The sequence below is a fragment of the Cucumis sativus genome, chromosome 2, assembly GCF_000004075.3.
Source record: "Cucumis sativus cultivar 9930 chromosome 2, Cucumber_9930_V3, whole genome shotgun sequence".
NCBI lineage: Eukaryota > Viridiplantae > Streptophyta > Magnoliopsida > Cucurbitales > Cucurbitaceae > Cucumis > Cucumis sativus.
Window position 1 is genome coordinate 5,205,974 of NC_026656.2, and position 72,089 is coordinate 5,278,062.

Here is a 72,089-nt window from a genome sequence, read left to right on the forward strand (position 1 = left end):
AGGATAACAATACTCGTTAGCTAACTTGTTCACACTTACACGAATATATCAATAGCTTATTCTATCGATACCAATCTATCACACATAATAACAATACTATTATTCTTGACGTTTTTTCATGTTACTTGACAACTTTAATTAAAACTGTCAAGTATTTCAAAACTGTAGGCGTCAATTATTGTCAGTTTTGTAATAATGTATATTAATCACTAAAACCAATTTCTAAGCTTAGAAATATTCATCTAAAAAATAATGAAAATGAGTTTATCAAATTTCACATACATCATCTAACTCAAGATAAACGAAAGTGTTACTTTCCTACATCAAACAAAGTCATTGTTTAATGTTGTTCTTCATCACATTTACATTGAGTCTATATACCAAAAAAAACTCCTCCATCGTTGGCTTGCAAATATAAGAAAGTGAAATAAAATGAAGGGCTCTAAACTTATAACAAAGTATCTAAGTGACGACTAACCATAACGGCAAGACTGCAGTTAGCTATCATTCTATCACTAAATACTAAAATTAAATTAGAATGTTAGCAAACTTTCATACAATTGAAATTCAACCCAATATAAAGAACTAAAAGTAAAAGTGTCAATCACTATAGTTAAGTTATTGAATTATTATAAATAAATAAATAAATATATATATATATATATATATATATAACTAAATTTAAGAGATCAAAACTTTTCTAAAAAATATATCTCTTACACAGGATGATCAGAAAACGGTACTGATACACCACAAATTGAAATAGGGAGCACGGAATTGGTATAGAAACTAATGTGCTGGCCCAAAAAGACGTTGGCAAGTGAACCTTAATAGCAGTCCACTAAACTCAGAACAAAGGGAGTCCAAAAGTGGGAAAAATTTTAAAGCATACCCTTAAGCCAACCTCGAAGCAATCACAGCATAATGCAACTGTCTGCTAAAAAAGACCATGGAAAAGCAATAAAATTAACTGAGTTATACAAATTATATGCAACTAATCGAAGTGGCAGAGTTCGAATAATAAAAAACCCACAGATCAAAATTTATCAAACACACGGTGGACATCGACAGAAAACAAAAACTTAATAACTTCTCTCTCGAAAGTTGTATTTACAGATGCATATGTTTTTGTTTATATTCAAATAAATTATATATCGATTATATTTTCTGTGTTATGCATATATCATTAGAGAATAATATGAAGTATGATAACATTTATATTTGAAAATTATGTGATAATTTATGGAATAATTATGTTATTTTGATATCTATATATTATGAATAATCTGTTAGTCAAGGTCAAATTAATAAATTCTATATAGATATCAAAAGTTAACGTGTGAAAACAAATAAGTTTTATGAGTTGAAGGTAAATCCTTTTATCTTCTTGTTAAGAAAAAAAAAAAAAAAGAATAATCACATATTCAAGAATATATAAGGTTTCCTAAAATTCATATTTACTTATTTTGAATTTATATTTCATAATTAAAGTTCTTCAAGATTTAATTATATTTTTAATTGCTCCATTCATATGTTATTGTTTTTGTCATGATTGGGTTGTTCTATTGTATTAACTATAGAAGAAAATAATTTGTGCATATTTAAATTCTGTCATACTTTGGTACATTAATTACGTATTCATTCTCTTTTGTTATGTTTAAATTATAAATAATTTAAAACATATATTTGTTTGTGATTATTTAATTATGATGTTTATATTACAAATAATTTTATTCAGAAAATGGTCAAATTATTAAGTGTTCTGTATAGATATCAAATTAGAGTTAATTTAATTATCAATTTTTGCGATTAGTTTATTAAAGATCAGTAAGTTTTATAGATTTTCTATTGATAGTGTTTTGTAAATGAAAGACATAAGTTATTTGTTAATATGATATCTATTTTATGAATAATTTGTTAATCAAACTGCTAAATTAAATGCACAAATAAATTCACAAGTTTAAAGTCACCTTCAATTTTTTTTTATCCAACAACAATAACATTTATATATGAAACAAAAATAAAAATTTTAACAATTGCTCGAGAAATTTGTCAATTGCCTTTTACACACAAAAAAAAATCCAATTTAGGTCTAACATTAATTTATCTTAGTTGAAACAACTCAACTCTTTATTTATACTAAGTTGAGGTCATTACTTTAAAGATAATAACAATTTTGTAAATTTTTTGAAAAAAGAAAAACTAGATTTTCATTAAAAATACCATGAAAACATGTTGCACACTAGTTCTACAATTTTAAAGATAATAAAAATAAATAGATAAAAATGTTTAAGCTCAAGACCCTTAAATGAACACTAAAAAGTGGAAGAAATTATGTCCCCATATGACATGTCACGAATCCTTTCTATCGCTCGCCAGTTTTTCTCTATCTTTAATTTTGTCTGAAATGTTAAACATAGAAAAGGGTGAGTATAAACATATCCTCAATAAGGGACCCACTACTAGTCCTGGCCATATAGGTGTCCCTCGGGATCACCACCTATTTATGTCTATGTGGCTTATGCATGTGTGGTTAACTTTTATGAGTGATTCGACAAGGTCATTTACAATCGACTCTCTTAGAGTGTTTCCTTTGGGTTCACCATTCCTTCGGGCTCACCGAGAGTTCAGATGTGTCCCTATGGGACCACTAGATAGCGTGTGTTCGAGAGCACGATAGTTTTGGGGTATTTTCTTACGGAACCCTAATGAGAAGTTAACAGACACCTACCTAGAACACCATAGCCTAAACATGTATATCATAACATAAATATCATAAGCTCAGTCAAACATATCTCAATCATGGCATATTCAATCATAGCATGTCTCAATTGTAATGTATCTTGGTCATAACATATCTCTGTTATACATAATGGTCATCTATGTAGTCATTTTATAACAGTCATCTCTAATTGTCATTTATGCATCTTAGCTACATGCTTCTTCTTAACATAGCAAGTGACTTCGTGGTGGGGTATGGCATATTCTCTATGTTATATTTAGTAGATACTAAATATACTTGATTTTCAATTCTAGATACTTGATACTCAATATTAGATACTAGCTACTTGTTGCTGAATGCTTTATAAGTACTTAATACTCTATGTTTAATTTATGTTGTATATATTTTCCACACGATACTTGATACTTAAACATGCACAACAAAAAAAAGGAAATAATAAAAATGCTGGAAAAAAACAAAAGAATAAATTTAAAGAAAATATACAAAAGAAAAAAAAATAAAAGTTAAAAACCAAAAGAAGAATGAAAAAAAAAACTTGAAAAAAGAAAAAGAACAAAAAAAAATTGCAAAACCCACAAAAGAGAAGAAGAAAGAATTAATTTAAAGTTAAAAGTGGTAATTTTACACGATGATGACATAAGCAAAATGTCATTTTTTCATTGGTGTTAAAAAAGGTAACCTTTCTCATTTGGACCTTTTATTTTAGGCCATCTATGCAATATCTACGAGGACCGAGATGATACATGAGGATTAACTGAATATGTATTTAAATTACAAAATTGCCATAAGTCTTTTTTTTTATGCCGTGAAATTTAAAACACTTAAATAATTAGTCATTTTCAATTCGTATATCAAGAGAGAATATCACGTGTATAAGTGTCTAACAATAGTGTATATTTATATCTAGTATACCAAAAAGTATATTAGTATAGTGTATCAAGTATATATCAGTCGTGTATCAAATGTATCACATATGTTTTAAATTTTGTTTTTTTTTTTCTTTTTTTGTTGTTTTTGAAAGTAATTAGTTTAGAATATTGGTATACTTTTTTAACTTATTTTGCTAATTAATCTAAAAAAACTCTTTAATATACTTAAGAATGCATGTCATTAAGTTACATTCTAATTCCAACCTAATATTGAACATCATTTTTACAATCTACATTTTCATTTTATTGGGATAGTAAATATTAAACCAACCGTTAAATCAAACATTTATTTAGAAAAAAATTAAATATATGATTATGTCATGATGACACAACATCAGTATATGTATAATATTTAACGGAAGAAACTCGACATCACATAAAAGGAAAGAACAGTATTGTTTCTATCGTACGTAACAAAAAAATGCATTTAACACGGTTAAGAACACATTATTTAATTCCATTCCAAACTTAGACTTAAGCGCTATGTACGATGTAGATTTTCTTCAGATCGTACTTATTTAATAGACCGTTAAAACCAACATTTATTCGATAAGAGAAGAAAACTAACTTAACTAATAGAATTTTCAAGATAATTACATCAAAATATTTCAAATATTCTTGCCAACATATTCTTAACTCAACTAAGATAAAACTTATAATTTTATTATACCGATCTTAAAACTAAATATTCTACTATTTAACTCTGCCTATTATCAAAAGAAATAGAAAAAAAAATAAACTTAGGATAGAGATGGTAGAAAAATCTTAATTTCAAAATATCAAATTTAGGAAAGTGATATTAGCAAACACTTGTACTTTCTCAAATTTCTTCATTGGCTTTTAATTTAATTATCTTTTTTTTTTTCTTTTGAATAATGAAATAATAAAATTATGTAAAAAAAAATTTAACGGTTGCCTTTCTCCCGCCCATTCAAAAAATTATTATAAATACCATTTTTCACTTCATTTGCAGTTACAAACTCTTTCTCTCTGTTTGGCATCCATGGCGTACGAAGACAAATTTGACGTATTACCCGATGCTCTCTTATCGATAATAGTCTCTTCTCTTCCTTTCAAGGAAGCCGTTAGAACTTCAATTCTGTCAAAGCGTTGGATGAAGATTTGGCAAGCAACGAAGAACATCGAGTTACATGAGTGTTTCTTCGTCCAACGAGACGACTACTCCGATCAACAAACAATAGATGCACAGAGAAGAGCATTCATTGATTTCGTAACAAACTTCATCAGAATCTACCAAGAGTCGTCCGTAAGTAAGTTCTGTCTTTCGGTCTCGAATCCGAGTATTGTCGTTGCACTGGTCGATGAGTGCATTCGATTTGCGATTTCACGCAACGTGAAGACACTAGAATTGGATTTCTCAGACGGAGAAAACGAGTTGGAAACAACGTTTAGTCTTCCTCCGATTGTGTATGAACATGAGAATCTAGAATCGTTGAAGCTATTTGGGTGCGGATTTAAGGGAGTAGAGTTGGAGAAAGTGACGAATCTGAGGGAATTTTGTGTAGGATGGATGGAAGTGAGGATTGGGGAAATTAGGGAATTGGTGAAGAAATGTGGGAAATTAGAGAGTTTTAGTATGAAGAATTGTTGGAATGTGACACATTTTGAGATTGGGGGAAATGATGATGATGAATTGAGATTGAAGAGTTTGGAGATTGAGAATTGTAGGTTTGTTCATGATTGGATTTCAATTGAGGCTCCAAAATTGAGTTATTTTAGGTATTTTGGAACTGTTGGAATATTTCGTATGGAAGTGAACAAGGGGTGTTTTGAAGAGGCCGATCTTGGTTTTGAGATTGATGACGATGATGATCATTCTGAAATGGCTAATCTTCTTTATGTTCTTCTTGATGGTCTCTATCCTGCCAGGGTTTTCACTGTTTGTAGTTCTTTGCTTCAGGTATAATCTCTAAAAACAATGATAGACTTTGTTTGGAGTAATGGTTTGATTTTGAAAACTAAGACTATTTATTTTAATTAAACTTCATTTTCTTTACATCATTTTGAATATATTATCAAGTAAGAATCCCATTTTTCCCTAAATTTTGAAAGAAAAAACAAGTTCTTAGGTTTTGAAATTTGATTTAGTTTTTCTGAAAACTTGGTAATTATAGAAATATTGAAATGTCTTTGATATTAAGTAGAAGTGTTTTTAATAATTAAGTTTTAAATATTGGCTTTTGTTTTCAAAACCATCGAAGGTAATTGGAACCAACTTTTGCTTGTAAATGAGTGATTTAATTTGACTTCTTCTCAAAAAAAGAAAAGTTACTAATGGTTTTAGAAAAATCAAAAGATCAATACTTTTTATTATTATTATTATATATCATATCATCGTTTAAAAAAAAAAAAATAGAGAACACTAGAATTAAACTAGCATGAAGAAGTGGGTTTTATGACAGAATTAAAAAATAAATTGTGTAATAATTACTATTATTATTATTTACTTAAATTATAAAAACAGATGTCCTTTAACTTAAACTTGCATGAACTCCCAATCAAATAAATATGTTATAATTTCTAGTTTTAGACTTTAAATAGTGAGTTTAATCAACATGCCTAAATATATATATGTGTACATTTTAAGCATATTTTTCTTTTTCAACTTGCATTTTAATTAACCAATTTTGTTGTAAAACTTTAGGGTTATCAAAAAAAAAAAAAAAAGTTACATAATAGATTTCATTTTAAATATTTCTTAACTTCTAAGTCCACCGGATTAAATTAAATAAATGGTAACAAAAAATAATTCAAGGACCATAATTTTTTTCTATTAATTTCCTATTATCATTACATTTTATAGAAAATTATTGTAATATTTACAAAAAATCAGCCATATAGAATAAATAATAGACACTGATAAATATAAATATGAAATTGTACTGTATTTTGATTTATTTTATATATATTTAAATAAGTTTTCAATTTTACATTATTATTATTATTATTTAATTTTGAATGAAGGTAATTCCAAAGGGAGATGAGCCAATTCGCATGCAAGCACCATTGAATGTACAACATTTAAGAATGAGGACTAATATTCATCCAAATGAATTTTGTGGCATAATTTTTCTATTGAATAGTTGTCCCCATTTGAAGAATCTTACTCTCATGCTTGGCGAAGGAAAAATTTTCCAAGTTAGTTCTCTTTTTTTTTCCCTTTTTCTTTTTTGACAAAGTTCTTAGTTATTAATGATTCTTTGTTTTTAATTTTGTATCCAATATGAGGAAAAGTTAGAGTTATGTTATTAAGGTAATAAGTTGGAGAATTTAATTCTTTGCTTTTAAATATCACAAAAAGTTAGGGCTATGTTATTAAGGAAACTAGTTGAATTGTTTGCTGTAGTTTCTTTATTTGTTTTTTACTTTTTCAAACACACTTTTGAAATAATGAATCCAAATTTTAAAATAACAATGACTTAGAAAATGTGTTTAATCCATATTTTTTATAAACAACTTTATTTATTTCTTTATTGCAATTGCAAGTAGATATTTTGTTATATTTATAAATATTTTTAATATTTTGTAAAATATAAAAACTAAAAAAAGTGTTAGGCAGTAGAATGACTCATTTTTAATGTTTTAGATATTCTAATCAATATTTTTTTAACCCTAAGCCCTAAAAAATATTAAAAATAATGGTCTTTTCCCTTTTGAATTTGAAAATTCATGAAAAGGAAATTATTTATAGACCTATGTATGAATATTCAAAGAGAAAATATTATGAACAACCAAACCCCTTTATAATAATTTAACTTTCACGCAAGCCACATAACACAAATTTGTTGCATGAAATTGAACGAACAAATCATACATAAAATCAATTCTTACAATAATTTCTATTCTTCAATCCTAAAATTTAGAAAATGTAATTATTTAGTTCAATAAGTTTTTTGTTGGGGTTTTTCTAAATTAAATTTATAAAATAACATAAATATTTTCCTTTAGTTTTTAAAATAATTATGTGATAAGTTAGAATATTATAGTACTCTCAAGGGATACTGAATATTCTATATATTTCAAATTTTACAAGTTTATAATTTATTCTTCTTTCTTTCCTAAAGAAATAAGGAGCAAATTACATTTTTAGCCCTTGAATTATGAATTTTTAAGATTGCAAGGTCCTCGAAATTTACATTTGCTGATAAACCTATTAAATTTATATTTGTATTTAATGATAGTTATAATTTTGTTTCTAGGGTTAACAAAGAGAGAGATAGGCTTTGCATATTAAATTTACATTTATGTTAGTTACTATTAGTATATAGTCTTTACGTTACCTGCAGTATATAATTTATACTTATAATTTGCTTATATAGGACTATGAACCACCATTTCCAATGGACATAGGCAGCTTTTGGGCCACAAATATGATACTCATAACCTGCTTATCAACATCTCTTGAGACAGTGGAGGTGAAGGGCTTCACAGGGAAGCAACATGAAATCCCATTTTTGGCTTATCTTATTCACTATGGTAAGCTTATAAAAACCCTATCTATTGATATTGATTCTCATGATATTGCAAACACCCAAATCTATTTTGAAAAAGCTCAGATTCTCAAGACCATCAAGCCAGCCTCTAAGAAAATTCACATTCATATAAGCTGAAATAATTATAATAATTAATTAATATATGTTTGGAGTTTTGTTATTTTATTTATCTAATGAAAAATGTTGTGTTTGAGAGAATTTATTGTATTAGGTATAAAGTTTTATGATGTGTGTGTTTTGTGATAGTATTTATTGAGGAGAGACTTTTGTAATATGTTTCTATTTATATTGTCCTTTTTTTCTTTTTTTTTTGAAAAACCCTTAAGATGTGGAATATATTAAAGTTATTATATTTTGGTTTATAATATATTTATATATATGTTAAGTCTTTTTTTCATCTCTTTTTTTTTCCTTTTATACCCTTAATTAACGTTCAAGGGTTATATCAAACCTTAAAACGATGAACAATTTTGTTGATTTAAGTCTGGACCTTTGTAACTTCATCAACTTATAATAATTATATAAGTTGTATGGATGGTGTTGATTTTATATATATTATATTTTTTTCTTTTCTTGTCTCCTGTTAATTTTTAAATGCTTTCAATATCTACAAAAAAATATATATATATATTAGATATAAAATTGAAGTAATTTATGAACATTTTAAAAACTTAAGTGATCCAAGATAAATAAATAAATAACCACCCAATCAATTTTGGTAACAAACGAACATTTTAGTAACTTAGGAAAAAAATTATTCAATCAATTTTGGTAACAAATGATTTTTTATATATAAAGGGATCCAAGAATATTGGTGTGTATGTTTTAGAAACCCTAAAACCCTACTACTTACAAATGATTTTACCCTATTATAACCATGCTCCAAGCCACTAATTAAACCAGCCTCAAATTATAATGCTATTTACGTTGACAAAAATAATATGATACATATTTAAGGGCCACTTGAAAAAACAAAAAGTAAAATAAATTATAATAATTTAGTAATCTATAGCACACACATTTACTAGTGTTTCATCGACCGATTTGAGTAGTTTGATACACTTAGATGCTTCATTAATAAATTTGATACTCTACTTGATGCACGGTTGATAATTATGTTTCACTAGTACACTCAGTGAATTTGATACATGTGATATGTTTGATACATTTGATGTACTGCACATACACTCAAATTCTTCATTAATACACATAATTGATTAAATACACATTTGATATACTTGAAGTCCTGCTAATATATTTGATACACTATTGATATATACTTGTAAACTTGATTGATATAATTGATAATAATTCACTATACTAATATGTTAATACACATTACTAATATATTATCGACATATAATTGATAATGATACACTGAGTTACATCATTCATATATTTAATAATACACATTTCTATACAATTCATACACTTGATACAAAATTTATTATATAGTACTTAATCATAACTACAATATATGAACTGCAAAAAATTTTAAAAAATGAAAATCATGTATTAAGTATATCGACTAACTAATACACATAGTAAAAGTACATCACAACATTGATATATCATATCCAACGTAAAAAAATAAAACAAAAACATTTAAAATCAAATTCAACTCAAAAATTCACGTCGAAGAAAGCAAAAAATAGCCACAGATGAAGTTTAATTCCTCAAATCAACTACTATTATATATTATATCGCAATTAATATATCATCGATATTCTAAAATCAATATTAATACAATAAAATAGAGGAGGATAATTTGTGGGTGCCTAATAATAACTGTGCATCCACTTCAAACGTAAAAAAGAAAACACCAAAACCAAAAATAAAACTTAAAAAATCGTTCGAATGTTGGAAAGAAAAAATCAAACTCCTAGAACCACACTAACGAATTCGAAATCAATAATAATGGACAAAATCCAAATCCCAAATCTATTTTCTTACAAGTTTCAAACAACTTGACAAATGGTTCACAAATGAAAACATTCTTACCAATTTTCATAAACCAATTTATGGATGAGGAAGAATGAGGAAGATCGAATTGCAAAGAACACAAGAGAAAGGATCACTATGGCTTAAAAAAAGTGAGAGAAGAAATACCTTGAAAGAGTAGCTTGGAAATATTTTAAAAAATGAGAAGCCATATTTACAAAACTCTAGAACCGAGTGTACTATTTGCTTTATACTATTTTTTTAGAAAAAGAACTACCCAATAAAATTTTCTTTCTCACAGAGTGGGAGAAGAGATACTGCATTGGAAGGTAGTTTGGAAATAATACCAAATTAAAGATTAAAAAAAAAATTAAAAAGTGAGAATTTTGTGATATTGTAAAATGTTAAAACCATGTGTCATATTTTCTCGAGAGGGCCGGTGCCCCTCTAACTTCTTAATAGATTTCGCATTGATGGACGTTTTTAACGTTTTCTCAACATTATAAGATACACGAACAAGGTTTGAATTTCTCCAAAAAAAACTTGGTTGCATACTCAAAGACTAGTCATCACTACCATTTCTTGTAATTTTTGAGTTAGATAAAATTTAGGAGAATCTTAAATCGCAAACAATGTGACAGCTTAAACAACAACAACTTTTGGTGAGTGGCCAATCTTGTATTTAACAAAGCAAGATAAAGGTCTAATTAATCTTCAATTCAACTGATGGAAACTGAAAACAACCCACATCCGACGACACCATATCTATCTACTGACACAACTAAGGTTTTAATATCATCTTTCAACTTTTTCATAAGAAAACAATTTCTCCACCAACATCAACTGATTCAGATTACGTCTTTCTTGAGATAACATTTTTTAAGGATGCGGCAATATTTATTCATTTCTTATATTGTTTTGGTCTCTCCATCTTCTTTTTTCTTTCTTCCTCACTCATTTGTTTCCCTTCTCGTTTTTCCAATCTTTCATCTCCTCTCACTTTTCCTCAATTTTAATGATGGATCTTTGGTTTATTTTTAGTCCAAATTATTAAAGGAAGAACAAGAGAGATCTGAACAGTGTTTCAAATCTTGTCGGCAGATTGGAAAGCAAAATATCCTACGTTTGCAATCTCCATCCATTTCACTAAAAGAGGAAAAAGACAACTGGATATGTTACATTACATTACATTACAACACTTCAATTTCAGGAATACTTTTCTCCTTTTTTTTTCTTTTTCTTTTTTAACACACTCCCAGTCCTACACAGATCTAACTTTATGTATGATACATGCCAAGAAATTTCAAGTGAAAAGTAAAATCCAGAGAATAAAAATGGGTTGAATCAAAGAATCAATTTCCAATTTTTTTTTTCTTAAAAAAAGGAAGAATGATAAAGTTCTGTGTTGGTCATTCATTTTCTGCAATAAAGTTTGGGTCCTGACCTTGACAGAGATATTCATCACAAAGAGATGCTGATCGCCAATCCTTTCTTAAACGCAAAATATCTTCAGTAAAAGTAGAACCAGATGTTCCAATGAACACTCTTGACATTGCACATATGGCCTTGTCCAGCATGGCTTCCACCTTCAACATCATTTCAACACAAAAATAATAAATATATAAATAAAAAACAACAACAACCCAGTAAGTAATTTTATTTATGTGAACTAATCTATCCTCAAGTAAGAAGCTCCTGATTGGACAAATTCAAATGCTAGACATGCACAAACTCCCACATAGTTTCTTCTAATGCAAATACTCTTTCAAAAATCAAAAGGAAAATGTTTTTCTTTAGGAACAAAAAGAAACCGAACATTTTTTCAATAGAATCAACAACTTTAAAAAAGGTTGAAAGTATAATGTCCAAATAATGAAAAAAGAGGAGTCATGATGTCCACATCAACACCTTTAACACTTTTATCCAGAGAAGATTCTATAATGCCTTGTGAAGTTGTTTGATAGGAGCCACACTAGGTGGAGGATGCATAAAATTTAATACATAAATCGCATTAGATCATTCAGATTCAAATTCTTACTAAAGATAAGTCACCTGAGAGTCATCCTCAATTTCATGCCGGTAAAGTAGAGCATCCCATTTCTCAGCTGAATTTCGAGGAGGTCGTTTAACTAGTGGTATAGGCTTTCCATTCACCATAACAAGGGACTGTAGCAACCCAGTTTCACTGTCTGCAGCGTCGGTGGAAAGATAAATGACAGGAGAATGGGACCGTTCAACTACACTTGCAATGCAGTTTGCAGCTTGAGGAATAGGGTAAAAGCAACTTGGACGTTTGGCATTACTAGAAATAAGCAAGAAATAAAAACTGTGAGTTTCTCCAAGGGCTTCCATAAAGCATGAATGTTGAAGGCATAGTAGAAATAGACATCAAATAATAATAATGAAGGCAAAACATTAAAAAGAGTTGCAGCATTATGAACATCAATACAAAAGTTGAAAATAGATCGGCAATAATATAAAAGATATAGGCAAATAATGTTGAATAATGTTAAGATGTGTGATCATATTATCTCATAGCAAGGAGATAGAATATAAAACATAACATTGAGGCCCTGTTTTATTACAATGGTTGGTTTGCGTCTTTTGTAGGTACAAGAGTTGAATTCTTAGCTAAATTTCAAAATGAAAACAAGATTTCAAAAACTACTATTTTTTAGTATTCAAAATTTGATATGGTTTTTGAAAACATTAGTAAAAAACCATAACAAAGCAAGGAATGAAGAGGTGGAAAACTTGAATAGGTGTTTATAGGCTTACTTTTTAAAAACCAAAGCTAAAAACAAAATGGTTGACAAATTGAGCTTAGGGGATGGATGAAATACCAAAACTTGAGAAACCCGTGTCGTCGAAAATGAATAGCTATAAAATCGCTCCCCAAGAAAGTCTGAATGAAACGTTGGGCAGTGACCTTAATAAGATGGCTTGGTTCAATAAGGGTCTTGCATTTGTGAGCAATAGGACCTCCCGGTTGCACAAACCAGCCATTCTCTACATCAGCATAAAAGACATCCCCAATGGCAATAACATCGGCATCGGAAGAGAACTTGGACTCAATATCTTGAACCGTTCTTTTACTAGGATTCTTGATATCCTCATCCCAAGGAGACTCAAGTTTGGCTGTGGAAACCCCTATATTGTTTAACTGCTTTACATGCTCATCATCCAAATAACAGTGATCAGGTTTTGAAAAATAACAGAAAAACTTATCAATCTTCATCTGGTTCTTCTGAATTTCGGAAAATTCTTCAAAAGAGATGACAACCTTCCTACCCAAGCAATTATTGACATGATCAACATCCAATACCCTACTATACTGATAATCAACTTTAGAACTAGGAATAACCACAATTCGATTAAGAATGGCCGCAAAGAACATGTGCTTCTCCAAGCAAATCAAATGGTTCGACATCTGTCCTGATGCGCAAATAGCAAACAAAAACTTATTCGATTTCGGATTCCATTCGATAGTTCGTCTATTGAGAACTTCCTGGTCCACCTTTCTACACCTATCGAAATCAGAACCAACAAGATCGAGACCGTCATCGTATACTTCATTAGATGAGTTCCCAGTTTGATGTGAAGATAAAAGAACATTTTGGATCTCTTTATTCAGCGAAATCTGCCTAAGCAACGATAATTTTAGGTCCTCAGAAGTGGAATTAGAGTGAGAAGTAAAAGAGTGATTCCACATTGTCAAAAGACCTAAGCGTTGCTGCTTCAACAAAAACAATGCGTGCAATTCAGATTCCGTCATTCGATAACGTAGCAAATCGAAAGCTGTGAAGGAGGAAGAGAAAAGATTGGTAAGATGGGTGGAGAAATAGAGGAGTAGAAGGAAGAGAGGGGGGAAAATGGCAAAGAGATACCTCTTTTTGAAGGAGAAAGAACGACGGGGGGAGGTAGAGCGAAGATGGTGGTTAACGCCGACGTGGAAGGCGTCGGAATGAGGTGAAGGGGAGTGATTGGTTTCATTATGGTGGATTAGATTCTGTCGATCGTCGGAAGACGAATCGAAGTTCTCCATTAACAACCGAAAACAGAGCAAAACTGGAATTGAAAAGGGGTTAACGGTTTATACCAAAGAAAGCTTTTGTCATCTAAGAAGACCAATTCACTGGGCCGTCCAGCTGATTCAGCCACAAATCCAATGGCGAACCACCGTAGATGCGGGCGCGTGCACAGAGCCTCTCAGCGTCGGCTCAGATCCGGCACACCAGCTGCCGCTCGTTCCAGATCCGTGGGCCTCTCTATCTTCTAACCAGCCAAGCCATACACTGAGCTTGTTCAATATGAGGGTTGCTATGGTTACTATGGAAATTGAGTTAAATTGTCTCAAACCCTCCACTAAAATAGGATCCGTCGGCTTTGGAACTACACCCCAATTATGCTTTAAACAAAGAGTTAATCTGAGTATGTTAGATTCAGATCATCTGATACCTTTGCTAAGTATGTAATTAAAAGGGGTTTATGGGACAAGCAGCTGAGGTTTACTTTTATTTTAATATAAAGTAAGTGTAATTATATTTCATATATAATTTGAAGGCTTTAATTAAAGTTCGCTCAAATCTAAATGGTGATTGAGCATTTTTTATATTTTCAAATTTTTCCATTTTCGAATTTGTTATTTAGGGCTGATTAGGGGCCGCCGTCAATTTTGCGTGGGGATTGGGGGATTGCACACAAATATTTGTTTTTTTAAAGTTTAATATTATTTTTCAATCCACACAAATATTTTTAATTATTCATAATTTTAATCGGGACGGTAACGTGGACGAAGTCGGGGTCGGGGAATGAGAGTCTCTAGCCCGTGTTGCCAACGGAGAACATTTTTTCTCACTCCCTTCCTCATTCTTCGTGTATTCGAAATTTTTCGTTCTGTTCGAGCGGATTCCCACCGAGTACAAACCCAATTAAATGAACATTGATATTGGTTATATTTTTTAAAAACCTCTAAACAAATAATAAAATAATTAATTAAGTATATTTAAATTACAAAACAATTAATTATAATGAAGTATACTTAATTAAGTTGCAAATAATTAATTAAGTCTAACTAAGTTGTCAACAATTAATTTAATTATATTTTATAATTATGTTAAATAATTTAGATAAGTCACCAACTATTCTTTTTACCTCTAAAATGATAGGTATGTAGTGTAAAGATAATCTAGTATGAACAAGAGTTCATAATTAGTTCAAGATTAAAATAAGTTACCTAGATCATTCTAACGTAGAAACGCTCAATTTTAGATAGTAAACAACTTATAATGTAAAAGTTACTATTTCATGATCTAGACTTAGACAATCTCATTGCATAGGGTGTCCATACTCAAACGCCTCTACATAGGCGTTATGGGATCACTCTGCTTGTACTAGAACAATTTAAAACTAGAGCATGAAATATAATAAATCGGCTAAGTATTTACATTGTCTAGAACAATTTTGAAAACGAAAAAAAGCTTACATGTCCATAATGGAAAATATAAAAAATATCAAAGTCACGATTAATTGGTCATATGCACGCTTGCAGTTTTTCTTCTAAACAATTATGATAGGCGATTGTGTAGAAAAATGATACAAGATCTTTCAAAAATATAACCAAGGCCATATGCTATATGAACATTTCCAAAAAACTATAAATATTATAAAAGTTGTCATTAATAGAAAGTTTCGCTTGCTCGTATTCCTCTTCTCTTTATTGGCAATTTTGCAGGATTTTGATTCAATTTTAAAAAACACGAAAAAGAGTCATGGTTCAATCAACTCTGACAAGAAATCATGAAAACTGGTGAAATTTTTCTTTGGGTCAAAACTTCTCAAACTTTCTCAAATTGAACAACATAGTGATTATATTCAATAAGAATTACTAACTTTTTTAATTCATCAAAGAATTTGCCACAACATTTGACGAAAACCAATGGAAACACAATTAACTTTTTTTTTTCAATTCTTCTCTCACTGGGTTTGTCTCTTGTAGGTGCTCTCTTTTATTCTCATTTTTTTTCTTTTATCTAATAAAACCTAAGAAGAATATTCAAATAATTGCAAAAATGTCATTGAGACATAATTATATCTAAAATTAAAATTCAATTTATTATTAAAAATATATATTAAAATTTTAATTCAAACTATTATTAAAAATATATATTATCTATTATTTAATAATTTGTTTAAAATATAACAAACTTTAAAATTCTGTATATATTAACCTTTGTATAAATTACATGGGAGGTTGTTGTAATCTTGTCCACCAACAAAATAGCAAATTTAGTTAAAATTTACTCGTTTGCAATATCATGTCTTATTTTTTTTAGCTATTCAAATACACTATATTTAGAATATATAGATTATCCTATCACGAATGATACTATATCTTGATTACCAATTTTTTTACTTTTTATGTGTCCCAAATTTGTTGTTTATAACATCCTTCATACTTGACATATATTATGTTTGAAAAATCTTAATTCTATTGATTATTATAAAGTTTGGTTAGTTTAAACAATTGTGATTTTAATTATGATTCAACGATACTATTCAAAATTTGTTATTTCCTTTTATGGAAGGAAAACTTTCATCCGTAAATACATCATAATAATTATAGGGAAAATAACAAATAAAATCATATTATGGAAGTTTTAATTTATATTTATTATTATGTTAAATAAACCATTTTATGGTAGAATCTTTAAGTGCATAATTATATGGGAAAATACAATCTTAATATGAATTTGTTATTTTATTAAATAACATTAATATAATATAGAAAATAATTGTTCCAAGCATAATTATAGGGAGGTACAACATTAATATGAAGTTTTATTATATGTATAATTTTAAGAAAGAGTACAATTTTAAATTCAAATTTTGAAGATCTTCCAACTAAACTTGATAAAATAAATATTTATTACTATATATAATAGAAAAACAATGAATAAGGATAAATATGAAAAAAAATGTATTTATATAATGTAATAAAATATTACTAAAAATTAACCAAACCTACAGTGAATAAATTATATTATTAACTATTATATGAAAAATTATGTATTGTATCAATGTTTATGGGATTTGTTATTTTTCAAATTGTTATCCATCCTTGCGGTTCTCTCTACAAAAATTTCCAAATTTCATTCCAATGTAAATGGGCCGTGCTGTTGGGTTGACGAAAGCGTAAGGATGGCCCAATTATATAAGGCCCAACTCACCGACTAAGTTCGACGGAGAAGAATCTGGTTTGCCAGCTCCAAGCGTTTCTCTTCCTCTGTCTGTCAAATCTCTTCCGTTTTGCTATCGGAATTTCAATAATTCTCATCTCTTCTTCTTCTTCTTCTTCTATACAACACTTGCAATTTCAGTTTTCTTTGCACTATCTTCGAAACAAAGAACCATATTTGTCTCATCAAGATCTCCCTTGTTCTTCCTCTATCGAACCAACTCTCGATCAGATTGATAATTGTTCTTCAATTGCCATTTGCCCCACTCTCCAGGCCAGGCACAGGCACCTCACTGTTGTGAACAACAACTTCGAGTCAAATCATACTATAACCTTCGTTTCTAAGATGAGTTGGGTTTAGGATTCAGAATGATTACTGGGTTTCTTAATTCGGGGCTCCTCTGATTGTTCAGCCATGTGGTTTTCCTTTTGGAGATCCAGGGATCGATTCTCGTTAGAAGAACTCAGGTTTGGAACTGAATTTCAGATATTTTTGTTTGCTCTTACTATTTGTGGTATACTGGGGCACCATCAGTATGACTGTTAGCAACTCCGCATTGCAACAATTGCCCAATCGGAACATTTTCGTACAAATTGCTATTTCTTCAACCTTGCTGGGGTGAAAAGTGTGAAAAGTCTGTAATTTTGTTTCATTTTTGCTCTGTTGCCGCGGTACTTGCTTCAAGTTTCTAAGTGGCAAAAATTGGTTTCCATGTTGCATAATTTCGACGATCTTTATCTCTTATGATGTACTTGTGCATTCAAATTAAATCTAAGGAACTTGATTATATCTCGGCCTTTTGTTGTAAATTATTCTTATGCTTTATTCATGGAACGAATTGAGCTGTATATGACTCGGACTTTGCAGCTGCTTAGAGCGTTTGTTCTACTGTAAGACTGCAATGCCGATCATATGGATTAAATACGGAATATTTCTCTTTTCTTCGAAATTTCTTGGTGTATTCTTTGGACTCCCTTGCGTGAGTTTATCTTTTCTGCTAGTTTGAGAATTAAGATTCCAAGGAAAGTTAAGTTCTTTACTCTTGGTAAGTTCTACATGGAAGAGCTAACAATATAAAATGGATTGTGAAGAAAATGCCCGTGTTATTTTGTTCGTTTTATTGCATTCTCTGTTGAAAGAATACAATAGAAAGGCCCAAGACAATGTCTTCCTTACAACTTACAAGTCCATCCAAGGCACTAAAGCAACCATGAAGAACCTGCCAAGATAATGAGGGATTTTAGGACGGAGTTGAGGTGAGGAAAGGATAGCATTTGGTGTGTTAGGAAGGCATTGGACTTGGGTGTTTAGGTATTAGAAATGTGGGGGGTTGAGAAATAAGATCTCATGTCATCTTTGGTCTAGGTTTGGATATGATGAAAGTGCTAAGGAGGTGTCAACCTAGTTGAGATGTTCGGGTGCACTCGCTAATCCATAGGGCTTAGGTCTTGTCTCTTCATTGTAAATTTATCTTTGTATTGTCTATTCATTTTCTTAATGGCTTGTTTCCTTATCTATTTCTCAATAAGAAATAAGACCTTGTTGGCGAAATGGCTCTAGTGATTCTATCATGAAGCCAGCACCTTATGGCAAAAGGTTATTGGTAGTTAGTAAGTATGGGCCTCGCCTTGGGAATGGACTGATGGTCAGTCCTAGGCACCTCCTAGAATTCATGAAAAGATATCTTGTTTGAATTTCATTTGTTTTCATAGTTTGTTCATTTGGTGGTGGGAGATGGGAGATATACTTATTTTTTTGGAAGATAAGTTGTTGAGTGATAGACCCCTTTGATATCTGTTTCCCCATTGATTTTAGTTTTCCTCTCTTAGGCATTATTCTGTTGCGTCTATCCTTTCTCTGCTGACTCCCTTTTTGGGTTTCCATCGTCCATTAACCAATACTCATCTTTGGCGTACTTCTTCGAATCTTCAATGAAAGGCTTTTCTTGTAGCTTTTTCTTCCATTACTTGTCTTGTCCTTCTGGGAGAGCGAAGAAGTACAGTATGGATATATGACATGGAGATGGTGCACCCTGTTTTAAAAATCTAGGACATAGACACGACAAAGACATGTTTATTAAAATATACATTTTAAAATTTTTATATCATTTTTATACTAGAAGAAAATTCAAGGTAAATGGTTTAATTCAGATGCTTGAAAAATTAGTTTGATGAATTGCACACCCAAAATTCATTATTATTGTAGTCTTTTTAGTTTGTGTAACGAGTGTCTTGTGCATGTCTAACACATTTTTTGCACTAATAAGTGTCCTATACTCGTCTAACAAATGTTAGAGTGTTCTAAATGTTCTACACGTATTGGACATGCATCTTAAATCACCAATCTGCTTAGAATCTTAAGCTTGTGGGTGAAGGTAAATTTAATTATATATCACTATCACTAACACGCCTCCTCACATGTGGGCTCAAAATATAACAAAGGCCCAACAAGTGGAAATGAACATTAATTGGAGAGGAAACAACAATGCAGAGGTTTGAGAACAAGACCTCCTTTGATACCATCTTAAACCACCAATCTACCCCAATGCTTAAGCTTGTGGGGAAGGTAAATTTAATTATATATCACTAACAATGCACAAGCTAGCCAAATTAAACTGCCTGTGCTTCTTAGCTGGCAAGTAATTATGTTTTTTCTTCTGAGTAGAGGGTGAAAATTTTCAAAACGGTTAAGTTCGTTTATGTGGTAGATATTGGTCGGAATGTTTATGTCTTATATAGGCTATCAGCCAGAGAGTCTTTTTTGGTTGGGCTGCATTGTTGTATTCTTTGCAGGAGGCAACTGAGAACCTCAACCCTAATTTTTTGGGTTCTGAGTTTGTCCAGTAGTTTGGTATGGTCTCCTTAAGGATTTTGGCTTTATATATATATGTCTTCTATATTTTTATTGGCCTTGCTTAAGGATTTTGACTTTAGCTTCACCTGTCCTCAGGGCTAGAGGGAAATAATTGAGGAGTTCCTTCTCCATCCACCCTTCAAAGAACAAAAGAAAGGGGCTATTCTTTGGCAACAGGGGTGTGTGCTTTATAGTGGGGTTTGTAGTGCGAGAGAAATAATAGAATCTTCAAGAGGAAAGTAGGTTGTTTGGGACTTTGTTAAATTCTCAGTTTTTCTTTGGGCCTCAAGGAACGAGATTATTCTTTGATACTGCTATGGAAATGAAATAGATAGAGGGGATAGAGTGTTGTGATGCTGACCTGGGTATAGTTTGAGATTTTCACAATTAAGTTTTCCACTCATGAACTTAAACGAAAGTTCCTAGATTGAATAAATGAAATTCAAACATGAATTAGAGTTTTCTCAATGTAAGGCAAATGTATCCAAGATCTTAGTTACAAGCTTCTAAGAAGTCTAAAATACAATTCCAGACTACCAACTTTACCTTTTGGACTTCCCAGATTGCCAACTTATACAGTTAGAAAGATGGAAAAAATGAAAAGAAAAAAGAAACTTGAGGTTCTGGTGAACTTTCAGATATATCGTAATGTTTAGATTCATAATTTTTACTTCAGTAGGGACAAAATATTCCAAAGCTCCTATTTATACATGTCCGAATCATTTAAAATTCTTCACATGTACGGTAAAACATAACGATGATAATTCCTTTCACATGGAATGATGTTAAAAATATTTTACGTTAAACATTGCTTATTTAGGACGCGATAGACTTGCATCCTTATTTCTTGATTCTGTGTCTTAATTTTGTTAAATTTACTGGGATACAGGTATTTAACAGATCAGCTGCAAAAGATTCACATAGTCAATGAGGTTAACAAGGTGAAAGATGCTTCATGATTTTTTCCTTCCAGTGCTATTGTGTTAAATTACAATTTTCATGGATATGTAATGGAACTAATTAATTATAACCTTGGATGAAGGATTTTGTTATTGAGGCGCTGCGATCAATATCGGAGTTGATAACTTACGGTGACCAGCATGATGCTTCCTTCTTCGAGTGAGGCTTCTTCTTCTTCCTTCTCTTTTTTCCTTGGTAAATTTATGATGTTCCAGAAGTTTTGTGTACTTCTGGCTGTGTTTAGGTTTTTCATGGAGAAGCAAATCATGGGAGAATTTGTACGTATTTTGAAGATTAGCAGGACTGCAACTGTTTCACTTCAGTTGTTGCAGACAATGAGCATTATTATTCAGAACCTTAAAAGTGAACATGCTATATGTAATTTCCTGAATATAACTTCATAAGTGAATTCAATCTTGCTACTGCTGTATATTGAATTGACCATTTTGGGTCTGTTGCAGATTACCTATTCAGTACTGAACATATGAACAAGCTAATAACATATGCATTTGATTTCCGGAATGATGAGTTGTTGTCTTACTATATATCTTTCTTAAGGTTTGTTTTGCTTTTACTTTCAACAAAGTAATTTCTTTTCATACATTTTTTGCGGTATTATCTGCTATGATATTTCTATCATCTGACAACTATGAATATGTTCTCATGGTCTTTATAAGAGCAATTAGTGGAAAGCTGAACAAGAACACAATCTCTCTTCTTGTGAAAACTCAAAATGTAAGTCCTACTTGTTATAAATTTATGTGTTCAATCTTTTCTTAAAAGTATTATTCTTTTCACTTTCAATATATATCTGATGATCCAAATCTTAGGAAAAAAATGGTTTGCAAATTGCAATTGCATATGATCTCAGGGAGATGTTAAAAGTGCTGTAAATCTAGTTATGGATGTATTTGTACATTGACCAATGTGCATGGGTCCTCAGAAGGAGTATATCAATGGATATTCTAGGAACAATCGTGACAATGCTGAAAAATTGGATTAATAAAACTTCATCAAACAACTACCAAACTCCTGGGGAATAATCTTGGAAAAGATTGATCTATATCTATAGGCTAAGATGAAAAATTGGATTAATAAAACTTTATCAAACAACTACCAAACTCCTGGGGAATAATCTTGGAAAAGATTGATCTATATCTATAGGCTAAGAAGGTGGTTATATGGATATTATTAAGGACATAAATATATATTGATGAGAATCTAGATTTCATTAGAAAAGAGAATGTATTGCGAACTGCAAAGTAACAAACATGATGTCCGGTTATTGAGCGAACATGTAAGCTTGTAAGTACAATAGTGTTTAGACTTTAAAGACCAAAGGGACACAATGCAAGGCTGTAATTATGTAATCATTTGGACTCAAATCCTATAATTATTAGGGATATTGGATGTTCCGGGGTGTATGCGGTTATTTGGGACATTTGGGGTGAGAGGAACGATAGGGTGTTCATGTTCTGGGGGAGAGAGAGGGATCTTAGTGAGATTTGGTCATTGATTAGATTTCATGTGACTTTTCGGGCTGCGATTTCAAAGAACTTTTGTATTACTTAGTTGGTCCCTCTTTTTGTAAGTAGGGTGGCTTGGTGGGCTGTTCTTTTTATATGCCCTTGTATTCTTTCAATTTTTAGGGATATCATTGATTAACTAGCAAGGTTGTTGTAGTTGAATGATTACAATTAACGAGTTACAAACATCTTCCTCCTCCTTTCCTAAACAAATGCCCTCAGCAGTTTGGAAATCCAGAGTCCAAGGGATTTCAGTGATTGAATATGGATTTTGCTTTATGGGAGTTTAAATATGGCAGAAACTCTCCAAAAAGAACCTTCCTGGAACAGTTTTGTATCCCCAGGCTCTCTAAGTGTGTTTCGTGTTCTTCCAATAATGTAAGTCAGCAGCATATATTTTTCCAATCTTCATATGCATTGGATATTTGGTATTCCTTATTTCATACCTTCAAATATCAATGGGTTTTCTGGAGAAGTTTGAGCAGTAATGTGTTTCAGTTTCTATATGTTCCAGTTTTATCTTCTCAAGCTCTTCTATTATTGGTTAATGCTAGATATAATATACTTAAATCTACCTTCACCACTAACTTAAGCTTTTGGGCCAATGAGTGATTTAAGATGGTATCAGAACATGGGGTCTAGGGAGGTCTTGTGTTCAAGCCCATGCGATGTTATTTCCTCCCCCATTTAATATGATTTTGACTTGTTTGGTTCAAACCCATAAGTTAGGGAGTGTTTTTTTTTAAACGGAGACAAGCTTCTTTAGTGATAGAATCTCAAAGTACAAGATAATTATACAATGAGGATAATGGAGAAGCCTAGAGAGAGAGAAATAGATAGATAGGATCAGGAGATGCACCTAGACATCTCAATTAGGTTGACACCCTATAGTGCCATCATTATATTCCAAAGAAAAAGCATATAAAGACCAGATACAGCAGTACAAAACCAGCCAAACTAGACAATGTTTAAACCGAAGAAAAGCAAGACAAGAAAAGAAACAAAACAGAGAAGACTACTCTTCAAAAAAGCCATAGCTTCCATAAGTGAGGCAGTGTTAGGTATGTATAACTAAATCTACCTTCATCACCAGTTTAAGCTTTTGAGTCAGTCGGTCTAATGCTGTCAAACATATCTTGCAGAAATATGGTTCAAGCGAAACCAACAGACATATGAACATTATTCTCCTAATGGCATTTGATTATTTGGGATGCGTTTGCTAATCCCTCTCAGTCTCAGGACATCCTGTATTTTACATATTTATTTTTCACCACTTCATTCAGGAGAGTTTGTATCATTAACATTTTTGTTCCCTTCCTTCAATCAATGAAGAGTTTGCATCTTGTTAAAAGAAAAATAAAAAAATAGCAAAGAAAGTAAGAAGGAAAAAAAAGGAGTTAGCCATATTGGGAATTAAGCAGAACCTTCCAGTTTTTCTTTCTTATCCCTACATTTTCTACTATTTCCCCTTCCATTCATGGTTCTTATCACTCAGGCCCTTAGTTTGATGGTATCCCTTCTTTTTGTACTTTTTGGTTGGTCCTAAGGAATAGGTTTATTGTTTACATTTAGAAAAAAGATCTGTCTTCATTAATGAACGTAAAAGCGATACATCAATAAATCTGTACCATTTGCTCTAATTCAATAAAGAAAAAATTATCTGAGCATGTAGAATTGTAAGGAGATTGGACTTCCTCCTCAATGCATTTCTGTCTTCAGTACAATTTATTTATGTTTTACACAAAAGCCGAACTACTTGAATAATGATACTAAACGAGTACGTATTTGTTTTCTGAGGGTTGATATTACTGACTTTGGGTCACTTAATGGAAGGAATTATTCTGGAGTGAAGTATAGAGTAATGTTCCCATTGTATGCGAAGCATTAAGCAGATTTCATACTTCTCTTTTCTTAATCTTGTAGGAATAGTAGTATTATAACTTAAAGGAAAGATCTTTAGCAGCTAGCAGGACTACTAACTTGTATCTTGGATTTATGCAGCTGCACATGCATGATACGATTAAGTAACACATTTATTTGACAATATCATTTACAATTATAAAGAGAGGATTTCCCTAATTTCTACCAGTTTTTTAGTTTTATTGTATATTAAGCAGAGATTATTTGGAGTATGTGATTCTTTTTCACAAATTGTTGGTAAATGTGTATTTCTGATTTTGTTCTTACAACACAAACTTTCCATGTAGGATAAAGTAGTATCTTTTCCAATGTATGTAGAGGCTATACAATTTGCTTTTCATGAAGAAAATATGATCCGCACAGCAGTTCGTGCTTTGACACTTAATGTATACCATGGTTAGTTTGTCATTTGTGCTGTTTTCTTATATATCTCTCTGATTAAGAATATCATGGCAACGTCATAGGCTTATAATTTGCTAATTTCGATTTCAGTTGGAGATGATTATGTCAATAGATTCATCACCAGCCCTCCTCATGCAGAATATTTCTCAAATTTAGTGACCTTTTTCAGAAAGCAGTGCATTGACTTGAATGAGTTGGTCAATGAGACAATGAGGTAATAAGCTAGAATGTCACATTTTTTTTTAAAAAAATTATTATCATCATGTTGCATAGAAGATTACTATTCTTTAAACGTCTGTTTGGTTTCTTTTACAGAAGCACCGAGCCTTCAACCTCTACAATTCTTGCTGCTGTAGATGAAATTGAAGACAACCTATACTATATTAGTGATGTTATTTCTGCTGGGATTCCTGACGTGGGAAGGTTAATAACTGACAACATTTTGCGGCACTTGATCTTTCCTTTGCTTCTTCCATCTTTGAGGATAGAGGTTGTTAATGTATGACATTTTCTTACCATCTCCTTATCCTTAATGAATTTCTTTCTAAATCATGCTAATATCAGCATTATGAACTCTTATGTGTGTGTATAATATATATTCTTCTCAAGAAACACCGGTTTCTGGAAATCATTAAAGAAAACATAAGAACAAAAAGAGCATATAAAGAAACCAGCCCAAGAAAGAGTCACAAAGACTGCTATACAGGAAAGGGCTCCAATAAAAAAGAATAAGAGATTGTGGTTCGTTGCAACCTGCCAACTTTTGCACAAAAATGCTCATTGCCATGTCTCTTCACTCCTGTAACAACACACTCTCTACCTCTGTACCTTTGCTCCATGTTCCTGCCAACTGCCACCGTTTGTATTTCCCGTTTTGCCCCTCTTAGAATATGTCTTTACCGCTTGGGTCTAACATATACTAGCTCTCTACATCCCTAAATATCCTGTTATTTTGCTCAATTCAGATGCTCCAAAGGACAGGAAAATAGGTGGCCTTTCCAGGAACTACCCCTTATCTCAAAACGGCAGAAACTTAAGGATGTAATGAGTGAAGGAAGCATGGTTGCTACTGCAAGCAAGAGAAATGCCAAATTGCTTCAATGCACGATCCCACTACAAAGATGCAATTATCTGCATCTCCAAAGGATATGATCAAGATCCTTGGTCAGGTGCATACAGATGATGCACCAATGCGGTCATTTCAAAAAAGACAAGTGCCTATGAATAGCGTTGTAACACCCGAGATTAGAAAGGAGACATGAACGATCCGATATCACATCTGAATGAGAAAGATCTTGAGGACATGAAAGTAATGTTAAGAAAGACTTAAAAGAATTAAAAGTTAATACCTACGCCAACAAGGTATACCTTCCTTTTCGGTGGCTCGATTATAGGAACTCCAAAGTTAAGCGTGCTTAGCTTGGAGCAATTCTATGTTGGGTGACTTCCAGAGAATTTTCCTAGAATGCATGTGAGTGAGAACAAAGCATGCTGAAAGGACTCGTGTTGGTTTGTGGGGAGAAATTTAACCCTAATAAGCCTTTAAGAATAATAAGGATGATGCTGCCAGGTCCCAGGGGATGCAGGGGAATGTCGGAGAGCTGAATTCCAAATCCTGGTCCGAATCCTAGAACTGGGGCATTACAAGCGTCCATTACTGTAATCTTCCCAAGTAAAATCTGCCACACAAAAAATGAACCTTTGAAATTTCACCTTCCAAGGGTTCACTCAAGAAAAGGAGTGTAGACTTACAAGAAACCTCTCCATCACACTGGTATAAACAAAGACCCCCCCGAAGTAGGAGGGATGCTTTTTTTTTTTTGCATATAATCGATAGTGTTTATCTTGCTCATGATCACCCCCTAAAGAAAGATATTTTCTTGTTAAAGTTATTTTTTCAAACGACTCAACAAAACTGTTGTGAAGGGTGTGATTCTTGTAGCGAAGAAGTGACAAAGAAACTTGTAAGAAAAGGATCCTGTTTAACAGGTTGTTCAGGAACTTGACTTCAGCATCATAGCAGGCTTTGTGAAGAAGATATAACTGAAGATTCAGTTGTGGGTTACTTGAAAACTTTTTTCTAGGCTTCTTTCAAGTTTGACTTCCTGAATTCTACGTTTTCAGATAAAATTTAACTATGAAGTAGTGAAGTTTTGATATTGAAGAAGTTTTCCTCTTTAGTCAAGGCATGTGATCTAAAATTTAAGGAGATTCCTCTGGATGGGGTTGTCAGGAAGCTTAATGCTGTGTTTGGAACCTCAGAGATTTAGAATGATTACAATTCATGAAAGATTTTAAATGAATTTTGTTGTTTGTTACCATAGGAAAGAGAATGATTTTAAAATCCGAAATGATTTCAAATCACGTTTTTAGTTAAAAACTCTCCTAGCCCTCTTTTTTTCTGGATGGGGCTGTGCTCGTCATTTTGGAACCTCAGGGTTTAGAATGATTAAAGATCTGTTTGGAACCACAGGAAGCTTAATGCTCTGTTTGGAACCTCAGGATTTAGAATGATTACAATTCATTTTTTTTGGATAAGAAACATATAAGAGAATCGGGAAGTAGGAATTTGTGTTGAAACTGGTTTTGGACAATATGGTAAAACAACAATTAGGCGTTTGAGCTTTTGGATGCCTAGAACAGAAATGCTTGGAACTCGGTCGCTTGATGAATTAATCACGTGGATGAAGGTTGTCTGAAAGATTGCTGACTAGAGAGAATGGTTACAATTCATAATAAAATTTAAATGAATCCTGTTGTTTGTTACTACAGGAAAGATAATGATTTTAAAATCCGAAATAATTTCAAATCGTGTTTTTACTTTAAAACTTCTCTAGCCAAAATGCTCGGATTTTGAAGGAATTAATAAGATTTAAAAGTAAATTACATAAATGACCTCGTCATTATCTAATTTTCGATTAATAGATCCATAGAGCTTATATTAGTAAATTCTTAACTTTCTTTTCCTTTTCAATTACCATCCAAACATGAAATTTTGAATACATTCATTTCAAAATTTTCTTGTTCCAAACAAAATAATTAGTTTAAAATTATTTCTCGGATTTCAAATCATAAGATTTTAAATCATTTATTCAACTTTCTTAAATCCAAATGGAGGATAATTTTTTTTATTATTTTTAATTATTCCGATGTAAATGTCCTAGCATACAGGAAGATGGGGGTGATTAAAAAAACAAGTTCTGTGGATTGACTCTTATTTTTCATGGGTGATTTTGGAGATGACTTCTTTTGTCAAGGTCACCATGTCTAGCTTGATTTTGTCCTGCTAGTTTTGTTTGTGAGGGTTCTCCTTAGAATGGATAGCATGGTGGTTGTTTTGATATTTTAGCTTTTACCACGGCTTGAGTTGTTTGCAATTCTTCCTTTGTTGTTTAACTTTGTTGACCACACAACTTTTTAATCTTGAGGCCTTTAATTCCAAACCTTGAATTGGCTTGGTTCTATAATCTATCGATGTGTATTGGTTTGTCTCATGAAGAGTTCGGGTTTGATTGTTGATCTTAAGGCTTCATCCGTATACTCTATCAAATCTTTTTTAGCTTTTTGTTGTAATCTTGTTATGTTATTTATTGCTTTCTTTATTCACTTCCTTTTAGAGTTTGTATTCTTTGAGCATTAGTCTCTTTTCATTTGTTTTATTTTTAGTTTTTCTTTTGATAAGAAAGAGAGAACTTGATGTAGGTATGACACACACACACATATCTCAAAATTCTTAGTGGTTAGGCCTTTTAGGTACCTTCTTTGGCTTGCTGCCCTCATAAATGGATTGTTTGTTTATATATTGCAACAGTTCTATGTTCAATCACGTATTAATTATGAGTAGACAGATCTTTTCTGCTGCATAGCATTTTTTTTTATTTGACCAATTGTAGCTTGAACATCCAGGGATTTCAAATTGGAGCTGCCACTTCTCTGTATTTACTTTGTTGCATTTTGCGCATAGTTAAAATAAAAGATCTCGCAAACACCATCTCTGCTGCCTTTTTCTGTCCATTGGACGCTTTCTCCCCACAGCCTGAAGAAAGAGTTAATGGAAATATGACTCGGTTAAATTGTGAAAGTAGAAGCCAGTCATCAGGAAGTGATGGCATAGTAAGGCAGCCGCTGGATGCTGAATCTTTAAGACAAGAAGTATCGGATCCATCTACTCCTAAAACTGAGTTAGAAGATGCGACTGTGAAGAATGGTTTTCCAGGCTCCCGATTGGAATTGAGGTAACGTTCTATGTCAATTAGGGCTTGCTTAAGTTCTGTCATTTTAGTTATATTCAAAATCTATTTCAATTTTTAACAGGAAAAGAGGTTTCGACGACTGTACTTGTACTTATTCCTTTAAATGATTAGTTAAGAGAAAATCATCTTATGGCATTGGCTTCATGAACTTTGCAACATATGATATTTGAGATGTTTGATATTTGCTTTAAACCTTTCCCTTTATTTGGGGGCAGGTTTACTCTGTAATATATAGACTCATCTTAAATGAATATTGGTCCAAATAATACTTAATTGTGTCAGTCGTGTGTTCCTAACTATCTCATCATGTATGCTTTGGTAGGGGAGCTTTGCTGTCTCATATTACAACTGGGGACGATATACAAGTCTTAGGTGCTTTAAGTGTTCTGGCTACACTTTTGCAAACTAAAGGTCAGATCAGTGGATCTATTCAACTTCCTTCAGTCCATTTTTCTCTTCTTATCACGCCTCCCAACTTTTCTGTAGAACTGGATGAGTCAATGCTGGATGCGCTTGGAATTCTTCCACAAAGAAAACAACATAAAAAGTTGTTATTGGTACTTTTCGATGAGACCCTATATTGCAATTTTTGGCCTCTGTTTCAATAGATAGCATGTGTTGGTGCTTTCTTGTCAGGCTCAATTTTGTTTTCTTGACTTATATCAACGAGCATAATTGACAATATGGTAAAAGAAAATGTATTTCTGCTCATTTCCACATTTAAATTGATAACGGAATACTTCAGATTTACATAGCAATTTATTGGTTTTTGAGTGCTACATCTTATCACAGTGAACTTGATTATTGACATTGTTCGAAATTTAATTTTTTTTTGAATAAGAATAAGCCTCTTTATTAAGATAATGATATGGGACTAGTGCTCAAATTATAATGGAAACAACCAGCATAAAGCTATGGATCAGGAGGTACACCCGGACATCTCAACTAGGTTGACACTCTCTAGCACCATCATCACTTCCCAAAAGAAACTTACAAATAACTTAATAAAGACTTTAAATTTAATTGGAAATCATTTGCTTCTTGGGATTGCAAGTGTTGATATTTGAAGATTATATCAGTTCATAATCCAATGCTGTTGATTAAAGCATTTTGGTCAACTTCATCGAAGTAAACTTTAAGGCAGTCTATGGGGATAAAATCCCCAATGAAAAAAATGGTCCTCCCAAAAGTAAGTCTCTCCCCTCCCCCATCACACAATGAGCAAAGCCAATAAAAGCTCTTTCGAAATATCCTTCCACAAATTCTGATAGGTACCTTTAGAATCCTTAGCCAACCACTCAAAAGGATGGGTCCACATTTGCTAACAATAATCTTATGCTTAAGGGAATTGAGCTCAAAATAGAAGCTCCATAACCATTTGGCCAATAAGGTTTTGTTGTGTAACCTAAGATTCCAGATCTCCAGACCCCATTATCAATAGGGTTCTCAATGATCTCCCACCTAAAGAAATGAAAAACCTCGTCTTTCCCTTCATCGACCTCTTCCCAAAGAAAATCACCCATCAATCTCTCCATGCTCTTACAAACCTTCACGGATCTCTTAAAAGGGACAAAATAATTGGGACACCACCCAAAACGGATCTTATCAAAGTAAGTCTTCCCACCTTGGAAAAAAAAGGTTTTTTTCCAAGAAGCTAACTTCCTTACGTTATCCACCATTGGGTCCCAGAGGGCAACCACCTTAGGATTGCTTCCATGGGGAGACCAAGATAGGAAAAAGGAAGCCCCCTAACCTCGCAACAGACCATCTCCAACCATCTTTTAAGCTTCTATTCATTACGATTAATATCCATAACACTACAATTCCCTCTTTTAATCCTTAAACCAGAAACTTCTTCAAAAACTTCAAGAATATGATTCAGAGTAAGAATTGAGTTCTCATTACTAGTGCAAAAGAACAATGTGTCATCAGCGAATTGAAGATGAGCAAGAGCAACCTTGCCCTCCTCTTTCTCGAAGGGAACAAAAAAATTGCCTTCAACACATTCGTAACAGTTCTGCTCATAACATCCACGACAAGAAGGAACAGGAAGGGGGACGGGGTCTCCTTGCCTAAGGCTTCTTGTAGCGACCACACTACCTGTCAGACTATCATTTATGAGGAAATAGTAGCTCATGCTCCTCCTACAACTCCACATCCACATTCTCCATTTATAAACAAAGCCCTTCGTCTCCAACACCTTGTCCAGAAAATCCCAATCCACATGGTTACAAGTTCTTTCGAAGTCAATCTTAAATAACAACACCCCCTCTTCCAAATCTGAAATACATCTAAACTGATTGTAAATACACAATCGAGGCTGAATGAATGAAATGGATTAAACTAGCACCATCCAGAATAAGGGCATAGGAAGAAAACATGATTAAGATATTTTCCATTGTTCAAACATAAAGGTCAAACCGATGACAAAGGAGTCTACTTGGGGAACTACTATTGCAAGATCTCTGAAGTATTAAGGTTTCCATTTAGCATAATCCATATTAGGACATTCATCTTCCTGGAACTCTTTGATTTCCAAAAGGCTGCATACAAAAATTTCTCCATAGGTGGTAAATGCTTGTATGAATGAAGTTTCAAAATTTTGGATCTGTAAAATTTGTACTGGGTTTTATTCCTTTTTGACACATTTGTAACTGTTCTTACCTGATGCAGCTACTGTCACATTTGATCATGTTTTCAGACTAGTATTTGCTATCTGTTAAGAATTTAAGATTATGTTTTTCTTTTCCTTTGCACTTGTGTTTTGACAAACCCATTTAGGACATATCTCAAACTGTAAATTATATTTAACAGGAAGCCTTAGTTGGTGAAGATTCTGGCGAAGAGCAACTCTTTTCTTCAGATAGTACCTCAGTGAAGGGGGGCATTGATATTGAACTTGATGGTTACCTGCAGAAGCTTAAGGTGCTCCTGTCTTTCCATGCTTCCATTAATCTTCTCCTAGCTAATCCACGTCCTAAAGAAGAATGCTAATATTAAGAAAGGAATTCATCTTTCCTTGGCTTCATATTGTTGACATATGTTACATAATAGAATTCTGTTACCGAAAGGCTTTCAAAGGTCTACTCAGATAATATCTTAGTTGCTTTTCTGAAGTTAAACTCTGGTTATATATCATGATATCTTACATTGAGGACAAAAAGATATAATCTTACCCCAGTATATTACCACCATTTGATGCCTCTTTTTAATGTTATGCTGCTTCATTTGATTGCTTGCTTACTGATTGCTGACTTGCTCTCTAACTATCAGGATTATGGGATTTCATATTTTCTTAAAGCAGGTGCAAGCCCTCGTGCCCATAGGTTTGAGGTACTTCTCTTTATCTAATGGATATTGATTTCATCTGGATCAGAAACCTTGCTCGACATATTTTTGTGTTAGTATTAAACAGGTCTGCTTACAAAAGTTTCACATATAAGCTGAACCAATAACCAATCGAAAACAACAGACTTTTGAGTCTACAATTGATGATAAATGATTTCGTTGGTACATGAATGAAGATGGTTATGGCTACTTCTGAAACGTTATCATCTTATTCAAGTAATATAGAGAAATCATTCTTGTACTATGAACGTGAATCGCTTAATCCACCTTTATTGGCCATGTTTTAGGTACTAGATGCATTGGTCAGTCTCTTTTGTCGTTCAAATATATCTGCAGAGATTTTGTGGGATGGTGGGTGGCTTCTGCGGCAGTTGTTACCTTATAGTGAGGCAGAGTTCAACAGTCATCATCTAAAATTGCTGAAAGTAAGTAAGCACATTGTATTTCTGTAATTGATTCCTTGAAGAAAATGCATCATGATTATTACTTGTAAGTTGTCTGTAAAAGAAAAGGTTTAGCCTTATTTTTTCTGATCTTTTCTTCTTTGATATTTAATAGGATTCATATAAGTACTGGGCTACTGAGCTCTTACAGGAGGCTAGAGGGATTTGGTCTGATTTCCTCATAATACTTCTTTCCGATGAGTGGAAAAAGTGCAAAAGAGGTATTTAATGTAATCTAATGAATAATAAGCTAAAGAGCATAAATATGAATACAAATGTAGATATAAACAACACAAACTTGGTGACATTACTTTTTGGGTTAAAAAACACATTGGGTCCTTGAAATGAAAATAATAATTTAGTTTTTGAACTTTAATTTGTAAAGATTGAGGTTCACATACTTACAAAGTTGTAACAATTTAGTAAATGAGCTTCATTAAGTATCAATTTAGTCCCTATGTGAAAAATATTAATGGAATTTCTTGCACACATAGATCAATACGGTTTTAAAGAATATATAATTTTTATCATATAAATGTATGCGTTTGTATGCTAAAAGATGAGTTCAATTTATCTCATTCTCTAAATAATTACTTTTGTCCTATATTATTATGTGTTTGCTTAGTGTTCTCAACAAATTGACAGAATCCAAATATATTGATAGATAAAAGGTAACGAAACTACAAGATAAACCAGTTAATTTAGTGTTGAGTACTACATTGGAAAAATCAATGGGACTTACCCTCCTTATAAGATAGATGGGCTACCTCTCATGTGTCAATTGGTTTTGAGATGAAACTCCATGCTATCAAATATTTAGGTATTTGGACCCTTCCAATCTTTAGATCACTCTCAAACTCTATTTCACACGCCAAAGTATTGCCTTTCATATTTTTTAAAAAATATTGCCTTCTTCATTTTCCTCTACCTCTATTTATAACCAACAAGTATAACAAACTACCTAGCCAATTACTAATATACTTATTCCCTTAATACCCTAATAACACCCTAATACCATTCCTATTGAGATGTTCAATACATGTCTAACAAATGTTGAATTAGATTTATATTGGTTTTATACAACTAGTTTTCAACACATTTGTTGTATTTTCAAGTGTCAGATGTTAGTCTAACAAGTGTCGGGGTGTCCAAGTCTTCAACATCGGTTGTGTCGTACTTGGACACTCTAGCCAAACTAAAGAATTGATGCGTCTTAAATGATAAGTGTATTAAGAGTTTTCTGGGTGTCAAACCACTAAATCTTTTTGCAGCAATTGAAGCCCCATCACCAAGGAAAGAACCGAAGTCCATGCTCTTGCACTCTGCAAAGGCTTCTGTCGTTGGTAAGAATGATAAATAGCTATAAGATTCATAGTTGTGATTGATTTTCTTCCCTCTCATAATTTAGTTCTTGTTATTGTGTCAGAAGGGTGGTTAATTAATTAATTTAATGTATGGTGAGATTGTGATGCTACTGCCCTAAGAATTTAATGCAACTTCTTATCCATACAGATGCTGTTCCACCTGAATCATCATTCGCTGCTGGTCAAAAAATGTCTGAGTTGGTAAAGGTAGATCTTGCCCCCCTTCCCTCTCGCAGCAAAATAGGAAAGTGTATCATTAGTGTTAACGAACTACATGAAGGAAAAAGACCGGTGAAATCACCTACCTTTAATAGCTTCAGTTGATACATCTGAATTATTTTTAAATCAATAAAAATATGTTACCTTCTTAAAATGTATTTTCCCTATGAACTGAGTGATTTGAGTTAAGAGAGCGAAAAGATGTGGGATATGATCACAGGCTTTTATTTTTTATTTTTCTCTTCTTTTTTCCGCTTCAATTTACTATTTGTATGAAGCTTCTTTTAACAGTATCTTCCCCTCCTTCCATTAAAGGTATTTGTTCTTCTACACCAACTTCAGTCATTTTCCCTTGGCAAGGCTCTGTCAGAACAACCCTGTATCGACCCTCCGTCAGAAATTTCCGATTGCTCTCGTGCAAAGGTTGCTGGACTAGATGCTTCAGGACCTAAGCCGGGTGCTGAGTTGAGACTTGGTAAGTTTTAAACTTTGAATTGTTTACTTTAGGTTCGAACGTTATAGTTTCTGTTTACTTCAATCACATATGCTGTTGTGAGTTTGTGAATAACCATCCTTAGTTGTTTCTATGTAGATGGTGCTGTGCCTTGTAGAATTGCCTTTGAGAGGGGCAAAGAACGCCACTTTTACTTCCTTGGAACTGCTATTGGAACTTGCGGATGGATAATTCTTGCTGAAGAGCAGCCATCAAAACTGAATTGTGGAATTATTCGAGTTGCTGCACCACTTGCTGGATCTAATGTAAGAGTTCTTTTACATGAAACTATTTGACAACAAATAGTAATCTAAATATGCTTTGTGTATATGGTCAAAATTGAAACATACAATAGTCGTCAGAGATAAATATGGAAAGAACTTTCAGTTTCAAAAAACTGATTCCTGGCCGATCTTGGATGAATTTGAATTCTCAAGTAATAACACATTTTTTGTTCTTACCAGCCTAGAATTGATGAAAAACATTCAAGATGGCTGCACTTGAGGATTCGTCCATCAACTTTACCTTTTTTAGATCCTACCAAACATGGTACCCCATTAAAGTTAAAGGCAAAGCCTTTTGTGGATGGGAGATGGATCCTAGCATTCCAGGACGACGACACTTGCAAATCCGCATTTTCTATGGTTCTAGAGGAGATTAATCTGCAAAGCAAGGAGGTCGAGAGAAGACTTAAACCACTGGTCGGTCTCGAAAGAGCTGTAGATTCTTCAGATGCATTTTTATGTTCTACCAAGTCATTAACTTCCAATACAGCTCCTAATCTAATGTGAGTATCATGTATTAATTCTTATCTAAGTTCTTTTTCCCCCAATAATAGATTTGCTTGATTACGGGTGATGTATTATTTATGTAACCACCCATCTGTATATGTTCATCCCTTACCCTCAGAAATGCGAAGCAAAGAAAGAGTAGTTTTAGCATCTGAGAGTTTGTATCATTCTTTGTATAGTATTTCTTCACATTTGTTGATTTATCAACAAGTTTTACCCCTTCATTCTTTTGTTGATCTAACCCTCGGCTTGTGCTCTCTTCTTCAATATGTAAGAAATAAACATTAGTGTTTAATTGATTGAATCTTAAGCCTTCTATACACATTAAGTGAACTCTTACAATTTTTTTTTTTCTTTTACCATTTTCTTTAAATACAAGTGATGACATGGTTCTTCTAACTATTCTATGTGGATAATTTTCAGATCTTTTAGGTATATATTAATTATTAAGTGAAGATGTTTGATCTTTGTTTAGGATCTCCTAATCGTAAGTGTTGAGTCATCACTGTATTTCCTGCAAAAGGTTACAGGTTTAAAGAAACATGTAAAAAAAAGTAGTTGATCATAGATACAAGCAAAGTTGATTCTATGCTAGGAAATTACAAAAAAAAAAAAAAAAAAAAAAAAAGATCTTTTAAGCAATTCAATGGGAGTTTTTATCAAAGCAATTACTGTGATTCGACTAAGCCCTTTGTAACTATTTAGTGTCTTTGTTGGTCAAGAATTTAAATCTGAAGTTAAAGTGATAGTAATTTCTCAAAAAATACTTTTGTTTAGGCCATTTGTAAGATTGTTATTAATGGAACATGTCTTTTTTCCCCCTCCTCTCTAGAAACAGCCAAACACAATAATTTCTTGTGAGAATTGCTTTGTCTAAGATAAAAATTGCTTTTGAATCTATCCTAACTATAACAAAGACCTACTTTATTGTGAAAAAAGATGATCTAGAATCAAGTATCTCAACTTTAACTTCTTTTATGTTTTCATCGAGGTGCTCCTTGACCCCAATTACAAAATGGGTTTAGCTCACTCTCTTTTAGGTGTGTGTTAAGATAATAAGAGATTACTGCTATTTTTTAACTCTTGTTTTCATACAGTATCATCATTCACTACTCAACGGTTTAAAAAATAATTAACCTTTCCTTCTTTAGTTGTTTCCAATGACTCCATTCCTCTGCCACCAACTCCAGCAACGACTATCGTTTACTACTTTTGTCATCTCATTCCAACAAGAATCATTGTTTCTGCCACCACCTTTGACAATCAATTTCAGCAACCATTTTTGATGATCACTTAGATAGCTAATATTGTCGAAGTTCACATTTAAAGATCAACTACAGCAACCTTCAACGCCCAACTCCAATAACTACATTTCTGATGATCAACTTCGTCGATGATCACCTTTAGTAACCAGCTTGGTCGATTATGAAAAGAGGAAACTTAGTGATGAAAGTATTTTTAATTATATATTTAAATTATTAGTTCATAGTATTTAATAGTCTTCTTTTATAGTAATTTTACCTAATAAGAACACTTTGAATCAACAAACAAATTAAATCCATGCATATATAAAAATACCTAATTTAAAGAAAAGACAGTCAAACATAAATTATTTAAAAAAAATGTTATTTGAAAAAAGTGTTATCTGACACACAACATAACAACACAATTGTACAGAAATCTTAAGAAATGAAAAATAAACGACGATCATTAATTAAAGTGATAGAATAAAACACAAGGTATACCACAATTTGGTGCAATATAACCTACGTTTGCAGGGATAATGTGTCCGAGAAAAATATATTTTTTACTATTAAATAATCAAGTATATTTACAACATTGTACTTATATGTAAACACAAAGCTCCAAGTGCCGTACAAACAACCCTTTAAGCCTCTATATCTACGCCTTAGTCAAATAATTAAAATGAACCTAACTCCTAAACAAAGGTGACAATTATGTAAGCATGATTTCTACTCTACTTTTGTATTCTCATATACAAACATCACTAATAGATCAGTAGACACCAAAAAGAAATCTAGAGCTAATCATGCTCTCACTTACCCAATAGTTCACATCTTATATGTTAAAGGTCTAATTTTTCACTTGAACAGCTACTCAAACTTCAGTACCTAAAAGTTGAATCAGCCATGAAATGAATACCCCAAAAAAGGACTACTCAATGCCTATCTACAATGAAGTATATTATATAAATAAATATGACTATAACAAAATCATTGGGATAATTAATGATTCTAGCTTCTAGATTAACAAAAATTCACTCTCCATCCTTAGGCAAAAAGGAAAAGCATTCCCTAATCTCATTTATATATATATATATATATATGTATACTTTCCATTAAACTTAAACTTGTTATAAGTGAAAACTGATTTAGAACATTTAGTATGGTCATGTTTGAAAATCGTTCATGCTAATAAGTAGATTTCTTCAAATGGACAATAATTTTTAAAGAAATCCAAATTAGGATTCTTAATTGATTTATTTATATAGATTTAAAGGTCAAATTGATAAACTTACAATTGAGAGTTTAAATTGATCATACATGCATAAGAGGTTTAAATTGAAACAATTATTGAGTTAAAAGCTTATATTTGGGTAATCATGACTTGATCTATGTCCTAAAAAACAAACAACCAACAAATAATTAAAAGAAAACAAAAAGGCATAGAATGATTATGAAAGGATGATTATGAGATTCCTCTTTCATACACACGTTTGACTGCAATCAGTTTACATTCATTCATATCATAAAATTATATATATATATATATATATACATTTGTTAGGTCACAATTCTTATAAATGAAAAATAACAATAAAAACCAACAAGCAAAAAGTAAAAATAAATAAATAAAGGTTAAAGAAAAGGAAGAACAATGATGAATGTTTCATTGGGTTTCTCTTTATCACAATAAATAAGAGAATTAAAATTTCTCTCCACTCAAATTCAATAATAGCCCACCTTTTTATTTTTCAAATTTTTCATATATTTTTATTGGCAATTCCATTTTTTAAAAAAAGGGTTAATGATAAGAGACCAAATGATTGCATCCAACGGCGGATGTGGGGCCTTCACACTTTGTGTATTTTTATTATATCTTTTTTCTAAATTAATAATTAAACATTTGATTGAGATATGACATTAGCAATTTTCTCTTCATCAAAATCATTTCATGTCTTCAAGATTTGCTTTGGTCTATTATCATGGAGGAATCATGGCTGACTAACACTTACTTCCCTTTACATTCTTGCTATTCCCTATTTTACACTAAATCTCACCCACACACATATCAAATTTATATATATGTCTACCATGAGTATAAGATATTTGTTTGTAGCAAGTTATTTTATAACACTCGAGCATATAAAGTAGAAGAGTTAGTCAACCACATGACTACCTACTAGTATTATATGTGTGAATTGAGTTAAGTTGGATCGTTCTTGGTATAGTGGATAATTATTATCTTACTAAACAAATCTAAAAACTAATTAATAATAAAATAAAGCTAACTACAAAATTATTATAAATCAAAAGAGTCTATCTTATTTTTGTCATCATCTTAAAAACAACTCTAAGACAATCACAAATCATTAGTTTCAACATATGCTAGTATAGACTACAAAGTATCCTTAGAAAGATATATAACACATAGCTAATATAGATCACTTATTGAGTTAAGGGTTATTATATCATCAAAAAAAGAGTAGAAGTGTTTACATGTTAATTTTTATAGAAGGAAATGTTTATCTTAGTTTTACTCTCTCTCATATTCCTATTCCTCAAACAATTATATTATCAAGTGCTATCTGGTAATACATTCGAGCTATAAAAGACTTGGTTATGTTAAGATGTATTATATTATAGTAAAAGGGGAAGAAGAATGGTTAACACACGAAGAAAGGAAGAAAGTGGCAATAATCCTATTAAGAAAAGTGAGGAAATACAAGAGTTTAGGACATATTTTCCCTTTTGTTTTAACAAAGGATTTTACAAAAAGACCACTTTCAATCCATAGAAGAAAGTTGAATTTTTTTAGGGAGACAAGAACCCATATACCCATCTTCTTCCAAAATGTGTTTATGATCCAAACACAAGTTTATAATATCTATACCCCCTTCCCCTTTCCCACCATATCTACCATTTTCTAAGCTTGTTTGAAAAATTTCTTTCACCCATTTTTCAAACATTCTCTTGGAAAATGAACCAAATCCTTCTAAAATCCTCTCTATAACCCCCTCTTCCACTCTAAATCTACTATCCCATTTACATTTCTCCTTATATGCCTCTCTCATTTTCCCCACCAATTCCTCTCTTATTCCTGATTCTTGCTTTGCTTTTTTATTCATAACGAATCGATTCCTAATCGACTCCATGAACCCATTTGGAAGTGTTGTTTCCCCTGTTAGATCACTTGTTATTGGAGTACTTATTTCCCCATTTTCTTCTTCTTCTTCTTCTTCTTCTTCATCCTCTGCTTTGATGTTTAGATCCAATGTGTTGTTCATGCTTGATTGTTTGTTGATTCTTTGGTTCTTTGGTTTGTTTTCGAATTCCCATTCGGCTTTTCGCTTGTGATCTGAATTGGGTTCTTCAATTTTTAGTATCATGTTGATCACTGACGAGGACGAGGACGAGGACGACGACTGCGGTGGCCACAAATCTCTGTTCTTCATTTTATCAGAAGAATTATCTTTTGTTAAAATGAATATAACTTTTTGAACGGTTTCTTCTTTCATGTCTTCAAACTTCCCATTGTGAAATGCATTTTCAAGAAGTTTCATCAACTGAGAATCTGCCATTTCCACGTCTTCAACAAGAACAACAAGCTCTTTATTCAATTTCAATGCCTTTTCCAGCATTTCGCATTTAGAAATCCCCATTTCTTCACTTTTAGCATTCAAATCCAACAAAAAATCCACAGATCCAAATAATAATTCTGCAATTACAATACCCATTTTTCTTTTTCCAATGAAATCATTCCCTTCCATCAAAACCCATTGAATCAATTTATCATCTTTCTTCATTGAAATCACTGCCTCTGCTATACAAGGAATTAATTCTGATCGCCATGGCACATTCTCTTCCAAAACCTTCAAAATCTCTCCCCTTTCACTCTTTCTTTCACTTTCCATTTCCATGGATTCTGCTGATGAATCACTAAACAGAGAATTACCCAAAGCTAGAGTGATTTTCACTTCTTTCCCGTCCATGTTTTTGAGAGAATTCAAACTCAATTCTCCACTCTGTTCTTGTTTTGTTTTTGCATTCCCAAAATCAAATTCAATTGTTGTGCAAGATTGTTGCCTTCTGAATCTAGGAACAAAATTTGAAGTTTGTAATGGCTTTGATGTTTGATGATGATGATGATCTGTGAAGGAAATATTTGACTTAGGCCACCATGGATATGATGAAGAATATGAGAAGCTTTTCCCTATTAGGCTTTGCACTGAGTTATCTCTGTGTAGAGTATTGCATAATTTGTTCCATTTTCGCTTCAATTCCACCAATTCCTCCTGAAAATGAAATTCAATTTAGGGTTTGTTTAGATTAACAAGAGAAAAAAATGTCCTTTAAGGAATTAGGACCAAATAAAGACTCTACTTGTTATAAAATAAATGAGTTACCCCTGATAATTAGTTTTTATATAATGAAAACTCATGTTATCAAATAGTTTCAAAGGCTATTTTAAACAAACTCTTAATTATTACTTCTAACAGAGCTAAACAAAAATATAATACCTTTGGAGGTGATTGAAGCCAAGAGGGAAGTTGTTTGGAGTGGAAAGATTTCAAGTGAAGGAGTTCATTTTGGAAATTAGAAGTGCATTCTTCACAACAAGTGAGGTTTTGATGTTCTTCTTTGCCAATAATGAATGGCTTTGTTTCCATAGATTGAGAGAAGAAGCTTAGCCTTGAATCATAAACACTGCCACCAACAACCATGAAAGTAAAAAAAGGTAAATTAATTAAGCAAAGGAAAGAGAAAGAGAAAGAGAAGGAGAAAGAGAAAGAGAGATGGATTTTTTTTAGTGTTTAATTTCTCTGAGTAAAACTCAGTAAAACAAAGCCATGCGTGGTTGAATGATGACCAAAAAAAGGAGGAAACACAAAGGACAATACCCCATCTGACTTTCCCAACAATCCCTTTTTTTTCTTCTTTATTTTCTTTTATGTTTCTGTCCTTATTCTCAGATTATGTCTTTGGCCTTACACCACAATACAAGTACAAACCACCCCTAAACCCTTCTCTCTCTTTCTCTCTTTCTCTCTCTCTCTACATTATAATTTTTTTTTAAAAATGATGATGATGGAGGTTCTCCATGCAAAATTCCAAACCATGTAGTACTTTTTGAGTAAATTTTGAAAGAAAAATAAAAACGCTAAATATATGGTATTTGAAAATGAAGTTGTTTAGTTTGAACAGACAAGTTTTCAAATTTGACATTCAAAACTATATCTAGTAACAGCCTCATTAAATAAGATTGTTTAACAAAGTTGGACAAAAATGTAGTACCTTTGGAAGAAAATACTTTGCTAATTATTTAAGGCGTGAAGACAAATTTAAGATGATATCATCTAATTACAGGTGTATTAAAGATAGTTATAAAAAGGGAGAAAATTTGATACCTTGAAGAATGGAGAGCTAAGGCAAGGCCTGAAGAGGGAAGAGGAAGAGCATGAAGATCCCATTGAGTTTCAAGAGAAGGCAATCTCATTTGACATCTCATATAAATTTGATAACTAGCTACACCCATAACCCAAATCTTAATCTTCTTCTTAATATTAAGATTATTACGATCATTATAATGAAACCCCTCCAACAATAATCTTTCAATTTCTCCAACTAAACCATCCACTCCAAAATTACTACAACTACCCCTCTCCACAATCCATTTCAAATCCCCAACATAAACCACTACTCCTCCTTCATTATTCTCAGTATGATCATAATTTTCCTCCAATTTCCTCCTCAAAAACTCACTCACATTACTATTATTATTATTGTTATATGGAACAAACTCCACAAACTTAACCCCTTTCATTTCCTCAGGAACTTCCCCCATTTTGAACTTCCTCATAACCTCCAACACAACCCCTTCACTAGAATCCCCAACCAAAACAACATTCTTTCTCTTCCTCATTCCCAAGAAAACCTCAAACACAAACTTACTTGCATTCTCAGAGCCAGAGCTAGATCCAGAACCAGGAAAGAAAAAAAGCGGGGTTGTAGTAGTTTGAGTAGTAGCGGTAGAAGTAGTAATAATATTACTACTATACTCTTCTATGTTGTTCTTAACTGCAGTACTAGAGAAACCAGCTTCTCTCATGACACGACTAACACTCGGGTCATCGAGAATCGAGATAACAAGATGTTGTAGCTCAACTTTGATAGTAAGAAGAGGGTGTTGTTGTTGTTGGTGTTGGTGGTCGAGCGAGCTACCACGTCGTTGATGAGCTTGAGCGCGTTTGAGAGCAGCGATGAGAGCATTGGAGAGGGAGGGGGAATGGAGGAGAGGAGGGGAGGAAGTGGGGAGACGGTTAAGAGCGACATTGAAGCAAAGTTCGAGAGCGCGAGATTGGAGAGGATGAGGAGGATGGGATTTAAGGCAAGCACGACGAAATAAGCTAAGAGTAGAGGGTTTAGAGGATAAGAGAGTGGAAGCTACATGGAGAGGGGTAACATGGGAATGGCCACGGCGGGCGGCTAATGAAAGGGAATGCTTCAAAACTGAAGCAGCCTCCGGGGTGAGGGTCTGCTGAGAAGAAACACAAGTTGTTACTGATCGCATCACTTGCCTTAAACCACCAACCCCCCAATAACCCTAATATTAAAAGACTGTATCTTTGGTTTGGTTATGAGGGTTATTGAAGAAGGGAAATGAAAAGGGGGTTTGGTTTTCTTTGTTGTTTGTTTGTTTGAGTGAATATGGGAAAGAGAGGAATAAGGAAGAAGAAGAAGAAGAATATGAGAGAGTGGTTTTTTGGGGTTTGGAAAATACTACACCAAATCACAGAGCCATCTTTATATATACTAACTTCATGCTTTGTCTTGGCTTGGCTCCAATTTTTTTTTCTTTTTTTTTTTGGGTTTTTATTTTTGTTTTGTTTTTATGGGATGGTTTGGCATTAAGTGGTGTAAAGAGTGGATTGGCTTGGGGAAATGAGAGTTTTATTTGTGCTATGTTATGGTGTGTTTTTAGGTTAAAATATTATTTTGGTGGCCTAATTTATAGAGTTTGATCAATTTTAATTGTAGTTTTATAAATCCTCTTAAATCTAATTAGATGATAATTATATATATTTTTTGAGAAATTATTTTAAACCATAGATAAACTTAAAAAATATTTTTTATTACAAAATAAACAAATAGAAACTCATTTTAATGAGTAATTGGAGAAACCTTTTATCTATATTTTGTAAATAAGTTTGTCATTTTACACTATATAAAATACTATATTGTGTGAATACTTTTTTAAAATTTATAATGAATATATTAATAGATAACATTCTTTTTAGAAAATCAACCATATGTATAAACAAGTAATATAAGAACTAAGTCTAAGACTTACCTAAAATTATATGGACTAAAATTAAACATCTAAAAGTATTTAAAAGAACTACATCGGTTAAAACAAGGGCAAGCCATAAATCAACTTTATTCACCACAATACATCTTTCTCACATGATTTTTTCTTAATACACACACATATATATTAATTCTTACTTGATTACTATACCACACAATGATCTATTAAAACTCATTGGCTAAATATTTCTCTATTTAACTAAAAAAAAAGAGTTTTGTTTGAACCAATTAGAACGTAACACTTTTATAGGGAGTTGTGAAGAGAGGAAGTGAAGTGAAGCATATTGTGGTATATATAAATAGTAAAATTAATAGCAAAGATACACTTCTATCACATAATCTTTATCTCCCATTATTATGAAAAGCTGCAAAAGAAGATTTTTTCAAAATCAACTTCTCTCTCTCTCTTCTCATTAGATAACACACATTATATATATAATTTAAGTAAAACAGAAATGGGGCTTATAGTTTATAGTTTATAATATTAATTAGAGATAACAAAGAATCAAAACAGTATGATTATGGGGTTTGTTCAATGTCCTTTATTTTATTTGCTTAATTTATTTTTTATTCAATTTTTTTTTTTTTTTGAAATTTGTGGTCCATTGGTGGTCCCTACTATACATTTTTTTTTCTTCTCATTCAAAGTAATTTTTTAATTTGATAAAATTTATTTATGGTTCATATGGTAATGGATCAGTTTTTCCCTCCTTTTAACACAACCCAACCTTTGAATGGGCAGACAGGGCCAGAAGAAATTCAAAGCAAGAATTTCTTTTCTTTTTTCCCCCCTTTTCTTAAGAAAAAAAAAGGGGAAATAATAAAGGTGAGAAATGTGTAGTAGGAGAATGTAATGAATTCTCCTTTTGGATATTATTTTGACCATCTCATTTCTTAACATAGAAATCTTTCTTTATATCGCACCATAAATAAAAGTATAAACTAACAATTTAAATTTAAAGATTGATAATTAGATCCACACATTTTGAGATTGTTTAACAAAAAATTTAAAAAATATAGGTTGGGTTGAAATTTAAAATGCTTAAATTTTCTTATTAAGACTTTAAAAAACAAAATTATTATGAAGTATGTTTTGCATTAGTAGTTACCTTAAATTATTATGCTGTAAAAAAGATTAAACTATTATTATTATTATAAGGAAAAAGTGAAAAAAAAAAGGAGTAAAAATAAGAAGAAATAGTTTGATTAAAAATAATATAGAATCTAATGTAGTATAGAAGACATATAGTTGCAGTACTTTGGTTTGGGGTCAGAAATATTCTCAATTATGTGACATCAAAATACAGATGTCACACTGCTTATTTCTCTCTATAATTAATATTCCAAATTTGTCATATCAATACATTCCTCAACAACTATGTCTCATAATATATTTATCAAATTATTTTGTAACTTCATCAAAAGTTGAGTTGAAATTAAGTTTGATCAATAATGCAAAATTAATTATTTAATAACTTTGTCAAATGTCAAAATATGTAACAAAATTCTAACCATATTTGTTGACTATGCTAAATTTAATCTTTAACTTAATATAAGTTATCATTTTAAACATGGTGATTTGATTAAACTTAATAGTTGCACCTTAAAAGGAGAAAAAAATATATAATTTGATCACTCAGGCTCCTTTCTCTCTCATTTATGTGTTCTATCGAAAGTTATTAAATAATTCATAAAAGATTTAAGGTTATAAATTTGAGGTGAATTTGATGAAAATAAAATTTTAGGATGGATTATTGTTTGATATATATATATATATATATATATATATATATATATATATATATATATATATATATATATATATATATATATATATATATATATATATATATATATATATATATATATATATTTATATTCGTGAGTGTATCTGATGCGCAGCTCAACTAATTTCCTCCCTTGATTTTCAATTTTTCTTTTTTAAAAAATTAATATAAGAACAATCATAGGAAAATAAGAAGTTTTTTAAAAAGATAGATAAAAATGAATAAACTATTCTTATCCATAGGAACATACAGATGCCAGTTTGACATAATATTCAAATTTCGTATTGGAAAACAAAATGGTTTGTTTTGCAGTTCTTGGAGATTTTCATGGAGCAACTATCTAGATTACTATGTTTAATTCATGATAAAATATTTGAATATCTAAATATTTTTTGAGCATATCCTATAATGCTCATATGAAGTATATAGAGTTTTCTGTATTTTCATCAATAGCATTCCGTCATCTATCATGTATATCTTTTTCTTTTTTATTCTATTGCAGTTGTTTTTAAGAAAAATTGCATTAGATGACAAAAAAATTAAAGAAAAATAACTCATAACACTTCTTTTTGCAGATTACAAATTTGACAAATATGACACTAATCAGACAGTAACCTGATAGTAATTTAAAGGTAATCTGGTTTTAAATTTGCTATTTTTGCAAATTTGAAAATGTAAGTGAAATAAGCTCTATTATCATAAATGTTGTTTTTCTATTTTTACAAACTCCACCTGTTTTTATTAGTTTTAGTTAGATATATTCAAATTGAAATGATATTTATTTTATAAAAGATTTTGAATTAATATAATATAAAACATATTAATTTAAATAAAAATTCATAATGAATTGAAATATATGTTTATATACAAATTCAAATTAGGTTAAATTTAATATAAATAAATGAATAACCATGTGAGCATTTTTGGAAGATTATATAAATTAAAGACACATCTAAGTAGAAATCTCTGAAAAGAAACACAATTATACAAATATTGAAAGCGAAAGATTTATCTGTTAGTGATAATTATACAAAATTTAGGACTCTAGGATAGAGACGGTTGTTAATAGATTTAGTTGTATTTGTTACTTTTTATATACATAAGAAAAGAGATGTGAATATCCTATTCAAATGCATGAACTTTTATCTATTCTAAAAGTTGATAACTTTAAATTTTTACCTAATAAGTTAGAAGTAGATGGGAATACATATATGAGAAAAATATATATTAAGGAAAGGTTTAGAATTAGTGGGTGGTTGGAAATGGGATGAGAATGATGAGATTAAGACAAAAGGCTATTTCAATTTGTAGAGAGTTAAAAAAGAAAAAAAGAGCAATAATAATGGTGGGTATGAGAGTAGACACATCTATGCTTTTTGGGTACTTGGGGGAATAAATTGTTGTCCTTATTAATTTATTCAAAATTGTATATAAAATAACTATTCTTTATTTCTTTGGGAAAAAAAAAAACCTTTTTTCTTTATGTGTATGTATATACTTTTTTAGTTTTAATTCTCTCTTCTCTTTTTTCTTTCTACTTTCTCTTTTTCATAAAATTAGTTTTTTTCATGCCTTTTTCTTTTTTAATTTATATTTGGTAACTATTATTTTTTTAATTTTGAAATGTTTTAGATTGAAGAAAAAGTGGGGTTTCTTTCTCTTGGTTTTCTAAAATCTAAATAAAACCATGCTCACATAATTTTAGTTTTTATTGAATGCATGGTAAACTTTTGTTAGTTAAGCCAAGGTGAGTTAAGAGGCAATTGGCAATTGGGAGGTTAGGATCTCCCACACCCATTGTTGTGCTAGAAATTATTTGAAGAAGTTGAATAAATACATAATTACTTCTATTCTTGCTTGATTGATTTTTAAGACTTATTTTTCATATAATTTTTTTTTTACTATTTTTAATTTAAAATATATGATAACAAATTGCCATAAATGATTAAGAAACACACGTTTACAAAATTTCAGACAATAAGGACCATCAATGTAATTTTTCTCTTAATTCCATACTAAATACATCATCAACTATAAGGTTTGAGATACAAACCGAAAAGAACTCCATGCCTACCGTGCTTAGACTACCAACACCCCTACAATTCTCTGAATTCCATAATATAGAAGTAGCAAAAGTTCACATACATTTTCGGATACAAATACGAGCAGCAAGAAGAAAGTAGGAGCGACAAGAAAGAGATCCATGGGATCCTTGCATGTTCAAAGAGAGTTCTCTATGAACATGCAAGGAAGGGTTTCAGAGGCAAAGGGTGGAAATCCAACCTTAAACAAAACCAACGACAGATAAGGAGAAGGGACTCGAAGGCAAGAGGTAGAAATCGAGCATTCAATGAAACCAATGACGGAGAAGGAGAGGTGTTTCAGATTTGGGATTCAGAGAAGGCATTCAAAATATGGAAAAGTAGACGAAAACAAAGAGATAAGATTTGGTGAAGGGACGAAGGATTTGGAGAAGGGAGAAGGATTACGAGGAGGGAGAAGGATTACGCGCGGTAGAAAGGAGTGGGAGGGGGAGTGTTAAACAGTAGAAAGGAGATTGGCCAAGGATTACAAGAAGGATCACGCAAAGAAGAAAGGATTATGGAAATCCTAAAGCTAGGATTTTCATTATCTCGGCCCCAAACGTGGAGTGGGCTACCCTTTTAGTTTGAGTCCCAAACATGCGCACCCTTGCTGATTTAAAATCTTGTCAACCTTAGGTGCATCCAATCATATCGAGCTTTATGAAGAATTACACTTTTTTTTTATGATCATACCTATTTTTTGAACTTTGTTATAGTTTAAATATAGGGATCTTTTATTCAATCTTCAGTCTCTCATGAATAAGGAAAATCATGGCCTTTTCACATTTCCTTGACTTGAAATTGTGTTTTCTTCTTTAATCGTTTTTCCAAAATTTATAGCACACAAATGAATTTCAATATCAAGTACCTATGATAAATTATTATCACAATTGATATCAAGAACTAAAATTTTTAATGTGGTATAAGACTTGTCATGGTAAAACTTTAACAAAAAATTTTACTTAAATTAGAAATTGAAGAAACATGTCAAACATGCATTTAAAACAATATAGAAAATTATCATATTTTGTATTGCGTGTCTTCTAAAAAATAGATTAATATGCTCAATAGATATATATTATGCATATGATATAAAATACAAAAATCAATGAAACCAAGATATAACCGTTCAAAATATACATGTTAATGCGCAATAATAAAATTTACATATATACATATCATGACAAATTAACAACAATACACCAATTAAATTATCAAGTAATGAACATTGAAAAATACTAATTAGAATAAATTGTAATATATATTAATTTTACAACATGCTCAACGTAAAAAGAATGAATAAAAAACATGCTTAGGTAAATTGATAAAAATACTTAAATCATTCTAATAAAAAAAAGAACAATTATCAAACATAGTGATAGAAGGTAGAATTAGATTATAGATATAAATCATAAAGAAACTATAAATTACATAAACCATAAGTTAAATAAAAATAAGAACAAACAATAAACTTACGAAATAAGAACAAACCATAAACTTACAAGGGATCATATACATATATAAACAATCTCATAACTTCTAAAGAAATTAAGTTATTATAAAATCATAAACACAAACAATCTCATAAATCATATAGAAAATTAAAGATGAACCAACCATAAACTTATTAGGAATAAATAATATTTAGCAAACATTTAATAATTTTGTAAATATAATATGTAAAATTAAAACGTGTCCGTAGCTATAAAATAATATTTTCTCAACCTTTAAATTATACATAATGTGTATATGAAATATTTTATAGATACAAACTGTATATACAAACATAAAACCTATAATATATACATATATAAAATAGGTTACCTTTTGCAAATGAATCAACGTGTAAACAACCATGATAATAACGTATTATGAAATAAAAACAAAGAAACTAAACAAGAACAATGAAATAACACAAAAAAAAAGAGAGGAGAGAAAGTATAGAAACACAATCGAACTCAATTGTGTGTCTTACAAATGCATCACAACACCTCTATTTATAACCATGTGATCATATTGGTTACGATATAGAATTCAATAAGATAATTATTACAACATGAAATTGAATGAGAGTTACATGACAATTGGTAATATGGATATTTAGGTTCATGATATAAGAGATGAAGTACTATAGTAAACACGCAACAATTTGACATGGTTTTGAGGGATAACACAACACATCCTATACCGCTGCACCACCTAAGAAGTTTGTTTAGTATTGTGATTATATATATCAATATAGAACTTTAAAATTTTATCAAAATGTAATAAAAATTGATAAGTTGAGGGGCACGTATCCCTCATGGCCCCAATATGGCACCGTCAGTGATGAGGGGATACCAAAACTACAGTAATACGAGCGGTGTTAGGGGTGAGAAGAAATATTGAGATATTAAGAACAAAATTGGAGAAAAGATAATGGTCTCAAAGAGGAGTTGGTCTCAGTCAAAGAATTGTCATTTCTGTCCAAAAGGTTGATCATTTCCATAACATTAGATTCCACCTTTTAACAACATATTGGATCAAACCATTCGAGCTTGAGTTCCGCAAGACCCTCCTTTAACATACTGACACTCCAACTTTAGGATGGCTACGTCTCCCTTGCTGCTGATTGATCTAATAAATCTAGTTCATTTATCAATTTTAGCTCTTGTTTTGTATTTTTTTTTCTTGACAATTGTGTGGTGGAGAAGTCAATGTTGATGTATGATAGAAATACTATGTTTATGTTCATTTATGCTTTTATTTTGACTTTATTATATCAAATTGATAAACTTTTATGTAATATGTCTTGATATATGATTCTCTCATCCATCAAATATCAATAAACTATCTTAAAAATAAGTTGTAAATTGTTAATTAACCTTAACTTAAATTCCAAAATTGAGCTGAATGGATCCCTTTATTAATTTTATAATTAATAGAAAACATTTTTTGAAATTAGTCCTAATTTACTGCTATACACATGTATGCTTTGAGCAAAGTGTGAAATCAAACTTGAGCTTGAGATGATCATATTTCTTCGATCTCTATTGTCATGTATGTAGTGTATGGTGCCACAATTAATGATTTGCTAAAAAAAATTATCAATTTTAGAATTTATTTAGATTTTGAAGTAGTGGATCCACGTATTAGAAGTTTTTTAGTCTACTGAATCTTAAATTTTTGTTAGTTGTGATAGATCATATTCCTTGATGGTTGCTCCAAATTTACTTTGTCTTTGAAGTAATTCTTTTGTATATGATTCTCTCATATGACCTAATAAATTATCATCATCTTTTCAATTAAAATAAGAATATAATGGGTTGAACTCTTTTAACTTAACTATCCCACTCTGAGTGTGAGGATTACATTCATCATCTTAAGAATATAATATTCGAACCATATAAATTTTTATATAGCATGTGGGATTGTTAATATCTCCAAATGTTACCTTTGTAATACCTACCACCATCTCTTGAAACATTTTAATTGTCATTTTTTCCACAAAGGGTCATTCTCAAATCTTACTTTAACTTATAAACCCTAACTTTTATTTGAAATCATTGTTGCATTGACAACCCACTGCACTAATATAACTTTGACTTGTGAGGACTCCATAACCAAGTAAAACTAAGAGAGAAAAAAATATGATAAATATCCGAAGGTGAGTTTTTGAAAAAAAAAGAAGCAAAAATAATGAGAAAAATAAGGTTGAAAGATGGAACATATTTTTTTAGAAGTTTATAATATGTTTTCAACATCGAAAATCTAAGTCTTTGGCAAACCAAAAACAATCTTACTTTGATAATTGTCAAAAAAAACTATTACAGTGGCTTTTGGGAATTTAAGTATTGAAAGTCAAAGAAAATACAATATTTTATGAGTAATATATATGACTTTAGTTATAATATATATCATGTTCATTTATTATATTAAGTTGAGATTATAATATATTGTTGCAATATTTATATTTGACAAAACGTAATTTAATCAATATGTTTCAATATCATCAAGCATTGAATTATTTAAGTAATCATGGCCTTGAAAATATTGCTCAGTTATATAGTCAGAACACTTATTGTTCTCCAATAACTCTTTCTGTGATTAATATTCTTACAATAATTTTATCCAAAATCTACTCAATGTACAGCCTTACAAAAATAAATAAATAAACAGCTTTTTTTTATTCATTTTATTTAAAGGGGTGACTTTATTAAGTGCAACAACGTGCGAGAAACATGCAAAAGGAAATTACATAAAAGCAAGTCAATTTAGAGTGATGTTAAAATACTCAGTTTTTATGAAAAAAAGTTTATAAACCATGGAGATGCCAAAGTTATAACGTTCTTCGATAGACATCACACCAACACATTTTTCTGTTGTTGAAGATTCTTTAGTTTCTTTCCATCCAAATGTAGTAATTTGCTATATATATACGTAATGAAAATAATATACATTCCACTCTAATCACAGCAAAAGAAAGAAGAACTTATAAAGCATGATAAACTATGATGGTTCAATAAAATGATATGCACAAAAAGAACCCCCACCTCATATGCTTGGATATTGATAATACATTAATTTAATAAAATGAACGTTAGGTAATATTATTAAAATTGTTAAAAATAACTTTAAGTTAGAATGTATATATCATAATTGAAGTAGGAGAGATTCGAATATTTCATTCTTTTAATTTTAACACATGTCTTAATCAATTGAGTTAAATTCAAAAAATTCGTAAATAACCAAAGTTTAGACATGTATATTTATAAAAGAGAGTGCAGAAGAATAATATTAGGATGTGAAAGTTTGAGGTATGTTCTTGGAAATAGTAAGCATGTGTTGAAAGAACTCAGAAGCTAAAAGTTTAAATAAGAAAAAAAGAAATTAAAAAGAAAAAAGAAGAAAAGAAAAGAAAGGGAAAAAGAAAAAAATCATCCCAAGGGAAATTCAATTTCCCTTTGCATTAAAAGGGGCAAAAAAAGATAGTGTTTTTTTGCTGGAGCCACTGTAAGACCATAGTAGTGCTTCAAGATTAAAGTGCAGATGAAAAAGAGAGCATTTAAAACTTAAAGCCAATAAAGTTTCCCTTTATTCACTGAAAAATATCTCTCTCTTACTCCTAAATATGTTAAATTTAAATATATGCAATAATAAAATGTTGAAATATAACAACATTTATTTACACTTTCTTTTCTATGCATGGTTTAAATGAAAAATTATAAAAAATATTTTGATGTAGTTTATACATCAATAATAGATGTTGATAGACACCTATTAGGATCTATACATAAATATCTATCACTCATTTGATTTGTTTTGCTATTCTCTTGTGTTAGTGATTTAAGAAAATGTTTTCTTTTTTAAAATTTAAATTGAGATGATTGAGGAATATATATTGTGTGCAGTGATCCTGAAAATTATTTAGATTTTTGGAGAAATAGATGAATAAAATAGAAGTAGAGTTTGACCTAAATAAATTCAAATAAGATATGGAATGTGTTTGAGAATGTTTTTAACCTTTCATCTTTTAAATGAAAGACTTTTCCAAAAAAAAAAGAGCACCTTAAATTATAAAATATAATTTTAATTTCTTTTTTAAAAAAGGTTTTCAAACAAGTAATGATAAAATACGATGGAATTTTGAAATTTGTTTTTGTCCTTAGTCAAAAGACAACTTTAAGACAATATTGAAAAAGTTAATTAGTTATATTTGTTATTTTAGTTATATCACTCTAAGGTGTTATTTATATTAATATATATTTATATACATACTTCTTTTTTGTTTTTCTTTTCTTTATATATATATATTTTCTGTTCACATTTCTATTTTTAGGATGGAATTAAATTTTAAGCACATAAAAATAGAAAATATTTTGAATTGAGAAAAAAGAAATATGCACAACAATTTATATTTTGAAATAAAGGGGTGATTTAATATATAAAGGAAGTAAGTACATGTACATTACAAGAGATTATGTTAAATTGATGCTTTTGATGGCTGATTCACGATTGTTTTTAATTTTCATATCTTTTGTAGTCACAATAATAAAATAGAATAATACTTGTATTATTTTAACTTTTAATATTTTAAATTTATATTCTTTAAAGTAAGAGCAAAATTGAAAGCTCCTTAAAATGGTCTAAAAGAAATTAAAAAGGAATCTTTTATTATAAAAATCCAATTTAAAAGTGTCTGACGTAAATTGCTATATATATATATATATATATATATATATTTTGACCTACTCTTTGGTTTTTGGTTTAATTGAGAGAGAATCTGAATACACATTAATTACACATAAATAACTTAAATGATGATGTTATAAGAGGATGCACATTTTTCTTGCAAGTGTTGAATTTGCCATTCACGTTTTGAATGATCCTACCACCTAAGTTATAGGATATTTTTATTTACTTTCGTTTTTCAGTCATTATGTTGGGTATATTTCATTAACATTTTACACACTCTTGTACCATTTGAGTTATGTTTCGTTTGGTTCAGTTGGACAAAAGATTTCTTTATATATACAAACCTCTCTACCATTTACTTGTAAATCTTTATGTATCGTGTGATTTGATATGTTTCAAGGTAAAAAAATGGTTTCTCTCTTTATCCGTGGATGTAGTTAACATATAGTAACTCCAAAAGACATGTTGAGAGTTCATATGTACTCTCGATAATCTTCCACTACGTATTAGGAGATATTCTTCTCATAGATGTCTTCCAACCCTACTTCCGATAAGATTAATGACGTCAGGTGAGAATCTATTATAGTATTAATGAGGTTAACAAATACCACTTTTAGTTTTTTTCTCAACTATTTTCACGTCGAGAAAGGATTTATCTCTTGTAATATTAGTAATTCAGGTTAATCTAGGTCTCTTTGCCTAACTAATTCATATATATATATATATATGTGTGTATATATGTAAAATAATGTTTAGACATATTGAATATTAATAATGAAATGATGATGATCTCGAAGAGGTAACATTTTCATTCAAAGGTAACATATTTACGTCAATCAAAACCACCTTTTGCTGCCTCTTTCCTTTACATCTTTCACATGATTGAGAAGAAAAGAAAAGAGAATTAAAAAAATAATAAAAAGCAAAAAATGACTTATAATAATTTTAATTTTCTTTTTCCTTTTCTTTTTTCATTATTTTCATTATTATGGTTGCCCTAATGCTAAAGAGGAAGTGACAAGACAAATGCTTTCAATTATTGCATGTATAATTTTTATCCAAAAAAGGTTTGATCAACTTGAGATCGTTTATTCCTTTTCTTTCTTTTTGGGCACAATGCCATTTTTCTAATCTTTCTTTTATGTTTTTATCATATTCTATAAATGACGTGACAAAGAATCATATGCTTTAAAAGACATTCAAACCATAGAAGTAATCTATCATCTATACATATTCTACACTAGTTAAGTTAAGCTCACTCTAATACGATTGTAAATAGATTTATGGTATAGAAAATGCATCTATGAATTAATTAAAATGTTATTATGTAAATATATAGTAACTACCAATAAGTTGCCAAGATGAAAATTATGTACGTTGAAAATTTTATTATATTGTTTTAATTTATTTTAAAACAATGAAATAAAAAAGTTAACAAAAAGCATTAGATGGTTTTAGTAAGATAAAACCATTCTTTATATGATAGCTTCTAAAACTTGCCAAACTCAAGACAAATTACATAAGAAAAACATTCAAAACTTGAAGATTTTTGGTAAGATAAAAATAAAGAAAAATGAATGAAAACCCATGAATAAAATATAGTCTATCTTGAGACAAATTGTTTGTAAAAAGTATACCCTAATGTTGAGTCAATTTGACATGATTTGTGGATAAGATATGCATCATTCTTCAAGTAAGAATTTAAATGTTTGAATCTATAGATGTAAAAGAAAGGGAAATGAAAATGATTGGAATATTATTTTGGAAGGATGAATGAAAAGAGGGGGAGTTTCTCCAATATTACAAGCAAAGAATTTCTTCTCCCTAATATAAACAAAGGAAGGGATATGGAAATTCAATGATTTGGTCTCCTTTTGTTCAAACAAAAATTCAATAAAGAAGGAAAGTATATATTTTTTCACTAAGGTGGACACACACAAATTTTGGCCCACATTATTCCTCATACTCTAATTTGTGCCTTGGAGTTTTTACTACTATATGTACCATTGTAATCCATTATTATTTTTTCACAAACCCAATCATCCCTCCTTTTTGACCCCAACATCTAGAGAAAGAGAATAGAGACTTGTTATTACTTTAAGTTGACTACGTCCATATATGAGTTTTTATTTACACCTTATCTTTCAAACTAATTAAGTTTATGAACACTATTTATTTATAAATTTCTTTATTTTGTTATTCACTTTTTTTATTAGTGTATTAAAAAAAACAAAGTTTTTTAAATGTCTTTATGTTTTAACAACTTGACTAAAGGTTTTTTTTTTTTTTTTCCTTTTGAGAAATAGAGAAACTAGTGTAGATTTTTAAAAACACAAAACATATAAAAGATAAAATTGTTATGGATCGGAAGCTTAATTAATAGTTTTGAGCATGTAGGGAGCAAATTAAAGAAAAATTCAGTCATCTTCCAATAATTCAACCTTCCATTTATTGAGTGTGATCGTTAAAGTAATCTATACTTTGTTTTTTGAATTAAAAATAAAGCATCCTAGAAGTAACAATTTAGTTATTGGACTTTTATTTGTAACGATTTAGTCCTTGTAATCTGAATTTTGTAACCAACAGTTTTTGAAGTTTATCATGTAACAATTTACTACTTATAGTAGAAATTATTGTTAAAACTTAATGAGATTTTTTTATAAAATAAAACAACGGAAATTCAATATTAAAAAAAATGCAAAGTCTATCTATAGTAAAATAATAAAAATTAACATCTAATTTTGATGATTATTTTCTATTTTAGGGACCGAAGTATAATGAATTTAAAAATATAAGTACTAAACAATTAGATATTAAAGTTCAAAATTAAATCATCATAAATTTAAAAGTATGTAGACTAAGTTGTTGTAAGTTAAAGTTTAGGAACTAATTTTTTTTTTTTTGTTAATTTTTTTATAATGGTGATAATGATGAGTAAATATACATGCATTAATTAGATGGTCTTACTAAATTTTTTGAAAAAGTGTATGACCATGCCCCATAAATATATAGGGATGTGAATTTTAATAATAGTGTATGAGTATATATTGTCTTGCATCAACCAATAATAGTACGAGCCACATCTATTCTAGGGCCTATAGTACATAGTTAAGTTGACAAGGACTTTTCATCGTTTGTTATTGAAAATTTTCTTTGGAAGGGCAACATCAAGACAATAGATATGTACCCCAATTTGATTTTGTTTTTATATTCGTTTGATATCATTCAAGAAATATCATATTATTTAAAACTTTTTTTTTTTAGAACACGTCTGATTTGATTTTTGATTTTTAAAAATTTTAGATGAGTTTTCAAATATAGCAAATTTTTTTTACAATAACAGATCCAATGTCACTATAATTGCAAAAGTAGCAAATCTAAAAGCCGATAGCCCTATGATAACTTCTTGATAGTCGTCTAATCTATTTAATTACGTGTTATGTTTATCATATTTGTAATATAAAAAAAAAGAGATGTTATAGATTGTTGTTTTTTTTTTTTTTTTGTCATCTGACCTAATTTCTCAAAATTTGAAGTCTAGCCATATAGAGTTAAAAATGTTCTCTATGCATAGAGAACATTTTCAACTCTATGTTATTACAAAAATTGTAAGTATAAAAAAAAAAGTAAAATAAAATTAAAAAATATTAAACATATAAATATAAAAAATAAATAAAGGGAAATTAATAAAAGATGAAAAAAGAATACAAAATCATGAAGGTTGAAAATTAGAAAAATCAAACAAAATGGAAACATAATTGGAGAAATTGCTTTCCATAATTTCTTAATTGTTGGTTAAATTTGAGAAACGTTGTTAAAATTTAAAAACAAGAAAACAAAAAAGGATTATCAAACACGTCTGTTTCCTAAAAAAGGAACATACAACTTTCTTATTTTTGTAGAATGATGAGAGACGCCTATTTCGAAGTCTTCTTACATGTTTCCTTCTTAAGATGAAATATTTATGACAAGTCTAATAATATTTCACAAATGGTGTAAACTTAATTATATTTTATATCTATAATTTTGCAGGTTTACAACAAGTTTAATTTAACCTCATGACACATTTTCTATTAGTAATTTATTAATTAAATATTAATAAGAAAGCCAAACTAAATTTAATATTATATTCATTCAAAGTTAGTTTGAGGACAAACTATCCTAGGCTACGATTATAATAGTCATCTCTTGTTACAATAAATACTATTTAAAAGTCTTTAATTACTTATAGTAAATACTATTTCAAAATTGTCATTTATTACAACATCTATTATTTGCTACATTTTTTACTATTTTACATACAATATTTTTTTAATCTTTACTACAATATTTTACTATTTATTTCTCAAACTAAAATGATTTACACCTCAAACATATATTGTTATAACTTAAACTAAAATTGTTTACATCCCAAAAACAAACTATTATAGTCGAACTATAATAATCTATGATTAAAATTGTGAAGCTCGAGTTCTGAATTAGATGGACTATGAAGAAGGACTCTTGTAAAGAAGGAAGAAAAAATTACTAAGTTTAGAGGTTAGATGTGTCTTGGCTAGGGACTCGAGGAAGGGAAGTATGCGTCTCGAGCTAGGCGAGGAAGGACTAAGCGAGGAAAGGAGGTTGAGGAAGGAAGGTGGCAATAAATACTTAACCAATTTTCAAAGACGAGCTAGACGAGAAGAAGTCGATTAAGTGTTAATCCAAATAATTAGTTGGCTAAACACATGTTAAGCTTAAGTTAAGCATGAATTAAGAAGGATACTAAACTACCATGTGTAAGTACTAAGTAGGAGCTGACAAGCTAAAATGAGTTTAAGAATGACTAACCTAGTTTGGTATTAGTATAAATAGTTCTTGTGAGTTCAAAAAAAAGTTACAAATAAGTTTTGAAAAGTACTAAAACTCTGCCACGAGAGCATCATGTAAGAGGAGAACTAAAGGTAGCTTAGGTGTTAAGATGGGGTAGGAGGAAGCGTTTTAGCACATTGAGTGACACTTCCAACTAAAGAGGAGTATTTTCTAAAGCATTCCTTTCAAAGTCATTTTTTGTTATGCAAAGTGTAATGCATGTTGTAATCTTGTTTATGATTTATATGAAAAGCATGACTATTTGAAAGTATATTTACGAGTTAAAAAATGTATTCTTGTGACGTTTGTATGTGAGCAAACCATTAACTTTACTAGTTAGCTATTATGTGCATATAAGAGTAATGACAACCATGCGTTGAGTGGTCCGCATGGGAAGAAGGTTGTTGGATGCATTGAGTGGTCCGCATTCGGACTGATCGTTAGAGTAACTGAAATTAAACGAAAGGTTCTACAAAGATACAAGTGGTGAAATGAGAATCATCACAGTAGCCTATACGTTTAGGAGGTTCATTGTTCAGACGAGGAATAAGTAGAGGCTAATGAGATGTTTCTAACTCTCAACACGTGCTAAGGCGTTTAGAAGTTGTTAATTAATTTTACGCATGTACTTGTATTTGCCAAAAGGTTTTCTAAAATGTCACTTACTAAGTATTAAGCTTATTGTTATGCCTCCACCCAAAACATGTCCCTCCCTCGAGTTCCCGTGTGCGAACGCGACTTGGAAAACTCCAACGCTTTTAAGCAAAAGCGTTAGAATGCCTGGACTTAACCTTATATTTGAACTTGTTCTTGATTCAAATAACAAAACATAATAGCAATACATAACGCCATGATAGAATGCTTGGCAATACATAATAGCAACACTTTAAACTTCAAACTAGCATAACAACTTTGCTACAAATACAAGTCGTAATGCTTCTAAAGAAACTAAAACTAAAATTTAAACTTCAGTCTCTCAACATCAAGCACAACTCTTATCACTTTTGTAAACACCTAGCGACTCGCTTCCTCTTAATGGCCTCAACGTCTCACTTACTTAGGAAAGCACAACTTAAAACATAAGCCTAATGCTTAGAGAATGGTATTTTATGAAAACCTTTTGAGGAGTACAAGCACACAATAAAAACTTTAATTTCTAGAAATGTTTTAACTTTTCATCTCACATTAAACAATACAATCACATTAGCCTCTACTTATGTTACGCCCCACCCCAAGATCACTCTATGCTATCAATGGAGGTGTGATTGCCTAGAGACTCAACACATATGTCCCCACGAGATAACATGTTGAATGCCTAGTAAGCGAAATAAACACAACATTCATTCTAAACATATGATAAAAACTTTTAACTCTTACGAAAAAACATGATTTGAAAGGTTAAAATTCATTTATATTAAGCAAATATTACATCTTAGATAAGTACAACAAAGTTTTTACAAAATAAACATATACAAGTTTTAAAAAAACAACATTTTGCCCTTCTCATCTAACTCTACTTGCTATGCAAGTTGATTGTAATTACTAACAAGATAATACAATGCAATTATGACACGTCAGGCGATCAAGATAGCAAGTCAAACGCTGGGTGTTCTTCAAATACTTGGGGAGAGAGGGAGGAGAATAAAACATTTGAAGATTAGATAAAAGAGTCTAGTGAGTGGGATTTTTCATCAATACATTTACTAAACACACTTTCGCCATAACGCGATGCAAGTTCTTTTCACAATACTATGTGATATAAATAAGTGTTTCGACATAAATATGAGTTCAAATCAAATCATTTCAATGCATTAGGCGATTTACACATTTAAATCTCTTTGGAAAGCATTTATAAATCATATAGAAACATTTTTTTTTTTTTTTTGCAAATCATTCATCATAAATCATATTGCATAGGAAGTATTTCGCATAACGTGTTTTATAGATTATAACGCAAAACCATTATGCATGTTAAATTTCATCTTTTGTACCCTCCTCAGTTCAAGCGTTTACCACACTCTTTTGGTGAGTTATGGTTGTACGGAGTAATCTCAATGAAACATCAAATTCTCCATTAATTCCATTACACATAACGTTGGGCATGTTATACCAAAACACACAAAAAGCAAAGAGCATATTATACCAAATCACATAACAAGTATAAGACATCTCATACCAGAACAGACAACAAGTATGAGACATCCTATCTTAGAAGACACAAGAAGAATAGGACGTCCCACATCAGAACACATAACAAGTCTAAGGTATCTTATCGCGTAGGTTACCAAAGATCATTTTGCAACAACCATTCAAATTCAAATTCATTTGTACGCCAAATCCTTTTTAAGAATTTGGGAAAAATAATAGAAATCATTGAACTCAAGAATTCAAAAGGAAATATATAAAGATTCAAACTTGGTGAAAATTCATTTAGTTTGAAAACATTTGAAGGAGAAACCTCTGACAATCAAGTGACCTCCTTAGCTTAAGTTCCTTAGCCAAATTTCCCTTGCACTTCCTTATAGATTCTTGTCGAAATTGAGCTTATGATAGCTCATAAAAAATCTTTTCAGTTCTTGCAACTCTTTCTTAAATAAACACAAGGTAAAGTAGCTCTCAAAATGGTCGGAGTTCTCCTAGTTATAAGCCTCTCAGATGAAGCTTTTCATGTCGAAATGATGACTTCTGCTTGGCGGTGAGACTCATCGACTATTAAAACGCCATGTCTTACTGCCACATTTTATCCTGAACTCAGTTGGATGGCAAGATCAAATCAGTTTTCAGACCTTATGACATCAGCTACTTCATGATGAAGGAAGCTCTCATCGCCTTCCATCTTAACTCGTAGCTCTTTTTAACGCATAACTAGAATGTCTTACACATTTTGCTCAGCAACACCTCCAGTTGTCAACTCCTACTGCACACAGTCTCACCGCATAATCACTTATTGTCGCATGCAGTCTTAACGTGTAGTTCATAATGCGATCAAGGTCTCACAACAACTACCTCCTTATTGGAATTTTATCCTCAAAATTCAGTAAGCTTATGCGAGGAGTTGTGGATATTTAATCTTCATTTGCTTTTCACTTTCTCAACTCGCTTCCTCAACGCCTGTTGGGATTTATGTCCTAAAACTCGTAGATTATAAATATAATTCATTGACTGTTATTAATAAAGTGTTATTATTGTAGTGTCAATAAATGTTATTGATTATATTATTAGTTTTGTCTTAATAACCCAAATCCAATAAACTAATATCCTAAGCTATTTGATGAGTCTTGAACAGTATGTAGAGACGTACAAAAATTGATGTTTGAGAATAACTTAAGGACCTATAGTATAGGGATAAGGTTGAGTACCTTATTCTGGTAACACTATGGATACGACTCACTTTGCATTTGATACAAACGCAATAATCCAACGCGTTCTTGTAGGTGACATGCAAGTGAGGGTATCCTATGCAACCAGTTTGTATAAGACCGGACCACACAATAGTAACCACTAGATGTAACTCCGTTAACTAGTTATGTTTCTATTTCATTAGGATGACTTAGGTAACTTAGGCTTAATCCAAAGTGTATTATAAACTGCTATTCTCGAGGGATTGTCCTTTGATTTGTATGGGTGAGAGTGGCCAGATTGTCGACTCAATATGTTTATCATTTTGGAGACAAGACCGAGTGGAAAGCTGGAAACATAATTACACAAGATGAAGTTCACTTATTCCCTACTTTAGGGTAAGTAGATGCGTGTTGCCTTAAATGGTGTTTTTGAGACTTGAACAGAGGGTCCTATCTTTGAAATTGCCTTTGCTGCTTCTAGTTCTGATCGAACACGAGTTTGAGATTGCCTAAGATCCTAACTTCTTAAGCTTTTTGTCCTTTATCTCGGTTGAACAAGCATCAAGATGGCTAGTAGAGTATATTTCTATCTTTAATCTTGCTTGACATTCCACACGGTTGCCTGAGATCCTTACAAAAATTCATTTTGTCTTTCATCTCAGCTGAGGAAGCACCAAGATTTGTTCTCTATTTTTGGCCATCTCGCTTGAGATTAATCAAGGCTGACCCAAAATTTCCTTTCCAAGGCACTTACTTTGGCTAACAAAAATTTTCATCCATCATCCTAATACAACTTCAACCTCAACACTCAACGTTGAATCAAAACTTTTGAAGTTTCTCTTTCCTTTACCAAGTCCTAAAGGTCATAGAAATTTGGAGTTTCAGAACTCTCACCCCTTAAAAAATTCAATAAATAAAAAATCTAAATAAATAAAACAAACCTTTTAGATAACATAAACTTTATTACTTAAGTTCAACACAAAACTTATTTACATACTTATAACGTACATCTTTGAAACAAAACTATATAGATAAATCCACACAACAGTTAGCTATTTTATTACACCCTTTTTGTAATATCCATATATATCTTCTATCCTAATTACTTGCTAAGAGCTAAGAAAGGTTAAGAAATTTGCTCAGAGTCTTGGGTCAAATTTGAGAAACTTGAGAAATTAAATCAATGTTTAGGAAAGTAAGCCAAGTGAGTTTAGAAAGGGTTATTGGGTCAGAGGCTTCATGACTCAGTTCTGTTCGGTGGAGAGGAAAGGAAGAGAGCTTTAGAGCATGCATCTCAGGGTTGAAGGGTTCAAACTCGAGCCTTGTTCGACTGAGAGAAAAGATAGAGAAAGGCAAAGAACTAATCTTAGGCCATCTAGAGGCTGTGTTTCGTTAAGGCTAGAAGTAGAAAATGGAATACTAGGGTTCTCAAGCTTGATCTTGGGGCAATCTCTGTTGGAATTTTTTGTCCTAAAACTCGTAGTTTGTAAATCATATTCTGTTCAATAAAGTTGTTATTGAGAAATTAAATATTATAATCTTAAATCCAATAAATCAAGTTCCAAGGCTATTTTTTGAATAAACTTGAACTTTATGTGTAAACATAAACGTGGATCAAGTTCGAGTATATAGCCTAAATAGTCTATAGTATATGAAATAAAGGTTGGGCGCCTTATTTAGAGAAACTATGGATGCGGCCCACTTTGTAGTACAAACGAGGTGATCCTAATCGTTCATGTAGAGACATGAAAGTGGGGGCATCCTATGTAAAATGTTTACATAAGACTGAACCATGAATTAGTCATTTTTACGTTATAACACCGTTTACTGTTTAAAACTGACTATCTCAATTATTGATGACCTAGGTAACTTAGTCTTAATCCTGAGTTAACTATGAACTCCTGTTCACACGAGATTATCCTTAGATCTGCATAGGTGAGGGCAGCTCATCAGCGTTGGCCCAATAAGCCTCCCATTTCAGGGGTAAGATCGGGTGGATAGCTGGGAACATAGGGTACAAGATGGAATTCACTCCTACCCGCTTTAGGGTTAGTAGATAGGTTGCTCTCTTAAGCACTGAATCCAAGTCTTGAACAAGGGGCCCCACCCTCTCATTGGCCCGAGAGGGATTAAGTTTATAGGTTGAACCTTAAACCAATTGTTCAATAGTGGATTAGTGGGACTTAAGGAGCAAGATGTAATCTTGGGGGTAAAACGGTATTTTGACCCAGCCAAGGTTACGAGCAACCTGTGAAGGATTAACTTACTGATTATGGTTTTATCAAATGGACACAAATATATCTATAGTGAGGGGAGTGCAACTACGGGACTTTAGTGGAATGACCCGTTAGTTAACGAATGTTGATTAACTCGGTTTAAAAGAGTTTAGCTAGTTAATCTTGAATCGTTGGAGCCCATGATCTATAGGTCCATTAGGTTCCTCTGCTAGCTCATATGGATTAAACTTAGAACAGTGTGATGAAATAAGTCGAATTGTTCGAATTGGGAGAAGAAAGGGAAACCGACAAATATAGTGATATAGTCGTCGGTCTTCTAATTAGAAATAGAGCTTTATGTTTTACATACTATAAGTATGAATGCGGATTCATACTAAGAAGCTCGGAATTGGTCAAAATGTTGACTTTTGACTTTGAAAAGTCAAACTTTGACCGGCCTTATATTCAAATGTGATTTGAATTTTGGAAAAATGAATGCGGATTCATGCTCGGGAGGTTGGAATTAGTCAAGACGGACAAAATGGTAAAAAGTCAAAATATTGACTTTTGACTAGAAAATAGTTTGACTTTCTAATGACCATTTTACCCTTGGACTAAGTTAGTGGGAAAATCCAACATTTTGTTGGATAATCCCACTAACTCTTAGTGGGATATGTGGCTATATGAGATATAGACACCTAGCCCACTAAGTTCCACTAATTGTTAGTGGAACATTAGGTGTTGAGATTTGGCAAATGAATTGCATGCATTTTTGCATGTAATTAGGTTATAAATAGTGGTGTTTTCAAATGTTGAAAAACTTTTGCCTCTTTTATCATTTTCATCATCTCAACAAAAGAAAAAAAAAAAAACTTCCAATCTCATTTTATCTCCATTATTTTCTACACCAAAATTGGGTCCCACAACCCGGTTCTTTGTCTAGAGGATAGCAGTTGAGTACTAGTGGTGGTCTCGGTTAGAATTGGTAAGAAGACATCAAACCTTTTGAAAGCTTCAAAGGTAATATTTCTTAAAACCCTAATTTGATTAGTTTATGGTTACATGTTAATTGTGGCAATTAGGGTAGAAATTCGATTCTTTTTCCACTGTGCATGACTTAGTTCTATCAATCTCAACTAAGATTACTTAAAAGAAAATGTGTGATAGATCTCCAAAAATTTCTATCGCACGAGGTTAGCATTTCTTGGATATAAGGAGTGTTTTAAAGGCAATAAACCCTAATTTTCTCTCATTTCTCACCATCTTAGCTCAAGAGAGAAGAGTAGAGAGAAATGTGGTGGGAGTTAGGTGTCCTTGGAAGTTTGAAATGTTGAAAAATGAACAAAGGCTAGACGAAACAAAATTAATATAAAAATAACTTCTCTAACTCTATAACGTAAAGAAACCGTGCATAAACAATTAAATCACAGATAAATATACCTCCGTGTTGATGTAAATTAATCTCTAAATTCGAATTGTCCTCTAAATCAGTATCACCAAAACACTTTGAAATCACTAGCGTTCTATAATAATATCTACACATGAACTGAAAATTCAACTCCTCGAATTTAAGTATGATAGAACTTCACAAAGTGAGAATTTTAACTCTCTTTATTCTCTCTTTGTGTAGAATGAATTTTATGTCTTTTTTTTGTATATAAAATAAGACGCCTAATGTCTTATTTATAGGCTTCCTTGGGTTTTCCAATAAGCTTAGGGTTTTCCAATAAGCTTCAACTTTGTGAGGAGACTTCCGTCATTTGTATCCTGAAAGACAAACAAGTATGGAATAAGATGTCAAGAGGTTGTTGTCTTTAAATGTGAAGCCCTCTAAGTAGAATAAATAAGTATGACTTGATATAAACCATCTAGCTAGCCTTAGTCGTTTGGATCTCGAAAGGAGAGCAAGTGTGATGTTAAATGACTCTGAGAGAAGCACGTCTTAATCATAAGATAGCTTGGTGAGTTGTATCGTATTGAGGTAGTCATGTAGCTTATTCACCTAATAGCATGAGACATTTCCTCACCGCCTTCTTTACGCAAGTTAGTTCGCTCAACCTTCCATCCTGTCATGTTTTACCCCATTTTCATGAGTCTCTAGCTGTAAATAAGTAACATTAGTTATTTCATTATTCTTTTAATTTCATCATCATAATGCCTACGAATGAGTAAGACCCTAGAACTAATATCTTGAAACAATTCCCCATGTTCGATCTTGCATCACCCAGGTAAACCTATTGTTTCGCTTGCACTTGGCCAAGTAGTAGGAAAACTTGGATTCAACGATGAATTAGGCTTCATGTGATAAAGAGGTACATAGTGAGCACTTCTCATGCTTTGATATGACCAATGATGTATCGCTTAGAAGGAACCACATAATACAGAAAGATATGACAAACACACTACGTGCAGTGAACCTACTTATATGTGTATATTGTTCCATTGAAGGAAAGAACAACCATGACAACAACAAATCGTGAACCATTGTGTTGAGTAGGTTAGCTACTACATTGTGTTAGGCAATAAGAGCTACACAAGGCGTTGAAGTTTTAGTTTATATTTTGAAATTCTACATTGTATTTGTATCAAGTTTTAAAGAAGAAATAAAGTTGTTAAGTTTCTCCCAAGCTTTAAGTTGTTTCGTTTCCATTTCGCAAAGCACACTCTTTTCAAAGTAAATTAGTTTAAGTTTAATAGTGGGTGTTCTGGTGCTTCATTTAGAGGTCTTGAAGCCGTCCAGATCTCGTTCGCGCCTGGGAGGGCAAGAAGGGATGCGTTTCGAGTGGAGGCATGACAATAATATAACAAACTCATTGCCCAAAACATGGGGTTTTGAGGTAAATGTTATTCAAGATTATAATGACCACCTCTTGCTACAATAAATACTATTTTGTACTTCTCAGTTAGTGAAAGTAAACACTATTTCCAAACCTCTTATTTGCTATAATATTTATTATTTACTACAATTTTTACTATTTTGCATTCATAATATTTTTTATTCCTTACTACAATATTTACTATTTACTCCTCAAAATAAAGTAGTTTACATCTCAAATGCATAATGTTATCAATGTACTTGATAATTCTTTTTGCTGTAAGAAGATGAGACACCTTGGGACAGAATTGGTATCTGACATAAACTCGTACTGCAAACATAATTAGGTTTGATAGCAGTGAGTGATAACACACAAAAAAATGTGCTAACTTAGCTCACTTAATTTCGGATAGTTATGTGATTTTACATTTTTATTTGGTCATCTTGACTTTGAGCAATTCCAAAGTAGAATTTGATGTTGATGTTGATATGGTACTTAAAGAGATGAAAATGAAGTGAAGATGCATCAATATATAGTTAAAGTGTGCAAAAGATGCCTTATGGCTCTGTAAGGAAATATGTTACTTTAGTTAGATTATCTTTGATTCCAAACCCTTTTTGACATCTTCCTCTCTACTTTTTGAGTTCTTTTCATTAGTTTCATGCCCTTTATCATTTTCTCATCAACTGACCTACGGATAAGTGATAACTTGTAGAAATACAAGTTATTATGACCTTTTAGGTAAAATAATGCAGTCAAAAGCGCAAGATAAAGGACCAAAGCGTGTAGCTTTTAATACAAATTTATAATGTTAAGAGAATGCACCTTACATAAGCATCACACCTGATTACCTATGTTTTTAAGTATTTTTATTCGCATAATGGCAGAAAGAAGAAACGAAGCGAATCACAAGAAGAACACTTGCAAGAACTTAAGCCAGAAGAAGGTGTCTGTCGATTTACATCATGAGGTGAGGTGACAACACATCACGCAAGACGATTCATTAAAAGACAAATGTAACAGTTGGAGAGGATGTGACTTGAAACGGTTACTTTCCGCGCTTTGTAGAGGATAATGACGGTTGTGTAGTAGAGCGTAATTAATTTACCGTCCAAAGTTGCCTACAAATATCCCCAACTTCACAATGTACAAAAAACTGAGGGGTTCTTCCCTTAAGGAGAGTCAGTAGATGAAAAGGTTTTAGAATCCTTCTCCATCTATAGTAGAAGTTCATTTTCCTTCACCTCTCCTTTGATCAACTTCTAACTGAAAGTTTACATAGAGATTAGAAAGAGAAACTTACAACCATTTTTCTAACTCTTAAAAGAGCCAAGGAATGCAAACTAATGCATTCAGTAGCTTGACACATTTCTTTACTTTCTATTTTTGTTTCTTTTAATGTATTTTTTACTGTTAATATTCTCATGGCCGAGAGATCTACAAGTATTAATACAATACATATTTATTGATTGTCTTTTTATCATATCTTTACTATTCATCCTCTTGAAGTAATATAAGTAATTTAAGTATGTGATTATGTGCTTAATAAGGTTCTTTATTTAAAAGACTCATCTTATTTAGCATGAGTTTAATTCTATCGCCTGATTCTCATTGAGAGAAGGAATCAAGCATTCATTGGCAACTAATAGAGAGTAAGTAGTAAAGACCTCACTAAACACGAGCGAAAAGGAGTTTAGAAGCAAACTCAGATCTAGAATTTTACTTCCACCATTTGTGTCTCAAAAGGAGAACATGTGTGATGTTTAGGCACTGAGATGTTGCCCGCCTTGAATAGAGAGTAAATGTGTTGCTTATAAGTAAGGAAACCTAGATATATATCTTTTAATTTATCTTTATCATTTGTGTCCTAAAAAGAGAACAAGTGTAGTGTTTAGGCGTCAAAAGTTTGTTCGCTTGAATTAGAAGATGGTTAAATGATCTATATTGCATTAAAAGGGCATCTCACATGGCCTAAATCATCTATAATACATATAATTTTCTACCTCTTTCTTGATGCAAGTTAGTTCACGTTCCATGATCAGTCCATTCCATTCCATATTCTACAAAATCCTCAGTGTAAATATTAGGATTAATATACTTTTCCATGTATACTGTATATAATTTATATCGCTTAAAGTAAAAATAGACGTTATAACTGAGTTTAATAGAAATTTTCTATGTTCAACTCTGGTTTACCTAAAATACCTTTCGCTTCACTTACACTTGGACAAGTAAAAAAAAAACTTGTACTCAACGCAAACTTAGAAGAATTAGCAACTTTGACTAGGAAGTGCACCTTTTATAGCATGATCCTAGTAAAAGTTGCATCATTTTCCATTATTTCATGCTTTTGTGAGATTTTGGACTTACAATTTTGTATCGCTTGGGTTAATTATGTAATCAAAACTTGTTTAATTCTCCAATTAATTTGATTGAGAAGAAGTGGTTGATAATTAATAGTAATGAAAATTCGATGAAGAAGTGTTTTGAAAAGAAAGAACTCCAAAACAACCTAAGCTAGACTGTTTTAATTATTGATGTAGCTACCTAATTTTATCCTACACATATTTTTTAAAAAACAATATTAATAACAATGACTAAACTTATTTATTTGTTTGTTTGTTTTTAAAAAATGTAAAAAATTAGTAATAACACATTATCTTATAATATTTCATTTTTATTATTGTAGAAACATAAATAAATCAATCTATCTTTAAAAAAATCTTTTAATATCACATTTATCTTATTTGTACTATTTTAGGAAAAAAGAAATGATTTTTTTAAATAAAATCTTTTAATATCACTTTTGACTTATTTATATCATTTTAGGAAAGAAAATAAAATCATTTTTTAAACAAAAATCTTTTAATATTTATTTAATTTATTAATTATTTTTTCCCAAAATCACAAAATATCTCATTTAATTTATTTTAGGAAAATGAAAATTTATTTTATTAACATAATATCCAATTTTGATTTTATTCATATTAATTTTTCCTAATTGTGGTACACTTCGGTTCTATAAATAAGGACCTTTGTCATTTAAAAAAAATGAGGAAGAAAGTTTCTTAGAAAAAAAAAATATTTAAAGAGAGTGCTTACAATACTTTTTATTATTTAGAGCGAATTTCTGCAAAATATGAGTTTTTTTTATTCTTTTCATTACCTTATTGTCTCATTTTTTTAACTTTATCTTAAGCAAATCAAATCTCAGGTTGAAATAAACTATAAACTTACTTAGAGGTTTCATTTGGTAAGGATTTAAACCCAAGGATCCACACCTCATACAACAAGTAATTTCTTTGGGATTAGAATGTTTATTTTTCTTTTCATCTCTTTTTAAAAGATAAAGAGAAAGAAAAGAAAATGTAGGAAAATTTTAGTATTCTTCTACTACATTTTTTTTTCTTTTATCATCATTTAAAAAAAAATCTTTAGTTTTTTTCTTCTCTCTAAAAAAAATAGGGAGAAAGAAAACGACATAAGAAAAATGTTCGTTTTTTTATTTATCCGTATATCATTATTTTTTTTTAAATCTCAACTCTTAACCTTTATTTTCTTTTCTCTAAAATAGAGAAAATTTAATCATTATTATCGTTATTACCATTATTATTATTACTATAATTTTTTTATTATTATATTTTATTTTATTACATTAGGTTTTTTTTTTCTTTTTACTTCTTGTTCTTCTTACTATTTATTATTATGATTATTATTATTTTTATTATGATTATTATTTTTATTTCTTTTATGGGTCGCCATCCCTCTACCATTTTTCTTTCTTTATTCATTCCTTTTTTTTTTTGTTGCTTTTCTTATTTTATTTATTATTATTACGTTTCATTTATTGTATTTATTCACGTTATTATCATAATTATTGTTATATATACTTAAATGTACCTCTTTGTATTAAAATTGTTTAATGTTTTAAAATCCTTCTAATTTAAAATTCTTATGTTTAAAAAAAAAGACTTTTTTTAATCATTTAGCAAATTTGCCTATAATATTATAAATGTTTTATGTTTTTCAAAACTTTCAAAATTAACGTATGATTTCATAAAGTTTCCTAAATCAGTCTTTTCTAAAAAACTTATACCGTTTTTCTTTAACAAAATCCTACGACGAAATCTAGGAAATTTGGGAGTCCAATTTTCTAGAATTCTTGAGGTGAGAAATCACATCTTTGGAAGTCCAAGATATGATCTCAAGAAAAAATGAATTTAATCAATGTTTTACAAAAAATCTTTATTATTCGAAGACTAGCCTATGATAGA

At 31.0% G+C, this 72,089-nt stretch overlaps 4 protein-coding genes across 6 annotated transcripts; 2 read left to right on the plus strand and 2 right to left on the minus strand.

Moving 5' to 3' along the window:
• The first annotated feature begins 4,675 nt into the window (after positions 1-4,675).
• On the plus strand, positions 4,676-8,303 carry LOC101204081 (F-box protein At3g62230). The gene is made up of 3 exons (XM_011651823.1): positions 4,676-5,593; positions 6,658-6,831; positions 8,013-8,303. The coding sequence occupies exons 1-3, from the start codon at positions 4,676-4,678 to the stop codon at positions 8,301-8,303; spliced, it is 1,383 nt and encodes a 460-aa protein (XP_011650125.1).
• Positions 8,304-11,229: 2,926 nt separating this feature from the next.
• Positions 11,230-14,525, minus strand: LOC101202868 (O-fucosyltransferase 36). Of its 2 annotated transcripts, XM_004149459.3 has the most exons (4): positions 14,015-14,523; positions 12,971-13,925; positions 12,180-12,429; positions 11,230-11,713 (listed from the first exon to the last, which is right to left on the minus strand). In XM_004149459.3, exons 1-4 carry the CDS (start codon positions 14,118-14,120, stop codon positions 11,537-11,539), a joined length of 1,488 nt encoding a protein of 495 aa, XP_004149507.1. In that variant the 5' UTR covers positions 14,121-14,523; the 3' UTR covers positions 11,230-11,536. The 2 variants fall into 2 exon arrangements, with proteins under 2 accessions (XP_004149507.1, XP_011648965.1); XM_011650663.2 differs by having other exon boundaries at positions 12,971-14,525.
• Positions 14,526-17,373: 2,848 nt separating this feature from the next.
• Positions 17,374-36,270, plus strand: LOC101223139 (protein TRANSPARENT TESTA 9). Of its 2 annotated transcripts, XM_004149458.3 has the most exons (21): positions 17,374-17,832; positions 21,108-21,159; positions 21,261-21,337; positions 21,423-21,556; positions 21,640-21,736; positions 21,856-21,913; positions 24,912-25,020; positions 25,117-25,240; positions 25,342-25,525; positions 28,933-29,261; positions 29,602-29,690; positions 29,766-29,836; positions 32,094-32,204; positions 32,553-32,612; positions 32,915-33,052; positions 33,186-33,291; positions 34,342-34,413; positions 34,583-34,641; positions 34,969-35,128; positions 35,246-35,412; positions 35,611-36,270. In XM_004149458.3, the coding sequence occupies exons 1-21, from the start codon at positions 17,780-17,782 to the stop codon at positions 35,935-35,937; spliced, it is 2,577 nt and encodes an 858-aa protein (XP_004149506.1). In that variant the 5' UTR covers positions 17,374-17,779; the 3' UTR covers positions 35,938-36,270. The 2 variants fall into 2 exon arrangements, with proteins under 2 accessions (XP_004149506.1, XP_031736796.1); XM_031880936.1 differs by lacking the exon at positions 21,423-21,556.
• A 3,587-nt stretch (positions 36,271-39,857) lies between these two features.
• LOC101222907 (protein SMAX1-LIKE 4) lies at positions 39,858-43,976 on the minus strand. Its single transcript, XM_004149457.3, has 3 exons — positions 42,587-43,976; positions 41,699-41,885; positions 39,858-41,473 (listed from the first exon to the last, which is right to left on the minus strand). The coding sequence occupies exons 1-3, from the start codon at positions 43,747-43,749 to the stop codon at positions 39,965-39,967; spliced, it is 2,859 nt and encodes a 952-aa protein (XP_004149505.3). The 5' UTR covers positions 43,750-43,976; the 3' UTR covers positions 39,858-39,964.
• Between the last annotated feature and the right edge of the window lie 28,113 nt (positions 43,977-72,089).

Coding starts and splice junctions, on each gene's coding strand:
- LOC101222907 (XM_004149457.3), bottom strand. CDS start 43,749: ATGCGATCAGTAACAACTTGTGTTTCTTCTCAGCAGACCCTCACCCCG. Junction 41,886..42,586: donor TTAGCTCTCCATTCTTCAAG/GTATCAAATTTT, acceptor TGTTGGTGGCAG/TGTTTATGATTCAAGGCTAA. Junction 41,474..41,698: donor GGCTTCAATCACCTCCAAAG/GTATTATATTTT, acceptor TTTCATTTTCAG/GAGGAATTGGTGGAATTGAA.
- LOC101202868 (XM_011650663.2), bottom strand. CDS start 14,172: ATGGAGAACTTCGATTCGTCTTCCGACGATCGACAGAATCTAATCCAC. Junction 12,430..12,970: donor CACGGGTTTCTCAAGTTTTG/GTATTTCATCCA, acceptor GCTTATTTCTAG/TAATGCCAAACGTCCAAGTT. Junction 11,714..12,179: donor AAATTGAGGATGACTCTCAG/GTGACTTATCTT, acceptor ATGATGTTGAAG/GTGGAAGCCATGCTGGACAA.
- LOC101223139 (XM_004149458.3), top strand. CDS start 17,780: ATGTGGTTTTCCTTTTGGAGATCCAGGGATCGATTCTCGTTAGAAGAA. Junction 21,914..24,911: donor TTCTTGTGAAAACTCAAAAT/GTAAGTCCTACT, acceptor CTTTCCATGTAG/GATAAAGTAGTATCTTTTCC. Junction 32,613..32,914: donor CTCGTGCCCATAGGTTTGAG/GTACTTCTCTTT, acceptor GCCATGTTTTAG/GTACTAGATGCATTGGTCAG.
- LOC101204081 (XM_011651823.1), top strand. CDS start 4,676: ATGGCGTACGAAGACAAATTTGACGTATTACCCGATGCTCTCTTATCG. Junction 5,594..6,657: donor TTTGTAGTTCTTTGCTTCAG/GTATAATCTCTA, acceptor TTTTGAATGAAG/GTAATTCCAAAGGGAGATGA. Junction 6,832..8,012: donor GCGAAGGAAAAATTTTCCAA/GTTAGTTCTCTT, acceptor TTGCTTATATAG/GACTATGAACCACCATTTCC.